The sequence below is a fragment of the Mustela erminea genome, chromosome 21, assembly GCF_009829155.1.
Source record: "Mustela erminea isolate mMusErm1 chromosome 21, mMusErm1.Pri, whole genome shotgun sequence".
Classification (NCBI taxonomy): Eukaryota; Metazoa; Chordata; class Mammalia; order Carnivora; family Mustelidae; genus Mustela; species Mustela erminea.
Window position 1 is genome coordinate 33,829,438 of NC_045634.1, and position 70,259 is coordinate 33,899,696.

A 70,259-nucleotide genomic window follows, 5' to 3' on the forward strand; every position below is an offset into this window, starting at 1 on the left:
AAGGGGTGCAGGACAGGTAACCTGATTGAGCCTGAGTTTGGATGGTTGAATGGTTTGGGCATGTTCTAGGCATTAGCGCTGATCCCTGGCTGTCTCAGTCCTGGCCTCCACTCCTTGAGAGCAGAGTGAGTACGTGATAAAGAGATGATTAGGTATGTGGGCTCCGGAGGGGTTGGCTTGTATGTGGACGGTATACTCACAGGGCCTTGTTTGCTCCCTCTAAGAATTAGCTAGCCCTGGGAGGCAGTGTCTCCAGAAACAAGGCTTCACATGTTGGACCATTGAGAATACAGAAAGTGGGGGTGCCTGGGTGGCTCAGTGGCTAAGCATCTGCCTTCGGTTCAGGTCATGATCCTGGAGTTCTGGGATCGAGTCCTGCATTGGGCTCCCCGCTCAACGTGGAGTCTGCTTCTCCCTCTCCTTTTGTACACTCTTTCTCTCAAATGAATAAAATCTTTAACAACAAAAACAAGAGTATACAGAAAGTAATCAAATGTAGTCGATGGTAACACGTCCTCAGTTCAAATGCTTCCGGTGGGCACTGCTGAGGAAGCTTTATTACCTTTCCATCCTGTGTCATTCTGTTAAATCTGGGGCACAGAAAAGGTGACACCAGGCCTCACTGACGGATTCATATTTCTTCTCCAATAATCCCCAGTGTTTGCTGAGCCCCTGTCATGCACAAGCCCAACTCGGGCTTCTGAGGAAGAGAGGCCAACCCCTGCCTCCTGAGAGCTTTCTAGAGCTTTCTTGGAGTGGCCAACAGGAACCTCTGCAGCTCCCAAATTGCCTGGCGAGGGCTTACAGGGAGGATGGGCTAGTTGACCTACAAGGGACACTGAGGGGAATTCTGAAGGACATGCAGTGAGGTTGGGGGTGCGCTTTGCACACAGAGTGAGGGGCTGTGGGTGGGGATGGAAGGCGGGTTCTGTGAGTTCAGCTCTCATGGTTCCCAAAGTCAGGAATACGCTCCCTGCCCGGAGGGAGTAAAAGGGGATGTCTCGTCAGGGACTGGGGTGCTGAGCCGAAACCCTTACTTTCTCGTTTTCTCTACTGCAATCAAAACCACTCTTTTCTTCTCGTAGACAAAAGAAGAGAAATGTACCAAGGCCTGTCCTGTACCAGGACTGCCTTCGCCAGCAACGCTACACCGATGAGCAGGAAGGCCAAGCTCCCTACCCTGCAGGAGCTCACATTTCAGTAGAAAAGAGAAATAGTCAGTGAAGCAAGAAACATCTGCCCCGGGGGACACACATTCAGGAGAGAAGTGACCAGTTCGAAGTTTGACAAGGAAAAGTCTAATAGAAACAAATATAAAACTGAATGTAAGGTACAGATGCAAGTTGCTAAAAACAACAAAGCAGGTCAAGGGAACAGAGAGGAGGATGAGTTATCCTTGGAGTTCAGAGTGTGAGGAGCCCAGACAGGCAGGGCTGTAGGCCCTGGGGCGATGTACCAGATCCCGGGGGTCAGGAAAGCTGTGCACTCGTCTCAGTGCCGAGGGGCCAATGCCCAGAGAGCTGCAGGCTGGCCAGTACCATGGGTGCCAAGTGTGTGCAGAGGGGGAGAGCCTCAGCCTCCCCCAGGAAGAAAGGGCAGGCGAGGAGACAGATCCTAAATGAAGGGCAGGGCCTGAGCATGTCCCATCTTGAAGGCCATAAACTGTTTTTCTAGGCACCAGGAAAAGTCATAGTTGAGTCATAAATAGGGAAATTGCATGATCTGATTTACATCCTGGCAAAATCACTTTGGTTGCTGGTTGGAAACGGGGTTGAGGAGAGAAAGGAGGAAAGGAGGGTGACCAGTTAGGAGACTGCTAAAGACCAGGAGAACAATGACACCCACACTGCACCCTTCCCCAGAGAAAGGAAGCCAGAGTCTACTGTGCAGGGGAATCACAGCCACGATGCCACACACCAGCAAGCAGCAGGGCCTGGTTCAGAGATTCCTTTCTAGAATATTCTGTTTACACCATCACTTCCAAAACTTCCTCTCTCTGGCCTTTACCATAGGGTGAGTAGGTGAAAGTCAGCAGTCCATACCTGGTTGTGGCCCATGTTCAGCAGCCCATGTGGGATAGTCCATGTTCAGTGTCGCATGTTCAGGGCCCCACGTTTGGTGGTCTGTGTTCAGCAGTCTATGGCTGGCAGTCCACGTCTGGTGATCCACACTCAGTAACGGATGTTCACTGGTCTGCTTCAGTGGTCCACGTTCAGTGGCTCACATGTCACTCTTAGAAGTGAGCTGAGAGTGAGAGGCATTGCCAGGATGTACTCTGATAGAAGGACAGATGCAAGGTTAGAGTTGGACAGGGCTAACTAGAGTTCATCTTATCAAAAATTTTAAGGTCATCCCGAAGTCAGAGTGTGTAGAGCTCTGGTCAAGCAGTATGACAAGCAAGAATGAAACATCAAGTTCACGGGTTCTGTTTTTAATCAATTAGTTTTATTAAGGGGTTGGTTGAAAAAGCAGTTTTTTTAAAAAGATTTTATTTATTTATTTGAGAGAGAGGGAGAGTGAGAGAGAGAGAGAGAGAGAGAAAGCATGGGGGGAGGGTCAGAGGGAGAAGCAGACTCCCTGCTGAGCAGGGAGCCTGATGTGGGACTCGATCCTGGGATTCCAGGATCATGACCAGAGACAAAGGCAGTCACTTAACCAACTGAACCACCCAGGCACCCCGAGAAAGTTTTTAAAACTATGTTCCCAGAAGTCTTTCTGGTGGAGAGAGATAAAGTCAAAATTTTTGTTTTGTTTTGTTTTGTTTTTAAGATCTTATTTATTTGACAGAGAGAAAGAGAGAGAGACACAAGCAAGGGGAGGGGAAGAGGGAGAGGCAGGCTCCCTGCTGAGCGGAGAACCCAATGCCAGGCTCAATCCCAGGACTCTGGAATCATGACCTGAGGTGAAGGCAGATGTTTAACTGACTGTGCCACCCAGGTATCCCTAAAGTTAAAGTTTTTAACAGAGGTTATATTTAAACATAGGTTTCTACACAATTCTTCCTCTATTTTTAAAAAGTTAACCCACAGTTCAAAAATAACAGTAAAATGTGTACGTATCACAATATTGTAATACCGCCAATAGATTATGGGCATCATAATGATATTTTTCTTCAAGTTGGTTGCTCCTCTGACTCCCATTAAGTTTTTAGTAAAATATTTTTTGCTCATTCAGCTGTCAAAGTTTTTAAGCACCTTGAAATATCTTGATCATTTGCAACGACATGGATGGACCTAGATGGTGTTACGCTAAATGAAATAAGTCAGTCGGAGAAAGACAACTACCATAAATTTCCCTCATATGTGGAATTTAAGAAGCAAAACAGATGAACATGGGGAAGGGAAGGAAAAATACAATGAGGTGAAAATTGAGAAGGCGGCAAACCATAAGCGATACTGAACTCTAGGAAACAAATAGGGTTGCTGGAGGGGAGGTGGCTGGGGGATGGATTAAGTGGGTGACGGATGTTAAGGAGGGCGCATTACCTAATGAGCACTGGGTGTTATATGCAACTGACGAATCACCCAACTCTGTCCCTGAAATTAACTAACTAAACAGATAAATGAAATTTTCTTGACCTAACCAGATATTCCTCCAGAAGCAGAAGCAGGAACTCAAGAGTATAGCTTGTTTTCCTGTTAGCTGCATGTCTGTCCATCCCCCCGATGATTTTACTGATCTATGAGTCTGCACAGTGCCTTCGGAGGACTGGTACCTAGGAGTTTTTAGTAAACAATCATGGATCAATTGATCTGACCAAAGTGGTAAGATGTGTTTGCAGCAGAATTACAGCGCCAGGACCGGAGACTCTCAGTTCCATACCTCATGACCTTGACATAGCCTTTCAGGCACTGAGGAAGTTCAGAGCCGGCTGGCAAGCCCTTTCCGCGCTGAAGGTGGAAGAAGCAAGCGCTGTTTCTGAAAAGATACTGCTACTCCTTGGATCACTGGTACTCTGCAAATAACTCTCAGGTATACCAGGGGAATGTAGAAAATATTTCAAATTTACCAGAATTATTTAAATGATAGCAGTCTTGACAATTTTATTTCTACCTCTCATGAAATGATACGTTTGGAATTGATTTTTACTTGGTGCTGTTCGGACCATGTGTTCTGAAATTAAATGCGAAAATATATTCACAGCAACCAGAACACGAGAGGTCGCTGATACCCTTCTTCTCTTCCCCATGGCTCCCCTTCACAGTAACTTCACTCTCTCCACTACTCCCTTAGGAGAGCCTATCATCGAGCCCAGCACCTTTGAGATTTGGCCATTGGCAAATTCTGGAAAGATGTGCAGGATGTACGCCAGGTGTAGGTAATGGAGGTCTGCGAAGAAGGGAGTGTTGGGAGGCCCCTGGACCCACAGGGGGATGGATGACTGTGGTGAGCATGGGCCATGGAAGGAGTGGGGTCCAGCTCGACAGCTGACTCAGTCCAGCTGTGGATCAGGAACCCTGTTTGTTTGACAACAAAGCCACATACTTAACCTTCAGCCGTGAACATTCAGTCCTACTTTACGGGGCGCCGATCATGTAAAAAACGCCCGAAGGGTACAAACTCTCAGTTACAAAGGGAGTAAGTTCTGGAGATGTAATGCTGCCTGATGACTGAGCTGAGATTTGCTGAGAGGGTAGGTCTTAAATGTTGTCACCACACCTACAAAAGGTAACTCCATGAGGTGAAGGAGATGTGTTAATGAACTTGATCGTGGTGATCACCATGTCTCTGCATCTTAAATCACTACCTTGTATACCTTAAAGATAAAAAAGAGGAAAGGAAATAAGATGTGGTCCCTGCCTTCCAGGTGCCCCCACAAGCATCCCCTAGTGTCTGTCTGGAAAGCTTTCTATCAAGGGGTCTCACCTACTTTTTCCACCAGAAGAGAGGCTCCATACTCCCTGCAAGAGGGAGGCATGAAATGCACACACCCCGTTACCATCGCCCTGGGTTCAGGCCAGGGAGCCGATTGCCCCAAATTGGCATTTAGTAAAGCATTTTCCCATCTCTTTTGCCATCTGCTTTCAGGCAGAGCAGGTGCTGTTTTACAGTAAAGGACAATCAGAGGGTGCAGGTAAGTCTCATACACTCCAGTCACACATTCAGTAATGAGTGACTCTGGCACTGGCTCTCATTGTCCCCAGCACCGAAGCCCAGGGTTCTGGCTATGCAGCACCTCAAGCCTGTCCAAAGGGACGGAGATGGCCAGCAAGGCCACAACCAACAGTCTGCCCGGACACTCGCTGTCCCTCACACGGGTCGAGCAGAAGCCTGGGGGACAAGCTCCCAGACGGCACGGGTTCCAGCTCCCCCATATGCCCTCCATGCAGCCCCGAGAGCTCTACCCTCCGGCCAACACTGGAAACACGGAATGGACAGACTTCAAACTCCTTTTCTTCCATTTCTAGGAATGTCGGTCGGTGCGGAGCGGAAGCCAGGAATGCTCAGAGGGCTGACAGCCGGGGAGTTAGCCCTGTGCACACCGCTGCACCTTGGACGCCCAACCCATGCGTCCCGGAGCACAGACACAGGCTGGGGGCAGCAGGGGATGAAATGAGGGGGGTCCTAGGTCAGAAGAACACGGGGCTCCATCCAGTCATCCTCCGTCTCTCTCATGACCTCCACTTCCCCCGTGAATCTGCCCAAGCCCGAGTCTCATCTCAGGATGGATCCACCCACCAGCCTGTAGCAACTGGCCCAGACCCCGTCCCCTCCTGCCTTCTAGTTCCAAAGCCAGGCTTTGTGCTCGGCCCCCCGTGGGTGGAGGACAGGGGTCCGGGGTGGGCTGAGTGGAGGGTGGTGCAAAGCTGGGGGAGAGGGAATGCCTGCCAGCTGACCTGCTGCACGCTCCTGTAGACGTGTGAGGGTGCAGGTGTGCATACCCGTGTGTGTGCACACGCATGCACAGGTGTGTGCCTGGGTCTGATGCTGTTGACTCGTCATGGAGCAAGCCTTCTGCCAGGCCCTCGAAGAGCTCTCTCCAGGTTTCTGCTAAAATGCTTCCTCCTTGGGGACACTGTCCCTGGCCCGTCCTCTTCACTAACTCCTCCTTCATCTTCTCATGCTGCTTAATTTTTATCACACACTGATATCCTTGCTTGCACATCACACACATATGCACGTAGGCATGTGTGCACACAGACACACCGTGTGTGTGTGTGTGTAGTTTGTGTTTGTTGAACGAGGTTAATCTCATCCACTAAAATAAAACTTCTAAGAGACAAGGGACCCAGGTTGTCCTTGAATCCACCTGCGCTGAATCAGAAAGACAGCAGGGGATTCGCTCGCGATTATACACAGGGAGGAGAGGGCAGACGGGCCTCCTCAGGCTGCAGCCCGGGACCCCTCAGCGCAGCAGCCTGAGCTGTGGAGGGCACGAAGGCCACATTCACCCTCAGGGGAGCCGAAGAAACCTGCGGTCTCCCTCCGTGTCACAAATGTCCCCCAAAGCTCAGAGGAGTTCCCCACAGTGGCAAAGCCAGACTCAGGCCGTTGGGGAAGGCCCCTGCCCCGAAAGCCCAGCCCCTGCAGCTCATCCCCGATGCCCCAGCCATTGGGGTATCCATGGGCCCCACCCCAGCGGGTGGCGCCCATGGATACCTTTGAATGAATGAGCTCATGAGGAACCAGTGACACGCGGACTGGTTAAAATGCGCCGCCACCGCCGGGGGGCGCCTGGGTGGCTCAGTGGGTTAAGCCTCTGCCTTCAGCTCCGGTCACGATCTCAGGGTCCTGGGATCAAGCCCGGCAGGAGCCTGCTTCCCTTCCTCTCTTCCTGCTGCTCTGCCTACTTATGATCTCTCTCTATATATATTAAATAAATAGATTTAAAAAAAATTAAAATGCACCACCGGGGGTGGGGGGGCACCCGGTTGCTCCACCCATTAAGTGCGAGCCTCAGGTCATGATCTCAGGGTCCCTGCTCAGCAGGAAGCCTGCTTGTCCTTCTGCCCTGCCCCCCATTTGTGTGTGCGTGCGCGCTCTCTCTCCTCAAGTAAATAAAATCTTTTTAAAAATAAAATGCACCGGGGAATTAAAAGAACATGATTTCCAACAACTAAACATTGTGTTTGGCCGCTTAGCAGGAAAGCACGGCGTGTTTGGTTAAGGGGAAAAGCTCACCGTTCACAGAGTCCGCACCCTTTTCCAGCAGCACCCGGCATTTCACGGTAGGTAACTCCTCCTCGGGGTTATTTGTGAGGCCGCGTTGTGTGGCTCCTAAGTCGGGAACGAGAGCAAGGACGTGCCCTTCACCTCCGGGAGCCCTTGCCTCACTGTGTGGTGAGCAGACCTTGTTTCCCGGCCCTGGCCACCTGCAGGCTGACGGGCACGTCTAGGACACGGGCACATCCAGGACACAGGCACGTCTGAGACACGGCCCGGCACAGCCAGCCCCAGGCAGGGGCTCGGCGACTGCTCAGTGAGTAAAAGGACAGAAATCTGTGTGTGGCCCCCTCCTTTGCTAGTCCTCCTTGATAAGATCAAGCCCACAACATGCCCAGCTGTTTCCACTGATGGCGCAATGCATCCGCGCACCTGGAACCAGGGCAGGCCGTGGCGCAGACGGCAGGCAAAGTGGTCACGGCACACAGCGGGGTCAGGGTGATGACTTCACTCCTCTGGGCAGAGGTTCTCAGCCAGAGTGATCCGGCCCCTGGAAGACATCTGACAATTCTGGGGACATTCTTGACTGCCACAACAGAGAGTGCCCCAGGCACCTAGCAGGGATGTTGCCCAGCATCCTATAAAGCACAGGACAGCCCCTCCCCCTGCAACAGAGGATTATCCCGTCAAAAATGTCCATCACGCTGAGGGTACAAGATGCTAACTTAAAGCGAAGGGTTAAAGCCCGAGACCTGAGACCAAGAACCCCCCTTTGGGCACGTTCCTTTCCAGAGCTCCCCTTAGCTGGAGGCACCCCCGTAGGCGCGGTCTGGCCATGGAGCCCAGGCCAGGCCCTGTTGGAGGGGAGGAGGCCGGGGGTAGGAGATCCCTGCGGGAAGTGGGGTTCAGCCGGTCTGTCCGGCTTCTTCTGGAACCATAAACTCTGAGGACAACAAGGAAACTTGTCACCAGAGAAAAGTCCCAGCAGACTCTGTCCACCTTCACCTGGAAGAAAAAAGCCTACACTCCTCACGCAGCCGCCCGGCCCTCCTGCCTGCCCACGGCCCTTCGCAGCACAGGTACAAAAACGGACTTGAAAGCCCTCTGAACGTGGCCATGGGCTATAGAAGGCACAGCGACCGCCAGACTTTCTGATGGCTCCCAAATCCTCCCAGAGCCAGCCTCCCTCCAGGGACCCCCGCCCCTGCTCTGCCCTTGGGTGCAGGGGCTGAGGTAGTTCAGGGCAGAGACTGGGGAGCTCACGGTGCCCTTTCCTCGGAGGTCAGAAGGGAAACTCGAGGGCTCATGCAAAATGTAGATCCGAATCGTTGAATGACCAGAAACTCTCCATGATCCGTGTCCAGTGACAAAGGCAACTCACAGAATAAGGTGTAGCACGAGCACGTTGGCGGGAGGAAAAGAGGGATAAGAAATGTGTGTGTACACACCGCACAGGTAAATACAGAGAAAAAAGTCCAGAGCCTAAAAAGCAAGTCACCCCATGTGAGCAGCATTTACCTCTGGGAAAGAGAAGGGGTCTTGGAGGGGCAGGTCGTGAAATAAAGCTTAACTGTATGCATTACCTGTACTTCCATTCTGTCTGATTATTCTATAAGCAGAGCATCATTCTAAAGTTTTTAAGGTTTAAAAAAACAGCTTTACAGGTGGGGCTCAGCTCTGTTTAACTACAAACTCCCATATGCAAATACCACAATCCCATGCAAATGAAACGACCCACACATGGTATTTGTATTTGATATAGAAGCATATTTGTTGTCCCCGGAGAATAAATACTTGTTATCTGAAGCCAAGAATGGGGTCAGACAACTTCCTGAAAACCACCCAGCTCCGGGGCTCCGACCTTCTGAGTCCCCAGTGCCATTAGCGCCAGAATGGGGGCTCTCGATGGCCTGGAAGAGAACGAATTCAACCAACCGCAACTCAGGACAGCCCCGTGGGGACCACATCCTGCACTGGTAACAGGAGTCCAAACTCCGTTCGGATGAGGTCCCCACCTTCCCGGAAGGTGAGGAGGTCAGATACCTACACAAGGAATAGAACCAGTAAGACCCACCAGCATTGACTGAGGGTAGGCCCTGTTCTAATTCTATCACGACATTTATTTCTTACAACGCTCTGAGGCCGTAGGTACCGTCACGACCACCATTTTACAAATGGGGAAACCGAGGCATTGAGCATCCCTCGCCCGAGGCCACCCAGTTCCTTTGGGAAGCTGGTAGGAGTTTGACCTCCTGAGTCTGCAGGCTCACCACGCTGGGCTGTGCTGGTCGGTCCGGGAAGTGAGGCAGGAGCGAAGGTAACCGTGAGGCGTAAAGTCTCCAGGAAGGAGGTGACCGTTCCAGAGCGCAGACTCAAAACAGAGAGGAGGTAAAAGACCTTAGCAATCAAATAGCCCAAACTCACCGCTCTGTAAGCAAGACACCAAGGCCCAGGAAGGGACCCGCTGTCATTCTGGTGGGGCCCAGGTTGGGGAATCCAGCTTGGTTTTCTGGAAATTGGCAGTTTCCACCCTCTTCTTCTGCTAAGACGGCAGCTGCTCCGTTACCATTCTGAAACACGTCACTCTCCGCATGAGTCAAACGTATGACTTGCTTTGGTTCTGACACTTGGCAAGGAGGTTGGATTTTGGAGTCCACAGAGGAAGGTGGAGAGGACGTGCAGAGACAGAGAGTGTAAGACGGCCGGCCTCCCGGGGGCCTGGGTGCCCAGCTCAAGGGCTTGCCCTCCCGCTTGCCCGCCTCCACCGGGTGAGTCCTGAGAATGGGACCCGACGCTGCCTCCACGCCACCCGCGTGGTGGGAACTCCAGAAGCCACGTATCCTGCACAAAGATCATTCCTTCTTGGGGCGCCTGGGTGACTCAGTGGGTTAGGCCTCTGCCTTCAGCTCAGGTCATGATCTCAGGGTCCTGGGGTCGAGCCCCACATCAGGCTCTGCTCAGCAGGGAACCTGCTTCTCCCTCTCTCTGCCTGCCTCTCTACCTACTTATGATCTCTCTCTCTCTCTGTCAAATAAATAAAATCTTAAGAAATACATAGATCATTCCTTCTCCTCCTCGGATTCCTCCTTCTCTCCCCACTATTTCTGGGTGCCTCTTTACCACTTGCCATGTCCTGGTCTGCATATGTCTTGGTCATTTCTTCTTATCCTTTGGAATCACTGGACCGGAAACCAGAAGACTCAGCAGTCCTCCAACCAAAACTATGATGTCCCAGGTACATCAGCTTAACATGGTTGAACCTGTTTCCTCATCTGGAAAATGGGAACCTGGGGATAATGGACCTAGCTTTCTCCTCTCACGGGGCTGAGGTGACAAGTGTGGGTCTGGGCTGCACATTAGAAGCTCTCCAAACCGTGCGGACTTAGCGGGCCAGGACAACCGCTGCCTGATAGGGGCCTCCAGAAGAAACAGGTGGCCACGTAACGGGGTGCTTTTCCCAAGCTCGAGTCAGGGAAACACCTTATTCTCTGGGTAGGGTGTAGGTAACCCTACACCCAGCCTGAGACTCACACAGACTCCGAAGATCAGGGACCCGGTGGAGGCCTGTGCGGGCAAACCAAACCCAGGTGAGGATGGAGGGTTTTCCAGCCAACAAGCCCCCCGAGCTTCTGCCATGAGCCAACTCTGGTCATGCTTAGTTTGCATGAAACTCAAAGGCCAACTGTTCCAACAGGAAGGGGGTAAACAGACAACTTGAATTCAAGGCCGAGAAAGAGTAGCATCCCGAGAGGCGTAGGAGATACAACAAAGATCCGCAAGGAGGGAGACTTTACAGCTGTTGGGAGGTCAAGAAAGTTTCAGGAGCCTTGAAGGATGCCCAGGATGTCAGCCTGCATCGTGAGGAAAGGGTGTCCCCGGCCCAGGAAATAATGCAAAGGTGTGACCTGCAGGAGAAGCAGTGTGTGGAGGGAGTCGTGAGGCACAGCAGAGACACAGGGGGTGAGGGGTGGGGAGCGCGGCGAGAAATGGAAGATAACCCAGGTAAGGTGCTGAGATCCAAAGAATGGATGTCTCCCAATATCCACTAAGGATTTGGGGTTTTCTCGAAATTTCGGATTTCAGATATAAGAGAGTATCTGTGGCTCTTTTCAGGCTTTGACCCGCTCAAAGGACTCCCTTTGCAGGGGGAGCAGGCAGTGACGATTTAAATTCATGATTCCTCACTGCTGCCTGGTACAAACGCACTCCCTCCCACTCGAGGAGGTCATCATCCTCCGAAACCTACGCATTAGCATCTGCTCCATGGGATTAACAGTACCCGGACCATATCGTTGTTTGGAGAATAAATGGGACAATAGTTGTGTGGTCCTTGGCTTGCAGATGCGTCTTTTTGTCCTAAGGATCATCACAACCTTTTCTGGTAGGGACTTCCTTGCAAAAACAAACACACCTCCAATGAGGAAATGCATTCCAGAATTATCTCGCTGAGGAAAACTCCCTCTGACAGATTAGGAACTCCAGAGGTGGGAAGCACTGGCTTGCCAAGATCGCACGCCAGTCTCCCACAGACCTGAGACCAGAGCCCCGGCTCCTCCCTCTTGCCACTGGCTCCAGAAACCAAACCCCAGAAGGTGACAGAAGGTACCTGAGCTATTTCTTTGTAGCAGATGCTGACCCTGCATGTTCATTCCTGTCCCCCATCCCCTCAAGTCAAGAGCACAGGTGTTGAGGATATGCATCAGCTCCCCAAGATTCCCATTGTTGTTGGCTTACCGGGAGAGCAGGGAGTCAGGATCAAGGTCAAGGAAGTCCCCTTGCTGGCAGGACTTTGCCTCAGATCCAGAGGCACTGTAGCATTTCACCCTACCATGCCTGACGCACAGCTAACTGACCAAGGACACCAAGCTGGTAACCCCCCATTATCTCCATTTTTCCATTCCCCCCTTGCCTGGTGTGCGTCCCACACTCCATATCCGTTGCCATCACGTAACTAGTTACTCCCTGTTTGCGGGACACTATTTCAGTCTTTACCTTACTAAATACCTTCTTCCTGAAAGCCCTTCTTCTTCCCTTGGCTTTCATGACACCATACTCCTCGGGTCCGTCCCCTCTGAATGTTCTCCCTCGTTATTTCAGGTTGGCTGATCCAACTCTATGAGATCAAAGACCTGGAAGTCGCTCAGGGATCTTTTCTTGGACCCCCCTGCTTTCTCGCTGCACCCTTGCTCTGGGGCATGACTTACACCCCTTTGGCCTCGATGATCACCGCAGGGCTGATGGCTGTCCCTTCGGAGCCTCCAGCTTACACCCGAGCTCCAGACTGAGAGATCCCTGCTTGGATGGCCCCATACTTCTCAAACCACCAGGGCTCAACTCTTCAGCTGCATCTTGTAATTGCAAATGGCGGCCCATCCACCTGGGGTAACCCTTGCCTGACTCTCTCTCCCCGGTTCCCCGTGTCCAGACAAACGTTTTGACTCCTCCTCGCAACTAGCTCTTGAACCTTCCATTTCTTACCATTCTCACCACCGTCTATTCCTCTCGGGCTGGATTCATGCAACCTTCCCCAAACCGGGAGACCTACTCCCTGCTTCCAGATCGGCTTCCGGAGAGCAACCGGGTGGACCTTTGCAAAACATATATGGAACCACGTTACTTTCTGTATGAAACCTTTCAGCAGGTGTCCAGCCACAGATGACTAGAGAAATAAAAAGTGGAGTATACCTACAATGGAATATAATTTGGCCTTACAAAGGAAAGACATTCTGACACATGCTGCGGTGTGTGTGAACCTTGACAATGTTATACGAAGTGAAGTAAGCCGGTCACATCAGGACAAACACTGCCTGATGCCTTCCTGTCAGACTCACAGGAAAGGAGGTAGAATGGAGCTTGCCAGGGCCTGGGGGAAGGAGGATGGGTGTTACGTTTCATTTCAGTTTGGGTAGATGAAATGTTCTGGAAATGGATAGCAGTTGGATGACGGTTGTACAACAACGTGCCTGTATTTAATGCCACACTGTACACTTGAAAATGGTTAAAAGGGTTAAATTTATGTTGTGTATATTTTACCACAATATATATTTATAAAAATTTTAGGGGGAAGCCTGGGTGGCTCAGGTGGTTAAGCATCCACCTTCGGCTCAGGTCCTGATCCCAGGGCCCCTGTGGGGATTTCTGCTCAGCCGGGGAGTCTGCTTCTCCCTCTCACTCTGACCCTCCCCCTGAATGTGCTCCCTCTCTCATGAACAAATAGATAAAATTTAAAAAAAAAATTTTTTTTTCGACAGTTTCCTATTGTCCCTGGAGGAAGAGCCACAATTCCTACCAGTGCTCCAAGGTGCCGAGACACAGCCTCCTGCCCTGCCTGCTCACCCCCTCCCCCACCGCCTCTTTGTCTGTCAGCTCCAGCGGTGGTTCTCTCCTGTGGGCTCCTCCGGGGCAGGACCTAGAAGGGATCTGTCTCTTCAGCCTCGAACACCCTTAACCCACCTCTCCCCGCACCCTCCCTTTTGCCTGGACTTTTGCTCATCTTTTAAGTCTCAGCCTCAGATCCCCAGCTAGGAAGGGACTAACTTCACACCGGATGAGGTCAGGGGACCTTGTCTTTATGAGTGCTACTGCCCATGTTCCTCTTTTAGAGGACTGAACGCTTGTGGAATCATTTAATATTTGTCTGCTGCGCTCCGATCCAGAGCTCCTATCTGTCTGGTCCATCTTTGTGTGCGGCGAGCACAGCACGAACCACAAAGCTTTCCGTGCATGTTCGTGGGATAAATGAAGTAGTGCTGTGTGGATGAGATCCAGAGTCAAACCCTTCCCTCTGCAGGCGATGCCTCTGGTAAAGCCCTCAGACTGCACGGAGTTGGGAAACCGAGCAATGGGGGAAGGAGGAGGGGGTCCACTGCCAACCTCCGGTCAGAGCTAAGCCCTCTGTTCCTGCAGCTCCAGGAGGGCTTCTGGGCCCATGATCATCCAGCCACAGCCATAACCGTGTCCGCATGAGCCTGTGAGGACAGGAACCAGGTTCTCACTCATCTTTGCATCCCCAGACTTAGCCTGGCAGCCCTCCTGGGGAAGATGCTATTAATATTGGTTGAATAAATAAATAAATCAAAGAATAAATCAAAGTCTAACCCACTTGAGCCTGCTTTTTCTGTGAAAAGGGACTTATTCATCCCTTCAGGTCTAGTTCATAAGGTCGCCATAAAAATGAAAATGAGATTAGGTATTTCCTTAGTTTTAAAATACCACTAGATGTAAGACTCATCTTTTTTTTTTTTTAAGATTTTTAAATCTTTACATTTTATTTATTTATTTACGGGAGAGAGAGAGCACACAAGTAAGGAGAGGGGCAGAAGAAGGAGAAGCAGGCCCCCTACCAGGCAGGAAGCTGACTCAGGACTCGATCCCAAGACCCTGAGATCAGGAGCTGAGCCAAAGGCAGATGCTTAACTGACTGAGCCACCCAGGTGCCCCAGATTAACATTTCTTTACCTACTTTTCAGTGGAAAGGAGAGACCACATTAATTACTATCATTACTATTAAGTATACTTTATAATTCTATAGAATTTTTATATTAAAATTATTGATATAAATTAATAATTTATATTATATAATTTATATTATAATATTATATAATATATTATTATAGTATTATAGTGTTATAATTATTATAATACTATAATATTAATATTAATTATAAGATTCAGCCCAATTTCAAAATGCTAAAATGAAAGAGTTTGCACGTACAAACTGAAGAAATGCAGTTAGGCGTGTGAGAGCATATGGCAAATGGCATTGTGTGATTTGTGTTTATCGGGGGATCATATTAAAAAGATAGATTCTAGATGGTTACTGTTGGCAACGGCAGTTTAGGGCCTGTTTTGTAAAGATGGTCCAGGTGATTCCAATAGGCTGCCCAGTTTGGAAACTGGTCTCTAAAAAACCCATAAAATGCACCCTGTTCTTCTCTAGGGAGGAAATGAAGAACAGTAGCGAGCCTGTCATCTGTCAGGGTCCCACACAGCCAGCTGCACGCAGGCTCCGACTCAGGCCGGGCCTCCCAGGGCTTTCCCCAGAGGCTTGCACCTGACCATGTTGCCTCCTTCTGGCTCCGGCTCAGGCTTTCCCAGATCCCGATGACCCCAACAGTTCCCGACTCCTGACATCATCATCTATTTTCGAGAAGGAAAGTCATTGTGCAAATTACCCACGGGAAGAGCTGGTTACAGCAGGAAGTGGTCTAGGGGATTTCTGTTGGGGAATGATAATTCCACACACAAAACTGGTTTTACTTCCGTTAGGGTCGAACAACCCTTTTGCTCACATACCAAAATGCACTCCCCTTGGTTTTCTGATATGCTTTCAATGGCCTCTGGTTCCAGCGATGTAAACGCTGAGAATCACCCCGGCTGTCATTGCCAGCGGGTCGGTGCGGTTGGCCTTAGTGTGAAGCAAAGCACAAGTCCCTGAGAGCCCCGGGTGTGCTCGGATTCCGAGCTCCCGGAAAGGAAGGCCACGTGCAAGGATGAAGAGCCTGGCCGGAACTTCTGGGCAGCATTGCCCCCCTAGCCAGGCCGGGGGGTGCCAGAGCCTGGTGTCAGGACTGACACAGACACGCCAGAGGCACTTCGAATGGTTCCCACTTCCCTGAAGTGTCAGGGCTCTGAAGACAGACCTTCACTCCACGTTTATTATCCGTGACCGTGAGACATCGATTGTGCCGAACTGGATTCCTTTGGTCCCTTTGTCGCTAAGTCCCAGAAACCCCTTGCAGACAAAAGCTGCTTCAGCAGGCCTGACACAGAGAGTGGAAGTTTCTGGGCTGTTCTGGCAAAAAGCAGGGCAAGGTCTGGAGCGTGGGTCTCGCTGGGACTCGGTAGGACCCCCGGTCTCCATGGAGCATAGGAACTCCGCAGAGAAAACACTCAAGTGCTCGGACGTCACGGGGCTACGATTCTAACTGGCAGTACTTGGCGGTTCTGGGCATAACTGGAAAGCTGGCGTCCACGCCGGGCTCTGCCCTCGGTCCCACACCTGAGCTGGGACGTGAGCATAAATGTTACCTTTGTCCAGTGTGTTTGCATTCCAGGGAGGGACCCTGTCCAACCTTCAGTTCTGGTGCAGAAACCGGAATATCAGCCTCTCCAGGAGGATGCCTGGCAGCCGGGGTGCAGGCTGAGCCCCCCCTTGGAGGTTTGCCCCCCCTAAGGACAGGGAGACAGAGCGTGAGTGGAGAGGAGAGAGGCAGGTCCTGACTCCGAGGCTGTCCTAAACTGTAGAGTTACCACTGATCCTGTACTTCTTCCAAGTGCCCCGAAACTCTACTCGGCCTTAAAAAGAAGGGAAATTGGACACTGGCTGGCACATGAATGAAACTCGGGGACTCACAAATACGTATGATGACACTTCTGTGTAGTTCCAAGTGGTCCCATTCACAGAGACAGAAAGCAGAGCGGACGTTTGCAGGGGTCGGGGCAGGGAGAAGGGGCGGTTGGTGTCTAACGGGCACAGAGCTTTCCTTCAGAGAGACGGCTGGTTCTGGCGATGGATGGCAGTGATGGTGGCCTAACGGTGTGCACACACTTAATACCCCTGAACCATACATTCAAAAATGGCTAACTTGGTCATTATTGTGTTTTGTGGGTCTTGCGGCAATTTTCAAAAATAATTATTTTTTCAAAAGTATTCTGCCATAGGGACACCTGGGTGGCTTGGTTGGTAAAGCGTCTGACTCTTGATTTCGACTCAGGTCATGCTCTCAAGGTTAGGAGATAGAGCCCCTCATCAGGCTCCACGCTGAGCCGGGAATCTGCTTGAGATTCTCTGTCCCTCTCCCTCTTCCCCTCCACACATGGGCCCTCTCTCTCTCTGTTTCTCTAATACATAAATAAATCCTGAAAAATAAAAAAGCATTCCACCATAGATGGAACACAGATAAGTTGTAAATGCGTTACAAAAATGATCCAATGAGGGGCGCCAGGGTGGCTCAGGGGGTTAGAGCCTCTGCCTTCGGCTCAGGTCATGATCCTGGGGTCCTGGGACCCAGCCCCACATCAGGCTCTCTGCTTGGCAAGGAGCCTGCTTCCCCCTCTCTCTCTGCCTGCCTCTGCCTACTTGTGATCTCTGTCTGTCAAATAAATAAATAAAATCTTAAAAAAAAAAATCGTTTAAAAAAAAAAAATGATCCGGGCGCCTGGGTGGCTCAGTGGGTTAAGCCGCTGCCTTTGGCTCAGGTCATGATCTCAGGGTCGTGGGATCAAGTCCCGCATCGGGCTCTCTGCTCAGCAGGGAGCCTGCTTCACTCTCTCTCTCTCTGCCTGCCTTTCCGTCTACTTGTGATTTCTGTCTGTCAAGTAAATAAATAAAATCTTTGGGAAAAAAAAAGATCCAATGATGTTAGAAAATGGAAAATGGAAATTGGAAAGGGAGCAAGTTTCACTGCAGTGTCACAGCGTGCTGCCTTTAAAACCACACGTATGCATGACCCCAGACGTGTAGATACCCCTACACGGTGCAGAGGAGAACATCACAGACTGAGAGAAACCGCATCACCAGCAACCCCCACATCCGAGGGAGGCAACTTCACGATCTCGTTGACACTCGTCCGTACGGTCTTAGCTTTTCCCAGAATGTGCATAGTTTGTGGAAAGAGGCCGATGGCCGGGGGGCGGCTGAGCCCAGCACCTTCCACACGGTCTGCTCCACCCGGGTTCAGTCCCGGAGCCGTCCCACATGGGCTGTTCTCTGCAAGTCTAGGTCTATCGTCATGTAGGGAACCCGCGACCCCAGTGTGCTCCTAACCCGAAGGAGAGAGGCAGGAGCCGTAAGAAATGGCACCGATGGAACCCTCCCCCGCCCGACTGTCTCATCCTCCGCACAGGAAATCCCCACGAGCCTCTGGGGGAGGGAGGGGTGACTGCTGCTTCTTCCAGCAGAGGAGCAGCTAAACGCCATGTCCAAGGTGACCCTGCCTCTGGGTGGAGGCTCAGAGTTAGCATCCAGTCTAACTCAGGGGTCTAACTCAGTCCAGTCCCCTCCGTGGCCTCGCGCGGCTCTGCAGACTAGACCCATGCGCCGGTGTGGATGTCCCCACCTGGACCTGGCCTGGGGAGGTGCTCGGTCAGGCTTTGCCCTGCGTTTTCCTCCATCCCCGTACCGAGGAGCAGCTCCCACACACCCCGTGGAGACCAGGCCTCCGAGCAGCGCGGCGTGGGGCCAGAATCTATTCAACCCCACGCTGAAAGGCTGCATCTCATCTGGTCCTGGAAGGTGGGGGCCCCAAGGCAGGTGCTACCCAGCGCCACCTTCCTTCCCCCCACTTGCCCGCCCTCACCTCTGCACACAAGTCTCATGCGCCCAGAGTGTGACCAGCAGCTGACACAAACAGCTCCTGCCTCAGGGCAGTGGCAAGAAATGTGGCCTCTGAGACGTGTCCTAGAGACCAGATGGCCAAGGACGTGACCCCAGCAGACCACAGTCAAGGTCTGGTGCACATGAAAGCACAAGGAAACGGCTGGAAACCGTACCTGCTGCTCCTAGGACGCCGTAGCTGCAAAACAGAACGCAGCCTCCCTTAAGTGAATGATCACACAGAATAAATATAAATAAATAAAATAATAATAATAAATAAATAAAATAATATGCCTGCCCCTTCGAGCCCCCTTCCCTGTCACCACGCAGGTGCCAGAAATGAAGGAGCAGCTCCGCCGGAGGTGGAGGAGAAATGATTCAGCAGGAGGCGGCCAGAAACCAGGGGCGACCTGGAGCCCCCGGACTGGAGGCCAGGATGTCCGTGTCCACTCAGGCGGGGCCGATGTCGTTGCTCTCACGACCTCACCAGCTGGCAAACCCAGCAGACACTGGAATGCTCTGTTCCCCTACAAAGTTCTCCGCATTGGGTCGCCCCCCAATGCTCCCTCCCCGGCTCCCACCCCCATTCTCCTGGTTTTCTTTCGTGCTCCCTTAAATGTCCGTCTTCTCTGGGATTTGTTAAAAACCTTCCTTCCCTACAGATTTCATTCCCTACCACGGCCCCCTTTACCATTTCTCTGCAAATCCCCTGCCTTCCGAGAGCCGACACCCTCCTCTCTGCCACCAGGCAGCACAGCCCAGCAACCTTCCCAAACGCCTCCTGCTCGGAGCTGCTCCTAGCGAGGGAGGGTGTGGGGTAGGAACACCCCCGCGTCCACATCCCCTGGCCTGGGGAACTCCGGCCCTTGCCTTCCCAAGTGCCCCCCGCAATTCAGCTCTGCGTGTCCCCTGTGGCCTTAATATCACGTGTCTTATCAGCCGTCCTGCCCCAACCCCCATGACTTCTCTCCTCACTACCTAGTAATCCGTACACCTCCTGGTCGCTCGGTTCACTTACCCTCTAGGGAAACCTAGAGCTCCTTCTGCTCAAACATTCATGTAGCCATCATCCCCCATCAGACGTAGGCCCCTCCCCTCAGCAGGTGCTGAGGTTGTAAGGGTCTTACTTTCCCAGACTCCCCTGCGGCTGGCCCTGTGACTGAGGCTCTGCTAACCAGGCCCAGGGCCGGTGGGACAGTGGGACAGTGGTGGGGCTCAGGGTCGGAGGGGCAGGGAAAGGGGACTCCTGATGCCAACCCCCCCACCCACCTATCTCTCAATCTCTCAGTCTATGTGTGCCTCTGTCCCTCTGTCCTTCTCTCTGGCAGGCCCGCCGTGGAAGTATCCAGAAGGTGCTGCTTTGGTACAGATGGGGATCTGCCGGTGGTGGAGAAGGCCAGCGCCTGGCGTCTCCCGCACAGCGGCCACAGCCCACGGGCTGCCTCAGACCAGATCTGCGGCACAGGTCGGACACTCTTCCTGGAAGCTGAGCTCCAAGCAGGTTCTCCAGGCCCCTCATCGATCCTGAGAGCTACCCACTGCCCTCTCGGGAAACTCCTCTCTTGCTTAGTCAGCCAGAGCTGCTTCTGTCGCTCACAAATAAGAACACTGACCAAGACATTAGGAGAGCTGTTTGTAGAATTATAAAAATTAATAATAAAGAGAACATTTAAAACATCTTTAGAATTGATGAGAACTTGAGAGATCCTCAGGTAGCAGCTAACACAACGCCCCAGTCTGACCATGGAGGGCTGGAGACTCCAATCCTTGCAGCCTGAATCCCTGAATCCCTGAGTCAGGAAGACTCAGCCCCGTCTGGAAACCAGGCCTGCGGACTCCCGGAGGCCACGCCAGGGGCTCGCTTCCTGGGAAGCCGCAGTGGACAACTTCCTTGGAACAGACCTCTAGTTGGAAAAGAGAAAGGCCGGAGAGGAAAAGATGCTCCACACCACAGGTCATCAGGGAAACGCAAATTAGAACAGGAGCTGGTCCTCCCCGCCGTGAGAGTGGCCCGGGGTCTGGAAGCACCAACCACAGCAAATGCTGACCAGGACGTGGAGCAACGGGGGCTCAGCACTGGGGAAACGCCAAGTGGCGCAGGTTCCTTGGAAGACGCCTCGGCAGGTTCTAATAAAACAAAATCACCTCCTACCGTACGATCTAGCAATAGCACTTCTTGACATTCACACACACACAAGCGGAAAACTGACATCCACACAAAAACCTGACGCAGGTGTTTATGCAACTGCACTCGTCATTACCAAAGCCTGGCAGCAAGCAGGACGTCCTCAGTCAGTGGACGGAGACGTAGCCTGTGGTTCACTCAGACACTGGAATGCTGTGAGGCACTAAGCAGAGATGAGCTATCAAGGCGTGAGAAGACATGGAGGGACCTTCCACGCACATCCCCAAGTGAGAGAAGCCCGTCTGGAAAGGCTGCATTGGGTCTCATTCCATCCATAGGACGTTCCAGAAGAGGCAAAGCGATGGAGACAGGAGAGAGAGTGGTTGAGGGGGTCAGGGGGAGGGAGGAACGAATAGGTGGAGCCCCGAGGATTTTTAGGGCACAGATACTTCTCTGCGTGACACTGTGATGGTGAATGTGTGTCATCATACCTTTGTCCACACCCCTAGAATGCACAACACCAAGCGTGAACCTTAATGCAGACTGTGGACTCCAGCTGCTACGGATGTGTCGATGTCAGTTCGTCCGTGGTAACAAGTATGCACCCTGTGGAAGAGGTCAGGGCGTAGGGGCGGGGGGGTCAGGGAGTAGACAGGGAATCTCTGAACCTGCTCCTAAAGCTTGCAGTGTACCAGCAACTGCTCTAAAAAAATAAAGTCTGGATGAAAAAAACATTAAGTGATAGAAGAGGCTGGTAGATTTAAGAAGATTTGCGAGACACACACATTAGAATGAAGGCGGGAGGAAGGGACGGAGGAAAGGCTGGCATTGGTTAGCCAAGGAGAGCATGCACCCCAGGAGCAGAGAATTTTGAGAAAGAAAATTCCACCCTGAAGGTTAAGTGAAAAGCAAGCGGCTTGACTTTTGTTAGGGACGAGGGTGTCCCCTGGGGCCATGGCACGGAGAACGCAGCTCCGAGACAGAGACTTGCACGGCTGGGCTGGGGGCTGGGCAGCCCCTTGCGCAGTGTCCCCCTGAGGCCGCCTCCTCCAGCTTTCTAAGCTGCCCCACCACGGGCCTGCTAGCCTGGGCTGCCTCCTTCAGGAAGCCCACTTGCATTGCCCAGCCTCAAAAACCAAACCGAACCGGTCCGAGGAGCCAACTGGGGGTGTTCCGGGCTGAGAGCTGAATCCAGCCACAGCTGGACAGAGAAAAGTGTGTGCACGTGACTCCCGGACTACTCAGGGCAAACGGCGTGAGGGGTGGTTTATTAGAATTTCACTCCGGATTGCAACACCGCCCTTCAGATCACCTCTGCTATTGTGCAAGTGCTGCCCTATAAATACGGAGACACTCCCGGCTTTGGAAGCCTCCGTCAGCTCGGCCTCTGTCAGCTCGGCCTCCAAGGAGCCTCTCTGCCTTCCCCGGGCATCCCGGCCCGGCCTGCCAGCCGCCATGAGGGCTCTCTCCTTCCTGCTGCTGATTCTGTGCCTCGTCTCCTCCCACCTGGCCCCAGGTAAGCTGTGAGACCCTGCTCTAGCCCCTCGGCCCGGGGCCAGGAATTGGGGGGCTGAGTTTAAGGACACCTGCGTCTTGGGGCCTGGGGGTGGGGCAGCAGAAAAGCATCCCCAGGGCTGAGTGGCTGGCTTGGGGACACTACAACGGGCAGGCCTGCTGAGCCTGGGCCTGGGGCTATACCCCGACCCCCTGGGACAAGCGTGCTGGGAGCACCCCAGGCCGACTCTCCCCGGCCCACTGGGCAGCCCAGCCACAGGAGAGGCAGGCCCAGGCCTCCCTCCCTGACTGTCCTGGGGGCTCCACGCCCTCGGTGCTGGGCAGGGATGCAGGGCTGGTCTCAGGAAGCTCCAGCATCCCCCGTCTCCATCTTTGTCTCGGACTTCTAGAAATCATCCTCTGTGGAAGGGGGACCACGGACTCCCCCGCAGCGCGCCTCCTCGCATCGAAAGGCCGGCTTCCTATCCAGGGGCGAGAGGTGTAGGCTGCCGGCCGGGGCTCACCCTGGTCCCTGGGTGGGGCCTCGCAGGTGGCCTGCTGTAAGCAGGTGCCTCCTGCCCCTCCCACAAAGCCAGCTCACCCTGCACCTTTGACTCACTTCACGCGCGGGCAGTCTGGAGTGCACGGGTGGTCTTCGATGCTCCCTGGGAAATCCTCGCGTGTTCTGTGGAGTGGGAAATCTACCCAGGGCATAGGAGGGAGCTCTCCGTCGGGCCGGAAGACACCAGCTCCCCGGCTCAGAACAGACGTGTAAGGGCAGGTGGGATGCTGCGTGTGGAAGCAACTGGGGGACATGTTCTGTCCTGGCCTGGGGGACATGTTCTGTCGTGGCCTCCGGCAAATCCCACATCCGGGGCCTCAGCTGTCTCATCTGCAGAATGAGGGGCCCGTGGTGGGTTGGGGGGGCACTTAGAGCATGAATTCTGCTCCCAAGTTCCCTAAAAGATCCGACGCTGCTTTTCTGCATCATACAGATCTGCTAGATCTTCTCCAAGTACAACTCAGTCCCCCCATCTGGAAGCTGGGTGCGAAAGCATTCTAAGGCAGAGTTTTAAGTTTCTAGCAGGGACCCATTCGAGGGGTGGAAAAATCGGTTTAGAGAGTCACCACCACGTTTTTCTCAAAGAACCAAAAGTAGGAGTGCAAGCGGCACAGTAAGCGTCCGTGTTCTTACCACGCTCTGACTCCAGCCACACGGGCAGGTGTGCATTTGGGGCCAGAGGCTCTGTGAAATTTCTGGCTGCAGTTCAGCTCAAACTCAGAAAAGCCTGAGAGTCACTACTGAACTTGAAGAGTTCGGCTGATCCCCTCAACACGGGACTGTGAGCATCTCATTCAAAGCAGAGAATGTGGAAGTGTTTCTGAGGATACACAGGAGTGACCAAACTTACTGGTCTTTCCATACAGAAATATTAGCTACAACGTGGTTGAATGCTGAGTATAGCCAGGATTCGCTCAGAAACTCCCAGGAGAAGCTGCCCTACTCTGTCCTCTGACAACACTCAAGTCCTGTCTGCGTAACGCTGATTCCCAGTCCGGAGGTGGAACCAAGTTTATTGCAAGAAGGGAGCTGAGGGCTGCTTCTAGAAGGCGCTGCTAGGGTCCCAGCCTCACACTGTGACTCACCCTGAGCCCTCACAGGGGATCAGTTCACTCCCTTTTCTGGGAAAGCCATTAGGGCTCAGCTGCTTACCCCGGGGGGAACCAGGCCCACACGCCCCAAGGTGAATGACGGTTGTGTGGTCCCTGCAGGAAACCATGACTGGGCACTCTCTTTTAGCAGTTTTTATCTCTATAAAGAAAAGGGGGGCATTGCCCCTTTTATCTTATACAAATCTTATTTCCGTGAACACGGAATGATGTCCAAACGGCAAGGCAGCTCGAGTCCCCTGCATCAGCTGGATGAGAGCCCAGCCGAGGGGTTTTGAAGTCAGGGTCGTTTGGGGCTGCTCACTCACTGACTCCACAGACATTTAGTTAATAGCTACTGTGTGCAGGCCATGCCCTGGAAAAGGGGACGAGCCAGGAAACCACAGCCCTGGAAAGTATGACCTGACGTTCTAGAAGCAGAGCATGGCAAGAAACCCAATTTTATAATTAATTATCTAATTACCATTGTGTTGTGAAATGCATTAAGTACAGGGTGCTAAGGGATCGTGTGACAAGGGGACTGACCGGGTCTGCAGGGGCCAGGAAGGCTCTCTTAAGGGACGGAGAAGTGAAGGAAAGTTGGAAGTCATTTTGGTGTCCACGGTATTTAAAAAATTTTTTTTTTTACTTCCTTCTTGACATTAGAAACTCAGGATGTGTCACATAAAATTCAGATTTGTATCTTAAGAACACAAAAAATGAATCCGTACTCTAGGCCCAGAGGCAGTGAGCTGTCATGGGTGCCCCCCCGCACAGGCGCTGCAGACCCCACCGCTCCCTATTGCTCCGCTCAGCCTACTTCACGGACTTTTCCTATCTGCCTGCTGCTGTGGGGAGGTATAGCTATGCAGCGTGGAGGCTGATCAGGAGAGAGCAAAGTGGCCCTGGGAACGTGGGGAGAACGTTCCCTGGTGGTTAGCACTTCCCTGTAGCAAAACCAACCAAACCCACCGGGAGAGGCGCCGGCCACTCCTCTGTACTGTTCTTCCTTTCCTTCTGGGACCCCGTGGGCACTCCTGGGTGCCTGGGCCTGAGTTTCCCCACCTTTAAAATGAAGGTTTGGCCAAAATGACGCCTGCTCACACATCCTGTGACCCTCAGAGTCTGCCCTGCCTTGTCCACACCTGAGTGTCTCACTCTGGGATCCCCACCCCGACCTGCTGGCCTGAATTCCTTCCTCCAGTCTGACCTCTGGCAACAGCCACCAGGAATGTGTCTGCTATGGCCTCTGGGTCCCATGGAGAAAAACATATTTCCCCTTGCCTCAGACACAAGGGCCCCTCGGCCGCCAAACCAGGCCTCACAGAAGCACGTGGTCAGCCTCACACGGGAAACTGAGCTGTGCCCACAAAATACCGCACGTGGAGCGTGTCAGCCGAGAGAAGCATGTCTATGAAAACCACCTCAAGACATGTGTGATTTTGTCCCCAGATAGCTTCAGAAGACTCAGGGAGGGGCGCCCAGGTCGGCTAAGGGCCTGACTCTTGATTTCAGCTCAGGTCATGGCCCAGAGTCGCAAGATCGAGCCCCGCATCAGGCTCGCACTCAGCAGGCAGTCTGCTTCTCTCTCTCCCCCTCCCTCTAAATTAAATAAATAAAATCTTAAAAAAGAACAAAGAAGCAGAAGATACCTGGAGATGAAGTCAGAGATGAGGTCAGGTCCTCTCTAGCCTGCACGGATGGCTCAAGCGCCAGCAGCCTCCAAAGTGGACAAGCAACCTCTGTCTCAATGCCCCACAGCCTCTGGGGCAGCCCTTCCCCGGCATGACGCCAACCACCACTCTGTCCCGAGTGGGAAGGAGCCTCAGTTGACTTGCTGAGGCCCAGAGGGCTCTGATGAGCTGTGTCCGCCCGTAAGACCAGGCTCCCCAGCTTCCCAGCACCGGGTCCCTGGACGCCTCTCGGAGGGCGTGGGACTCGGTGGCCAGCTCTGTGGAAACCCAGACCGCGTTCTCCTCCTGCTCCGTGTGTCTGTGTTTGCGCTTGAGAAATTTATAATTTTAGTCAACAGCTCTCCAGTTTTATCTTCCAACTCCCTCACTAGGAGCTTTGATTGTGTGACACAAAGGGAACCTCGGTGCCCACACTTTGAGCAGAATGGCCAAGAGTGAGGTCCGCTAGCAACCTGCTCACCGCACTTCCAGTCCCGCGTTCTGCCCCCCGCCCTGTCCCCACATCTCTGAAAGGCTCGTTAAGAAATTCTCTCTCCGTGGCTCCTCTATGCGAAGTCTAAGATCTCCCTCTGTGTTGACATTTACGCCGTGCCCCCTCCTCTTCCCTGGCCACCAGCATCTGCCCGTGCAGGTCATATTGCAAGGCAGTAACACGGAACGGTGTGGTCCCTGCTTTCTGCAGATTTATTTTCTGATGACCCTAAAAGATCAGCGCCTCCTGTGCTCGCTGCCCAGAACCAGTCCTTCCCCCACCTCCTGTTCGCTTCCGTGACTGAACCCCTGGCACCCATTTCCTACTGAGTTTCCCACTACTGAAGCCAACCGTCTTTCATTCAACCGACACCTGTTACGGTTCTTCCCACACCCCACACCCCCACCGACAGCTGGTTTGCAGCTGCACTGAGGTGGGGTTTTGGACAATCCAGCTGTGTATGGCGCAATAAATGTACATTGGAAAGAGTCCCTATTTTCTCCGCAAACGGGCACAGACCTGCTTTCCCACCAGGGAAAAGCAGTTCCTACCTTGAAACGGGTCTCCTCTGCCACGTTCCTCTGGTGTGTGTGCTCCAGCGGCCCCACGGGAAGTGCAGGATCGCTGGTCTCAGGCCAGCTTCGTGAGCACTGGCGGGAATAAGCACCAAGTCCAAGGACGTGTAGTCGCCCTTGGGAAAGTGGGGGAGAAGAGAGGTGTGGGTTACCCACGGAGCTGTCAGGCAGCGAGCGCACAGAAGCAGACCCAAGAGGGGACAGGACCCATCCGGTGCCGGGTGGTCACAGCTCTGGGAATAGGCAGATGACCTTTTCAGAAGTAACTCTTATTTTCTCTTTCTTTAACTGCAAAGTATTACACGCATCCTGAAAAGTGCATAAACCAGGAATGTGCAGCTTAATGAATTATAAAACAAGTAGCCTGTGACCAGGGTTTAGGTCAAGAAGCAGGACTTGGCCGCCACCTAAGAAATAATCTCTCCCGGCTTCTCAGTCACCCACTCCTGGGCTTGACTCTTGTGGTAATAACTTCTCATATTTCTTAGACTTTTACTATGTTAATACGCATGCTGAATAATACAGCTTGGTTTGTGTGTGCCTTTCAGTCGGCTAGTTACCAGGAAGAAGGGGATGTTGTGGGCCCTAGCATATGCTCGTGTTTGATAATGATAGGCAGGCAGATAGATAATAGCGCAAGAAATTTGTAATCTTGATAGAAGATGCCACACCATTCCCCAGTGGATAAGAGTTTCACGGCTCCGTACCCACGCCAATACTTGTCATTGTCAATCATTTTAAATTTTAGCTGTCTGGTGAGTGTAGTGGTATCTCGCTAGAATTTTTCCAGCATTTTCCTGAGAAACACTAAGTTGAGCACTTTTGTATACAGCTACTAGCCATTTGGATAGCTTTTATGATATGTGAAACTATGTGTCTCTATTTTCTATCAGATTATCTGTTTTTTTCTCAATGATTTGTAGTAGATCTTTGTGTATTCTTCAAGTAAGCCCTTTGTCAACTATAATATTGCAAATCTCTTCTCCTCCCTTGTGCTATGATTTTTCTCTCCTGATGGAAACTCCTTACACATAGGTTTGCATGATGATTATAATGTGGCTAAATGTGTCCTATCTTTCCCTTTATAAGCAATCCCTTTTGTATTTTAAGAAACCTTTTTTACGCCCAAAACATGAAGAAAGTCTACAACTTTGTCTTCTGAGGACCCATTATTTTTCCTTTTTCATTTAGACTTATAATCCATTTTGCAATTGTTTATAATGTGTGAGTTAAGGGTAAAGTTGTTTTTTGTTTTTTGTTTTTTTTTCAACATGAATCTCCAATCGTCCCAGAACCAGCTCTAAGGGGAGCAGTTCTCTTCCCCCCCAACACTGCTCTCCTAAGGAGCTTGATTCTTCACACAGGCATAGGTCCCTTTCTGCACTCTTTATCCTACCTGTTCCATTTGTACGCCTGTCCTTTTGTCTTTACCAAACAGTCTAATTACAGTGGATCTATAATTAGCCTCGAAATCCAGTAAAGCAAGTCCTCCGACCTTCTCCAAGAGTGTCTTGGCTATTCTTGGTCCTTTGAATTCCCACATAAATTTTAGAATAAGCTTGTCAAGAATCTCTTGATATTTTCATGTTATGGAGTTAAATCTACAGGTTAATTTGGGGGGAAATTAACATTTGAAAAATAATTAATCTTCCAGTGCTTACACATAGCATTTCCATTTATTTTGTTCTTCTAGAACTCATCAAAGAATATTGTATTTCTTATATACAGGAGTGTCGTATTTTCTTAGATTTATAACTAAGCATTTGATATTTCAATATGGTGATATATTTTAATTTCATTTTATCTGTTGGTTGCTAATGCACAGAAGTAAAATTGAGTTTTATATTGATCTTATATACAGCAAAATAGTTAAATTTTTTTATTAATTCCTTCTGGACTGTCTGCATATAATCATAATGCCTACAAAGAGTGACAATATTATTTCCTCCTTTTCAACCTATATGTGTGTATATATATATATATATATGCATATATATATATATATTTTTTTTTTTTCTGTTTCCTTCTCTTCCTCCCCTGGCTGGTACCCTCAAGTAGAACATTCAGTGCAATTGTTGCCAGTCATTATGCTGGTCTTATTGGCCATCTCAGATGAAAAGTTTTCAGTGTTTGAGTGTTAAGTGTACTGCTGGTAAGAGGTATCTGTAGATTTTTCTTTATGCGATCAAGGACGTTCTCTCCAATTTCTTGTTTGTTAAAAGCTTTTTATCATTAATCAGAGTTGAAGTTTTCCAATGTTTTTCTGCACCTGTTGGGATGATCATATGATTTATCTCCTTGAACTGTTAATAGGCATTGACTGACTTCAAATGTTGAATGAAACCTTAACTTTGTGAAATACACTGAACTTGGTTTTATTCTGTTTGCTGATATTTTGTATAGGATCTTAGCCTCTTTGAAGATCAGGGCGGTTGAGCTACAGGTTTCCTTTACTTTCCTTGCACTGCTGATCTTTTTAGATGGTGCAATTAAGACCAAGTCGGCACCTCACCATAAACTAGGGAACGTTCTCTCTCTTGTTATTCTGAAAACCAGTGTGCTCTGTAGACACTATTTCTTATATGTGGCTTGATAGGATTTGCTAATGAAGCCATCTTGGCCCAGAGTCTCACTTATGGCCCAGTTCTTAGATCATTATGAGACTATTTATATTTTCTGTTTCTTATTTGTATATTTTAGTGAATTGTATTTCTCTAAGAGTTTTTTTTAATCTCAACTAAATTTTTACATTTGTTCAAGTGACTGTTCTATTTTTTCTATATGAATATAAGAATAGAAAAATATTTCCAGTTTTTCTATTTCCACGAACTATTCAAGTTTTTAAATTCCTAATAATTGTTTTAAACTGGTAGAAGGCGTTGTCCGTGCTGTCCTTCCTGTCTGCTCCCAGCCTCGAGAAGGGCATTCCTTAGTTCTGACTAAAATTTGAAAACTAATGGTCCAGCAATTCTCGATTCTTTACTGAACATTAGACACTTCTATGGGGTGTTATTTAAATGCCAGTAGCTCACCGCCACCGCAGAGCAATTCAGTCTATATTTTTAAGAGTATCCTGGGTGATTGAATGTGTATGCAGCATCGAGAACCACTGATCTACATCACAGTTTCTCAGCCTTGATGCTATTGACATTTGGGGCCAGATAACTCTCTGTTCTGTGCATCACTGGTCTTCCGCAGCACCTCTGGCCTCCACCCACTAGATGCCGGTAATGTCCACCCCACATACCCCAGAGCTGTGACAACCCACAGTGTCCCCAGACATTACCAAATATCCAGTCATCAGACACCCACAGTCTTAGGTCAGGTGAGGCAGCTGTGACAGGGATATGGACTAAATAAGAGACAAATCCAGTGGTATGAGAACCATCTCTCCAATAGGCAGAGACACATGGCATCAGAATGGACTGTTCCCCAGACTGGTGATGGCCTGCTGTGTTCGTTAGCTGGAGCGGCCATAGCAAAAGGGCACGGGGTGGTCTCCCCTGACAACAGAAATTAATCCTTTCCCAGTTCTGAAGGCTGGAAGTTCAAGGTCAATATGTCAGCAGGTTAGGGTTCTCCCAAGGCCTCTCTCCTTGGCTCACAGATAGCTGCCTACTCTCCTGTCCTCATATGGCCTTTCCTCTGTGTGTACACATCCCTTTATACGTCCCAATGTCCTCTTCTTATAAGGATCTATGTCCTAGTGGATTAGAGACGACATTTATAACCTCATCTAACCTTAATCACGTCTTGAAAGGCCCTACCTCAAAACACAGTCACACTGTGAGGCGCTGGCTGGTGAAGACATCAGCTTACATTCTGGGGAAGGGGACACCATTCGTGCCCTAAGACCTATCAATAGAGGCAAGCAAAACAGTAGCTTGATCCCCACTGACTGGGAATATTGTAGAGCAGCTACTGCATAGAGTAGAAGACTAGTCCAGAAACCTTCTGATTATGAGATTCTGGGATATCAGGAAGAAGGCAGAATAAATTCCAAGTGGACAAACCGTGAAAGCATTATAGGGTAGCCATACTTTCAACCCGACCCCAAAGGAAAACAGATTTCAGGGAAGATGGCGGCAAGAGAGACGGGGGAGCAGGGATCCTGGTCCGAGGGGCTGGCATTCCGAGGCAGCACGGGATGTTGTGCGGGGAGTTGAGGAGAGCTCCAGGGTCAGGAATGTACTCCAGCCTTGTTCCGGCAACAGTACTATGTGAGAAAATACTTACCTGGGGACTAACTTGAAATCCTTGCACACCTTCAAGCTCTCTGGGCAGAGGAAACCACATTCAGAAGCCAGCCCGCTGCCCATCGTCGGCTTCCGCTGGGCCACGGCTGGCACAGACCTCAGACTCTGCCCGGGTCTTGAAAGAGAAAATGCTTCGCCGTGCGTTCAAAGAGTCACTTTACCCAATGTTCTACAATCACCATGTCCACAAGCCACGAGTCTAAAGCGTTTCCTTTCCCGTCTTACAGGTGCTGGCTTTCTCAGCGGTCTCGGCCAGAGGTCTGACCACTACATGTGTGCCAGGAAAGGAGGCACCTGTAACTTCTCCCCCTGCCCGCTCTTCACCAGGTTGGAAGGCACCTGTTACGGTGGGAAGGCCAAGTGCTGCATGCGTTGACTCTGAGCTGGGTGTGACGGAGAGAGGAGGAGGAAGTCCAACGAAGCATTTGTAACCACTGTTTTAATAAAAGAAGACTTTTTTTTAAGCATACCTCTTTCAGACCAGAATGAATCTTGTCTCCTTTTGGAAGAGGTTGAGAAGGGATGGGGGTCGGGAGCAGAGATGGGCCAGGCCACAGGGCCCACCCTGCACAGGGCTGGGGGTGCTGACCAGAGCTGAGCCATGTCTGGTCATTGCCAGGCCAAGGTGTGGGCAACGTGGAGGGCGCCCGTGAGGCCAAGGACACACGAGGAGAGGATGAGGCAGGCAAAGCCTTCCCTCGTCCACGCGGCAGCTCGCCCCACACTGGGCGGTCTTAGCAGCCAGTTCCACGAAAACAGCCCATCTGCAGGGCCCATGGGCAGGGCCTCTCCCTTCCCCTGAAAGGAAGTGATCACCTCTCCCCAGGAGTGGTCTATTTTGAAAAGAAACCTCAGGCATGCTGTCAGCTTCCCTGTTCAAGATATGGGGAGTCCTCCCTGGGAGCATTCCTCTGGATGTTTAATCAAAGACAGATTCCCAGATAAGCCCTCATACTTCGGACAGCCAAGGTTTGGGTTTCCCAAGATCCAGTTCCTCCGGCAGGAAAAAAAAAAAAAAAGCCCCCATTTTGTGTTTACCTCACATTCTTTGGTTTCCAAGATTGTGGTGATCTTCCCTGCCCTGCCAGGAGCTCTTCACCGGACCAAAAGTGACCGCTTTTGGTGGATTCCCAGCCACAGAGAGGCCAGGGATGGTCACAGGAAAGGGGGGAGGGGTAGGTCTCTGCCAGCACCAGCACTGGAAACAGCAGCCCCAGAACCAGAAAGATGAGCATGATCTTTGCAGCCCCTCCGCCTCCACATTTGGCCCTGGAGCCCCCAGGCCACGGGGGTGGCACTCTTGACCGCCCCTTTTAAGGGAAAGCAGCTGGGCATGTTCTCATCTGCTCTTGCCAACACCTCCCACCCCCTCCAGTGTCATGCCTCTGAGCTCCTCTGAGCTTTTCCATCCATTTCCAAACTCCTCTGAGCCTTTCCACCCCCCGCCCTGCCTGCCTAGGGCATCTGCAGTCTTGCCCCTTTCGGACCTGCCGGTACCACCCAAACCCCATCCTCCCACGATGAGGCCCTTGCCGCTGTTCCTTCCTGCACCTGAACAGCTCAAGCCAAGCTAGCCCACTTCTCCGTTTCCCCGGGATGCACGTGCGTCACCCTCTCCCACCATTTCAGCCCGCACTTGGCTTGCATGAGAATGTGGATGATACTGCCCGAGCCACCACGGAGGGATAATGGCCCAAGAGTCAGAGGCGTGCTCGCTGCTGTCTGCAATCCACCTGACTTCAGAACAGTTGTGAGAGCCAACATCTGGCTCCTCGGACAGCATCTGCTTAGCTGAAAAGCAAGTGCTGATTTGAGTGAGCACCACACACTGTCCCGGGTCCAGCTTAATTGCCGTGGCTGACCCTAAGGAAGGAGGGAGCTGGTCACAAAGCTGAGCGCCCTGACTGAGGCATGTCTCCCGAAGCAGATCGGTTTTGCACGGTTCCCCTTCTGAGGAGTAGCTCCTGCCTTCTAATGCCTGGTGCCCGTGAGGGTGGTGTGGCTGACGGGGACTGGCCCGTCCTCGGTGCGCCTGCCCAGAAGCCTCTTGTGACAATACCGTGGGCGCTGGGCTCGGGCATGACTTGCACGTCAGCAAGAAATAACTGGCGAGGACGTTCACCATCTCTGCAGCGTGTGGGTGAAGCCGGACACGGCAATCCACATCCCCGGGAGAGGGTACTACGTACCGCCCCGCACGGGAGCTGCCTCATCCACCTGCCGGTGCCTACCCCAGTCACAGACGTACCTCAGAGGAAGGGGGGAGGTCATATACTGCACAAAATACACCTGAGGGGCGCCCGGGTGTCTCCTGATTTCAGCTCAGGTCGTGATCTCAGGGTCCTGGGATCGAGTCCCACATCAGACTCTGCACGCGGCACGGAGTCTGCTTGTCCTTCTTCCTCTGCTCTTCTCCTGCTCTCTTTCCTTCTCTCTCCCTCTCAAATAAATAAATAAAATCTTAAAAAAAAAAATACACTCTAGCATTGCTTCTGCTTTTAATAGTAAAATCACACAGCCTCCTATGGAGACAGTGCACCGTCCTGACTCGGGCTCATGGGTCCCCGGGGCACGTCCCCCAGTCTGGTCGACAGATCGGTAATGGAATGACAGGGAGCCGAAGAAGCATTCTTGTTCTGATGGGTGCTAAGACGTGGTAGCCATTCATGATTTTGTCAAAGGTTTCCCTGACGGGTCCTGTAATACTCTACTCCAGGCTTTCCTCCAAAAAGAAAAAAAAAAAAAAAAGAGGAATGACCAGGAGGGAACTGAAGCTCCTCATGAGTGCGGTGGTCTTCAGAGTTACGGCTTCTGTATCAGTCAGTGGTCTCCCAACGCGATGTGCGTGTGTATACATCAGGCAAGACTTGAGGAATTGGCTCACACAATTACAGAGACTTGGAGGGTCCAAAAGCTAGTGGAGGTGAGCCAACAGGCTGGAGATAGAGGAAAGAGTTGCCGTTCGCTGTCTGCTAGGAGAAGTTATTGTTGGAGAGGTGATTGTGTCCTAAGAAGACCTTCAATTGGGCAGGCACCTGGGTGGCTCAGCGGGTTGGGCCATCGTCTTCAGCTCGGGTCATGATCTCGGGGTCCTGGGATCGAGTCCCGCATTGGGCTCTCTGCTCGGCGGGGAGCCTGCTTCCCTCTCTCTCTCTGTCTGCCTCTCTGCCTACTTGTGATCTCTGTTAAATAAATAAATAAAATCTTTAAAATTAAAAAAAAAAAGGCCTTCAACTGATTGGATGAGGCCCACCCACATTATGGAAGGCAATCTACTATACTCAAAAGTCCACTGATTTAAATGTCATATTGTATATATGTTATTTTCTGCTTATTATGTTTTGATATCTTAAAAAAAAAAGAAAAACAAAACAAGCAAACAAACAGAAAACCTTCCTTGCCGATTCTTAGAGTAAAGTCCCTGCAAGGAGCATGCTTTCCATGTGTAAGATAACTCATGCAGAGCCACACTCTTCCGTCTCGCCCATGCACCCCAGGAGACCACATTTGTCTGCCTTAGTCACCCCAGGGCAAGGTACCAGCCAACGAGAGCCTACCCATCTAGCCTCAAGCCTTCCAAAATTATTCGAACAAGCCAGTCCCCAAACTGGGAATCCTGCCCTGCTTTGCCTTTCCTCAGAAACTCCAATAAAAGCAGTGCTCTCCCCGCCCTCCGGCATCGTGCCTCCTGGCCACTGTGTTGTCTCCATGTGCCCCTGCGTGGTGTGCTGGGCCTCCTGTCTCGAGGTACATGTACATGGTACATTCTGTTGCCTTGAGCCTCTCCCCCATCTCCAGGTGGCTGCACCTGACTGACCATCTCAGGGAAGAAGACAGAACACTTGGCGTCAAGAACAGCATGTCTAGTCACCGCCCAGAGGGGACTTAGGAGATGCCCCTCGCTGGCCTGTGGGCTGATCCGCTGTCCCAGTTGGGCTCTGCCTTCTGGGAAGTTTCGGTGGCTGTTGGCGTTCTGTGCGCTGCTCTGCTTTGAGTTGCCTCTTTCGGGTGCTGCGAAGGCTTCGGACCAGAAATCGGCGATGTCCTCCTCCTAGAACTCGGGTTCCCCTGGCAGCCAGCCCCGGGCTCAGCAGAGCGGGAGAGGCCCTCCAGCCTTCCCCACAGGGCTGGCATCACCATGTTCACAGAGCCGCCACTGGACGGAGGGTGGAGACCTGTTCTCCCCGCAGCCGGCTCCCCAGGGGTCAGGTGCCCCTCGGGCAGATGAGGGCTGGGTGACCGTGGAAGTGCACAGGGGGGTGAGCAGCACAGGGATGTAGGTGTCCTCATCCGCGCCCATCTTCCTCGGGTCCTCCCAAACCAGCAAGGGGTCCTCCTTCAAGAGAAGCCCAGCACGGTGCCCCAGAAAGGTCGATGCCGCGGGGGACCCCTTCCCTTCTCCAAGGCTCCTTGCTGTTGCTCTCGGTTCCCTGACCCCACGGGGTGTCATGGGTCCTGGAGACTGTGGCTCAGCATTTAACAAAAAAGGGACAGGGGGAGGAATGATTCATTCTGTGCCCCCCAAAATGCCCGAGGAGTTTTCCTAGCTGAATAAATGTACCCCCAGGGTTGACAGGAGCATTTGGGGAGATGACTTATGTCTCGTGCTGACTCAGCGGCCCTCCACCACGTCGTCTGCCTGGCTCACTAACAAGCTGGTTTTTCTGCCTCTGTGGGTTGAAGACTCCATCCGTGACAGGCAGGGTCTGACTCAGCGCTGAAATCAGAATATGTGTGCAGGAAGAGAGATGTCACCTGTCGTCGGAGGCTCAGAAGAGCACAGAGCTAGAACCATCACAGCTGAACGCAAACAAGACCTTGCAAGCCGTTTGCGGTGGGGAATAGAAGGAGAGCCGGTCTCAGCCCCTCTCCTCCACCTCCTGGACCCTGATTTTCCTCCCTTAAAATCATGCCAAGGATGCTAAGTGAGCCGGGAAATATCACTGGTTTGAATCGACTCATCAGGCCACAAACCAAAACCACTAATGGTGTCTCGGTCCAAGCACGTAACTTTTTGGAAACTTTGAGTTATTGAAGAACCTCCTTTGGTTATGAAGATGTAGTTTGTCTTTTCTTAAACTTCAGTCTCACGTCCTATGGGACGTTCCTGTCCCCGTGCTTGGGCTGCCCTGAGCTGGGGGTTGTGTGAGGGCTGGGCAGGGGATCCCACCGCAGCCTCTTTCTTCCTCTTACTCAGTCATTTGGATGGGGGTGCACAATGCTCTCTCTCTTCCAGAAGAACACACTTTGCTAGATTAGCAAGATTTCTGCTCCATTGGGCTGCTGATCGATGCCTCCATAACCATTTCGTGGGCTGCATTTGCTGGTTCTCCGGAGGGCCCTGTGGAGCTTTCCTCTGCCACCCCTGGCCTGGGACATTGGGTTCAGGCTCAGACTCTCCCCACCAGCTCCCACTGGAGGCAACAGCACTCAGGCGCTATCTTCTGTTATCTTATCACCTAGTAGGTGGCCAGTGGCGACAGACAATGAGGTGACCTAAGTCCAGCCATTCCCAGGGTCCCTGCCAGAACCAACCAGATCCTTGAATGAAATCAGTAGGTATCTGGAGTACCCGGCCAGCACAGCTGCAAGCTCTCCTGTCTTTCTCCTGTGCCTGCTCTGTGCCCCAGGGGAATGTGTGCCTTCTCTAGTCACAACTCCATGATGGCCGAGCCTGCAAAGGTCACCCGCTGCCACAGAAGCAGGGAGCAGGACATCCGGGAAGCGTGCACTCCCCACCAGGAGAGGAGAGGGTGACATAGTGCAGGTCTGCTGAGGGTTGACCCCCCCGGGGACGCCACGAAGATAGCAAGATGCTGAATTTCCCAAAAACACAGTATTCAGTGGCAACAAGGGAAAAGGAGAATCTGACGGGAAAGAGTGATTGTGTATGAAACAGTGTGGACTGATAAGATATTCAAACCTAGATGGGCTTCATGAAGGTGTTGTAACACGTGGGCTGTGTCCATAGTTCGGCTGTTGTAGATAAAGCTGCTGTAAACATTGGGGCGCATGTATTCCTTTGAGTTAGTGTTTTCATGTTTTTTGGGTAAATGCCCACTGGTGCAATTGCTAGATCGTGGAGAAGGTCTATTTTTAGTTTTTTACGGGACCTCCATAACTTTTTCCAAAGGGGATGCCCCAGTTTGCATTCCCACCAATCGTGCACGAGAGCTCCCCTTTCTCGACATTCTCGCCAACACCTGTTGTTTCTTATGTTGTCGATTTTAGCCGTTCTGACAGGTGTGAGGTGATAGTTCATTCCAGTTTTATGATTTGCATTTTCCTGATGGTAAGTGATGTTGAGCATCTTTTCATGTATCTCTTGGTTCTCCAGATGACTTCTTTGGAGCAAAGGCTGTTCCTGTCTTCTGACCATTTTTTACATGGATTCTTCACCTTTTTGACCGACGAATGGATAAAGAAGATATGGTATATATATACACAATGGAATATTATTCAGACATAAAAAAAGGATGAAGCTTTGCCGTTTCTGATAACATGGACGGAGCTGGAGATTATAATACAAAGCAAAATAAGTCTGCCAGAGAAAGACAAATACCATATGATCTCACGCAGGTGGGGAATTTGGGGAACAAAACAAATGAGCAAAGGAGAAAAAAAGAGAGAGAGAAACACAAATCGAGAAACAAACTGATGGTCCCCAGAGGGGAGGTGGGTGGGGAGCTTGGGGACACAGGTGATGGGGATGATGGCCTGCACCTGTGATGAGCGCTGGCAACGTATAGAAGTGTTGAATCACTACATTATACACCTGACACTAATATTACACTGTATGTTAACTAACTGGGATTTAAATGAAAACTTATTAAAGAAGAAAAAAATGTTCTAGCACATGAGGAAAAGATAATCAAGTCATTTTGAGGGAAAAAAAGAAAAAACAAAAGGACAGAGGAAGGAAGAGAGGACAGACATGAATTTTAGACCAAAATCTTATCATTTCCACAATGATGATGATGATGATTTTTTTAAATAAACAACATCACTGGGCATTTGCCACAACAAAGAAAACAACTGTGAAGACCTTAAAGTCCCTTAATCTACAGGGTCATAAACATCCTTAAAATCCTGACACAGCTCTGAGCCATGAATCCTTCCAGAGCTCCTGAGGGCCCAGGCTTTGCCTCCAGGTCTGGGAGGGGTCACAGCTCATGCGAGCAGGAAGGCCATGTCTACCCCCAGCAGTGTTAACTTTTTCTGCTTTCATTCCACATGACAACTTGTAATGTTAAAACACCCTAATTCAAACCTATTGCACAAATTGTTCCTGTGTTGCTTTGATATGAATCTCTTAAAATCTTTTCCTTTTCTCTCTACTCCCCAACGAATAGCCCTCCTGCCAGCTAAGTGCAGGGGTGGCGGTGACGGGTGGGGGGGATGTCCCTGCCCTGCCTCCTCACCCTCAGTCTTTGGTAGCTCCCCCACCGCACCCCCATCAGGACCTTCCCGTGTGACTTTCCATAGTAAACTGCATTTACAATTCGTTTTTTACATCACGTTTTGAAAGGAGGAAGCCCTGGGTTTAAAAACTCCGCCTATTAACTCATTGCGCAATTCTGAGCCAGCACCTGCACCTCCCTCCTTCACCCATAAAACGGCAGGTTCAAGTCCTTCTACCCAGGATCCTAGAGCCGGGATGAGAACCTTACCCTCGTGGGCACCATCTAGTGGCAAACAAGCGTAACACGCGCTCCCCCCGCAACAGCATGGTCCTGGCGGGCGGATTTTCTCAGGACCTCACAGCCAAAGCTCTGAATAACCACTTCGCCATTATCTACTTTTCCAAAACCAATTGGCTGAGAAAACTTTTCTTAATTAGGTGCTGTTGCACGGCTCTAAATTGTCTCAAACAATTCAACGGAGCCCTTTCTCCAGGAGATGTCAAAGAGAGCAAGAGTGGAACTAGGGGGATGGGGTGAGAGGTCAGGCACAGGATGAGGGATGGGGTGAAAGGTCAGGCACTAGGATGGGGGATGGGGTGACAGGTCAGGCCCTAGGATGGGGGATGGGGTGACAGGTCAGGCACTAGGATGGGGGATGAGGTGACAGATCAGGCACCAGGATGGGGGATGGGGTGACAGGTCAGGCACTAGGATGGGGGATGGGGTGACAGGTCAGGCACTAGGATGGGGGATGAGGTGACAGATCAGGCACCAGGATGGGGGATGGGGTGACAGGTCAGGCACTAGGATGGGGGATGGGGTGACAGATCAGGCACTAGGATGGGGGATGGAGTGACAGATCAGGCACTAGGATGGGGGATGGGGTGAGAGGTCAGGCACTAGGATGGGGGTGGGGTGACAAGTCAGGCACCAGGACTGGGGCACGGGGTATGAGGACAGACACTAGTGCAAGAACAGAAGTGGAAGCCGGTGCAGAGCTGACGCAGGCATGACCTGCAACACCAGGGGGCAGGACCTTCCGTAAGGGCAGCGTCACATGCTGACAGGTGACCCGGGGCAGGTGAGGGCACCTGAATGAGAGATGAAGCAGAGACTGGGGGAAACTGTAGTAAAACACTAATATGGTGAAGCCGAGTTACAACTGAAAGTTTCACAGGTGAAACAGCAACTGGGAAAAGCCCGGTTCAGGGTGACAGAGAAAGAGGAACCCAGGCAGGATGTCTCCGGAAGAGATGGGACATCCCGAGGGATGGGGACCAGTCAGCTCTCGGAGATTCCCGGCCGTCCACAAGGCCTAGTCAGTCTGTACTGACCACCGTTTGCTGCTACAACCTCTCCAAACACGGGTTTCTCCCCCAGAGCACTGTGTGCGGCTGGCCGCGGGCTGGTCCCACACGGGCTGGTCCCTCGCGCCGCTCCTCTGGGACACACGCGGCCCGGGCCGTGGCTGCTCTGGGGGCCGAGTGCTGTGGGGCTGAGCTGGGACTGGACGCAGCCGTGTCCTTCCTGTCGGCGCCGTGGCGACTGGTCGGGCCCTCGGGTCAGCAGGCGGGGGGTTAATCTTCATCCCTTGAAAGGAACCGAGAAGCACGGCTGAGAGAAGGCGTCCCAGAGCAGCGTGCTGGCCGCGATTTTCACCTTCCATATTTGGAGGCTGCGATGCTGGGGACTCACGCACCCTGAGGGACTCCCCTCCAGGGCTAGTCAGCTCCTAGGCACAGCAAAAGTGCTCCTGGAGCTTTTCACATGTAAACGAACCAGTCCAGAGCGCACAGCCCCCCACCTCCTCTGTGGGGCTCTCCCACTCCAGCCTCTCTCCCCCTGCCCGGAGTCCCCCAGGGCAGGTCCCAGGCAACTGCTGACATCACTCTGACCAGCTAATCCTAAACCCATTCCCCTGCCTCCTGGACTCCTTGCCATGGAAACCACCACGAAGGCCCTTGCCCACAGTCTCCCTCTCCCTCTGCCTCCTGACTGGCCCGGGCTGCCTCCCCAGAGGGCCCCTCCTCTTGGGATCGGTGAGAAACAAACTGTCTTTTCAGTGGCAGTTGGTTCTTGGTCTGTTGGCTTCATTGCATCTCTAATGTTCTACCAAGTCTCTGTATTTGGGAGCAAGCAGTGACCTACCTCACCACCGTGTCCTTTGAATCAGGGCGACCTCGGGGCGCAGGCTGTGGGTGCAGACAACGTTCAACGCCCCTGGGTGATACAAGGGGAAGCAAGCGCCTCCAAAAGGGATTTTTGGCAAACACCAGGCCTGGAGAAGCCAAGCAAAACCGCGGCTCTTTTTCCCCCGTTGTTAATAACGCGAGCCTGTTCCCAACACGTTCAACAGAAACCGCAGCCACGAACCCCACCAGCTTCTTTATGAGCTCGTACGAAGTAGGAGACAGCATTGCCTTGTTCAGGCCCCTGAAACAGAAACCAGTATGGAACTGCTCATTTAGGGACTCTTCGGGGGCAGGGAGTGAGCCCTGCACACTTCCCTCCCTGCTCCCAAAGTCCTGTAAAGCTTGCTACATTGCGTCGAAGAATATACCTGCTTCCCCTGGTGACGGCAGCCTGGGCCATGAGGAGGGAGGGTGGGGGACGGCCGTGGCCTCCAACATACCCTTGGCCGGGCAGCTCCATGAGGTGGGTGTTTCCAAATTCATCTGCAGCAAAGCAGGCCTGTGAGTTTGGGCCTGGCCTCCCTGACCTCTCGCTCCTCTGTGGCAGATAATATGCTCCTTTGGCAACACACGCCCTTCATGCTGGCAGCGCCTCCCCCTCCCCGCTATGATCTCCTGCTCCAGCTCACTTCAGGTGAGGGTCAGTAGAAAGGATGGGCCATCTGAGCAAGTCTTTAAAAGGGAGACACACAGCTGGAGAGCACCAAGGTCTGAAATCAGGGCACAGGGCACAGGGCACAATCACCCCGGGCTGCGATTCCCCTTCCTTTTGTTTGAACGGATGCCCCCTGGGGCAACCAGGATAACAGGTGCACCAAGATCCATTCGAGTCATTCTTCTCTGTTCCTAGCGGCATCCGAGGTTACAAATTGCCCCACATACGAGAAGACAGGATCGCAGAAGAGAAAGCCCATCCCCAGCCCGTCTCCTCCTTCCTTTAGGACAAAGGTGGCTTTCCTCCAGGCTCACCTGCGTCCACCCATCACATGCAGCCCTCTTGTGGGATGCGGGTTGCTAGGTGCAGAAGAGACCGTAGGCAGAACGGGGTGATGTGGAAAAAGATGTAAACTATGCAAATTTCTCAGGATTTACTCCCTCCCTTAGGTCTGAAGTGTTTCGTGGTCTCTTCCAGTATGATCATACAGTGAGAGTTTCAAGGAATCTGCAGTCCAGACTCTCCTGTCCATGCATCCTAGGAAGAGATCCCTTAGGAGCAAAGGAGACGGGATTACTTTCCTGTAAGTATTTATCAAGTTCAGCCACATCCAACCTAGGAGCAGTCTTGGTGCCCCTCCAGTCTGACCACAGAGTCTATAGAACCCACACAAGTATCTTGACAAAGAGAATTTAATGCGGGGAACTGGTTACATGAGGTGGGAGAAACCTCAAAGCAAAAAAGGAACAGCAGCTCCCACCCGACGCCTCGGAGAACAGAACGAGGACTCTGGGCTTCTCAGAGCCTATGGGGACCCCCCCCCAAGCTGAGACTGTCTGCTCTGGGGGCTCCTCTGGCGCCATGTGCTGATTCTGGAGGGGCGGGAGGCTGCAGGCGGGGACCGCCCAGCTCCTGGGTGGAGCAGGAGTGGGTGGCGAGCAGAACAGTGGCTCTTTCCTTCTTGCCCAAGGTCTTTCCATGGGTCCTGCCAGCAGAAGCTAAGGAAGGTGACTGGTTGGCAAGGAGAAGCGTGCTTTGCAGAGTCTCGATCCTGGCCTCCAACTCGGGTTTGGAAGAATCTGGAGCTCAGAGACAAGAGCTCCTTTTCCCAGTGGTTTCGTCAATGGAATCAAGGCTTCCCCTTGAAACCAGGCAGCCCCATCACGCCCCAGCAGAAGTGCGTCTGTCTCCATGGCCACATCACCCACCATGCCAGCGGGGGCTCCTCGTTCTGTGGCCCTGAGGTTTGGGTTGAGCTCTCCGGGGACAGGCCATACCCCTCGGATGGCCCTGGGTCTGCACTGAGCGGTCTCAGATGGCCTTGCTCATGTCCGGGGGGCGGGCTTGTTCTCCAAGATATCTCCGAAGTTAGGCTTCTGCTCTCCCACAGAGACAGGGGCATAGGGGGTGTTATCTCCCTCCATGGTTATCCTTAGGAAAGTCCTGGATTGTAAAACTGGCAAAGCCTTTTATTTTTAAGATTTTATTTATCTGAGAGAGACAGCGAGTGCTAGTGCAAGCAAAGGGAGCAGCAGGCAGAGGCAGAAGCAAGTTCTGCTGAGCAGGGAGTCTGATGCGGGGCTCGATCCCGGACCCTGAGATCATGACCTGAGCTGAAGGCAGACCCTTAGCCGACTGAGCCACCGAGGCGCCCCAAAACTGGCAAAGGCTTTTAAAGAAAGATTTACATACATCTGGGGCACCGGCTGGCTCAGTCAGTTAAGTGTCAGACTCAGTTTCAGCTCAGGTCACTATCTCCAGATCCTGGGATGGAGCACTGTTGGGGGAGGCACCCCCGCTCAGCAGGGAGTCTTCTTATCTCCCGGCTCTCTGTCCCTCCCACACTTGTGCTCTCTCTCTCTCCAAGATAAATAAATCTTAAAAAAAAAAAAAAAGTTTATATACATCTCAAAGAGACAGAGAAAAAAATTACAGTGACAAAGATTCTCAAGGAATAGAGGGCAAGTCTGTCTTGGTCACAGATTGGCCCAGGCTTCCTCACAGGGCGGGCTCAGGGTGCACAGAGACAGAACAAGACAGAGACACAGACACAGGGACAGACAAAGAGAGAAGGAGCTTCAGAACTTCTGGGGCCTACACTTGGAACCCCTACAACCTAACCTCTCCCACATTCTTTCCATCAAAGCAAATCACAGGCCAGCCAGAGGAGGTGACCGTCCACCTGCCTGCACCCCACCACGCAGTATTTCTCCAGGCCCCTTGTGAGGTTGGGGAACAGCGGAGGAAACTTCTGCCCACATCAAGAGGCCTGATCTGATTTGTACTTGCTCACCTAGGGACCAGAAGACTCAGGGCTACCCTGCTTCTGCGCCGGCTAGTACCGTGGGGTAAACCAGCAGGGGACTCCGCGCCCCCACTGCTCCTGAAGTGGGTTCCTGGGCCACAGCCTCCACGACACCCAGCAGTGGGCAGGGGAAGGGGCGGCGGCACAGACGACACATGTGGGAGCCCTGCGGCTGTCCGCTGCTGGTGGCGGTGGAGCAGAGCACGCATGAGTGCCCCGCAGCCCCAGGCTGAGCCTCAGCTCAGCTCACGCCTCCGACCCCCGCCCCCTGCCCCATCGCCCTGGCCACCCCTGCCAAGGCGGGCCACCTGCCCCAGCCTGCGCTCAGCTCTGCGCACACTGCAGTGTGCACATCGTAGCATCCGGCCTGCCCTGCCGGTGCCTGGGCCAGCAACCAGACAAGCAGGCCTCAGCACAGGACCCCATGTCAGTACCCACCCCACGTGCTCCAGGAAACTTTGTCCCCACTTTCCCTCTCACCGGGGAACCAACTTGGGTCCGGGCATTGCTTGGATTCCTCCAAAGACTTTTTGACTGGAGACCCTGGTTTAGCTTGGCCCGTGGAAGCGGGGGGAGCAGGAAGCCCAGGGTGGTTAGAACTCCGAACAGAGCAGGCCATTCCCTGGTCCCTTGATCCAGACCTGCAGGGTTCCTATGTGGACCCCAGGCAAGGCTGTATTTCCCACTACCACTGGCAGCTTTATGTGCCCATAAATCCATTTTAAACTTCAATAGTGGGAAACCCAAGCAATGATCCTATAAAACGATTCCAGCACCTACCTGTGTTGGATGGACGCAAGCACCCCTCCCCCCATGGCCACTGATTGCCAGTGCAGATCCTCACGGAGATTTGTCTCTTTCCTCTGTGTTACCCTACCCTAGCATCCGCAAAAATTAAAAAACAAATCCCAACAGAGGATTAGCACTGTTTCAATGCACGTACCAGTGCCAAGTATTTTTCACACATGCTGTCCTATGCAATCCAACAGCCCCTCTCTGTGACCACAGTGTCTGATGTCTGGGGTCCCCGGAAAGCCCTGGCACCTTCATCCCTCCACAGGCCTGTCTAGAATGCCAGCTGGCTATGCCTGTGTCTGGGCCGGGTCCAACAGGGAGCCTGCCCGTGCTGGGGATGCGGTGTTGGCAGGTCACTAACTCTCCCCCGCCGCCCTCCGTGCACCTGCTTGTCTGTCCTCTCCCATCCTGCAGGCCTCGGCTCCTCGGTGTACTGCTTCACCAGAGGACAGCGCCTCTGGGGGTGGCTGGCCCTTTCTGTGCTCCTGCCTAGCTTCCTGGTCCAGGGCCTGAGCTATCTGTGGTTCCAGGCAGACGGGCACCAAGGTCATTGCTTGTTGCTCATGCTACCCCCCCCACCCAGCTGGGCGGGTGGAACAAGCAGCTTCCTTTCACCTCTGGAGGGTGAGTTCATCCGTGCAGGAGGATCCCATGTATTCTGCCCTTGGGGCATAGAAGATCAAGGTTGGAAAAAAGCTCACAGCCACCACTTTGAACCCCTGCTCTGACAGGCGCCCCTTCTTCCAGCCTGTACTTCCCTGAGCACATCTATCATCAGGAAGCTTCTTCTAGAGGCAGCTGTGACCCTTCCAAAACTTTCGTTTTGTTTTGTTTTTATCTTCAGCCGAATTCTGTCTTGTTCTTGTTTTAATTTGTTGGTCATGGCTTTGGAGCCATAGAAAGTGCCTCACTGAAGACCGTTGCATTTAAACCCTTACGACCTCAGTGGCAGAAGGTGATGTAGATTTAGCCACAGATGAGGCCACGGAGCTGGCCTGGTGACATTTGCATCAAGGCTTTATTTCAGCTATCTGAGAGCCAAGCCCAGTTTCTTTCCATAAACAAAGCAGCCTGGGCGGGCCTGGTGCCCAGAAGCTTCACCTGGGGTTCGCCTCTGCAGGTCAGCTGCAGTTCTCCTCTGCAGGGAGCAGCTGGAAGCAGGGAGAGTCAGGAGACACCTATCTGTGAGTTTATGTAAGTGGCCGAGTTCAGCTCTTAGCCACCTCTTCATGCCATCGTTGCCAGGAATTTTAAAAAAGGGGTGGTGGGTTTGGGAAGTTTGGGAATCGTATCAGCGAACCCTGCAGCTCAGGCGTTTGCTAAGCCCTAGATGCGAGGATCAGAAGGGTGTTCAGAAGGTGCAAGTTTGAGATCTCGGGCGTGCTGCTGGCTGCGCTTGGTGGTTTATGCCTTCAGCCCGTCCCCAAGGCCTTGTCTGGAGCAGCTGACGTAAGTTTTCTGGTTTCTTAGCTGAATCTGAAGAAGGAATGATTCCTCATGCAGAATCAGTTTCAGAAAGGAAGGAGTGCTTTCCACCCAGTGTAGAACTCAAACAGGAGGTAGGATGCTTCTAATAAAGACATCAAGTAACCTCCCCCAAATTCACGGGGCCCCACAGAGCTAGAGCCCCCTCCATCTCTGAAGTCACCCAGAGCACATTTGCAGCCGCAACAATTGTGCTTACAGCTGGGCCTTTGTGTTCAGGGAGTGTGGTTCCTCTGAGAAGATGGAACTTGTACTTGTGGGAAGAGAGCAAAGATGGTTTTTTGCTCAGACTCAACCAAGGATTCACGGCCTTCCTGGGCACCATCTACTATCGTAGGGATCAGCCCCTTCCCTCAGCCCAACCCAGGAGGACACTTATTAAGGGCTGGGAGGCCTGTATATGACCTTCAGGACTGATAACCAAACATCTGGTAACCCAAAAGGTGAGTTCAGTGAATGCCAGTCACTTGAGAGAAGCTTCCGGAATAACTGCCTGATAAGTCTGCCTTCTGGGGTCGTGTGCAGGGATGGGGCTGTGTCAGGCTCAAGTCATGTCTGTATTCACGCTGCTCGTGTCCGCCTGTGACTCCATGTTCTCCGCTTCTCCGTGCTCCCTCGAAGTTTCATAAACGGAGCTCTGAGTTTCTGGTATGTAACAACCCTGAGGTGAATGAGGGAAGAGAGTCATGAAAACTAGGCCTCAGGAAGAACAACTCGTCAGCTGTATGTCTTTTTATTTTAAAAGTAAGGGGAATTTATGAAAAACACGTAATTTAAAAGGAAAAAAAGATACGAGAAAGGCCAGGAAGAGGAACGGTAGGCCAGAAAACAGGATAAAGTGAAAACGCACAGTTGTTCACTGGGAGCCACAAATTTGGCTCTAAGGGTTTTTTAAAATTCAATTAATTCTCATATAGTGTATTATTAGGTTCAGAGGTAGAATTAGTGATTCGTCCGTTGTATTTCACACCCAGGGGCTCATCCCACCATGTGCCCTCCTAATGCCCATCACCCAGTTACCCCACCCCCAAAGCACAGCAAAAGAAACAGTTACCAACATCAAAAGACAACCTACAGAATGGGAGATGTTTGCAAATGTCTAATCAGATAAAGGACCAGTATCCAAGGTCTATAAAGAACTTATCCAACTCAACACCCAAAGAACAAATAATAGTCAAAAAATGGGCAGAGGACATGAACGGACATTTCTCCAAAGACGACATCCAAATGGCCAACAGACACATGAAAAAAATGCTCCACATCACTCATCAACAGGAAAGTACATATCAAAACCACAATGAGAAATGGCCTCACACCAGTCAGAATGGCTAAAATCAACAACACGAGAAACAACAGATGCTGGCAAGGATGTGGCGGAAGGGGAACCCTCCTGTGCTGTGTTTGGGAATGCGAGCTGGTGCAGCCACTCTGGAAAACAGCATGGAGTTTCCTCCAAAAGTTGAAAATTGAGCTACTCTACGACCCAGCAATTGCACTACTGGATATTTACCCCAAAGATACAAATGTAGTGATCTGAAGGGGCATGTGTACCCAAATGTTTATAGCAGCAATGTCTACAATAGCCAAACTATGGAAAGAGCCTAGATGTCCATCAACAGATGAATGGATAAAGAAGATGTGGTATATATATGCAATGGAATACTATGCAGCCATCAAAAGAAATGAAATCTTGGGGCGCCTGGGTGACTCAGTGGGTTAAAGCCTCTGCCTTCAGCTCAGGTCATGATCTCAGGGTTCTGGGATCAAGTCCCGCATCAGGCTCTCTGCTCAGCAGGGAGCCTGCTTCCCCCTCTCTCTCTGCCTGCCTCTCTGCCTACTTGTGATCTCTGTCTGTCAAATAAATAAATAAATAAATCTTAGAAAAAAAATGAAATCTTGCCATTTGCAACGACATGGATGGAACTAGACAGTATTATGCTGAGCAAAATAAGTCAGTCAGAGAAAGACAATTACCATATGACCTCTCTGATATGAGGAATTTGAGAAACAAGGCAGAGGGCCATAGGGAAAGGGAGGGGAAAATAAAATATGGCTCTAAGTTTTATAAAGAGCCCAGCAGGCATAAGAAACTAGGTGGTCTGCAGTGTTTCTGAAATTTTTGAAGTAAAGCAAACACACAAACAGAAATCCACTTCCTTAGAAGAAAGCTTTGAAAGTTGAAATAGAAAGGAGCCGATCTGATCCTCCATCCAGAACGGGCCAGTAGGGTTCCCACAGAGAAAACTGGGTGATGAGCTGCCCTTATACCAGTCCACCCCAAACTCTGGAAGTCGGTCTCTCATGGCATCTACAACGAAGTTTCAGAGAAGTGCAGTTTTGCGAAAGCACCTGTAGGAGGAGCCAAAACAATTGCATTTTGCACAGTCCTGCCTAATGCTTAGGAACGGAGCGTTTTAAGTGACTTTGTAACCCAATGCAGAAGCATCTGCTAATAACGGAGAAACTGACAATACATGAGCCTCTTGAGGCAAAGCAGCTTACGAGAATACAAGCACTTATAACATAAATGTATGTTTTATTCCAAATGCCTCTAGTTGTTGATGTGAAGTCTGACTCTATTCAGGTAACCCTGACATAGTGATCACTCGTTTAAACAGTCAGCCACTTTTCTCCATTCGGTTGTTGTATTTCCACTATAATGCTACATGTTGCCCACATCCTTTAAAAAAAAAAAAGTCAGAGCCTCTAAATTCATTCGGAGCCTCAGCATGGAGTGTTGGAGAAATGGCTGCCTCATCCCAACTTAGGACCCGTCCTGGTTTGGAAATTTTTTTCTTTGGTGGAAACTTAAAGTTCTTAAAAAGAGAGTCGAGGTGAACTTTCAGGCTATGTAAGGAAGGCAGGCTCCACATAGACGAGTAAAAATTTAATATTTCAAAGTATGTAAAACACTTTTGCCGTGCTCAACGTCACTCAGCATCAAGGAAATGCAAATCAAAAACACAGTGAGGTAGCACCTCGCACCTGTCAGAACCCCTAAAATCAACAACACAAGAATCCTGCTGGCAAGGATGTGGAGAAAGGGGAGCCCTTCTGCTCTGTTGGTGGGAATGCAAGCTGGGGCAGCCACTCTGGAAGCAGCATGGAGGTTCCTCCAACACTTAGGACTACCGCGTGATCCAGCAATTTTCCCGTCTGCGTATGTACCTGAGGAATCGAGAGCAAGGTCTGGAAAAGCCATTTGTACCCCGGCGCCCGCGGCGGCTGCATGTGCAGCAGAGCAAATCGACAGGTGATGAACGGAGGAACTGTGGTCTCTACCCACAACGGGGTGTTATTTAGTCTTTAAGGAGAAGGAAATTCTACAGCACGGGTGAATCTTGAGGACTTGAGGCTAAGTAAAATCAGCCAGTCCCACAAGGGCAAATATTGTATAATTCACTTACACCGGGTTCTTAGAGCAGTCAGCCTCCCAGAGACAGAAAGTGGAACCATGATGGGGAGCGTGGTGGGGAAAGGGGGCGCTAATGTTTAAGGGGAGCGGAGTGTCAGTTTTACAATACAAGAAGAGTTCTGGAGCTGGATGGTGGGGTCGAGGCACACCATTGTGAATTACTACAAATTATTAATAAGCTATTGAATTGTAGGGTTAGTTTAAATTATGTTCATTGAATAAATCATCAATACCACTGAACTGTACACTTAAAATGGTTAAGATGGCCAGTTTTAGGTTATCTGTATTTTACTGCAATTAAGAAAAAAAAAAGATTAAAAAAAGGAACAGCCATAGCCAAAAACCTTGAGCTATTCACAATCTCAGGTTCAACATCGCCAAAAAGCGTGAAGATGGAGGACGGCCGGCGGCGTCTTCAAGCTGCAAGCCCGTGATGGCTGTTCTCGATGAAGCGGGCGCGTACGGCTTTTTACTCAAGCTGTTAGTGGGGACAGATCAGAGCTGGCCGAGAAACTTCATTCCGAAGTTAGGTTAATAACGGTGTTTCCAAGGCTCCGCTCAGAGTATTTGTTCCTGAACCAGCTAGAAAGCTTACACCCGCGTCCACGCAGCAGGATATGCTGGGTGTGCCTTTGCTCACGTGTGCAGATGCGTGTGGCAGGAAGGCCTGGACACACGTGATGGAGATGTGGGCTCTGAGGCCTGACCGGGGACGCAGCTGCAAGCAGGCAGCTCAGGAGAACAGAGAGAGGGTGTCGGCTGCGCTGGGGGACAGCCTGGGGCGCTGGGGGACCAGCCACCAGGCATCACCACCGGGAACTTCTTAAAAAGGCAAGGCCTCGAGATGCACCCGGACCCATGCGGCATCACAGCAGCCGTCCCGTAATTCTCCAAACGCATCTATTTAACCAGAAATTCTGGGCCTAGGGCCTAGCAAGTGTACTTAAACAGACATTCAGGACGTGAGTTCCAAAGCTCACGTTTGGGAACGCTGGCACTGGCGCGGGAGCCCTAAGGTCCGGGCTGGGGAGGTGGCAGGCCCAACCCGGCGGGGCAGGGGCACCCGGCAAACAGCCGCCCCCCTGCAGAGGCCGAAGGCCCCACAGAGGTGTTCTGCTCGGAGAGCAGTGTGCTCAGGCCGAGAATTTTCTAGATGGGAGCAGTGTGGCCAGAGACAGATGAGGCTGGGTGACCCAGGGACTTGTGTGCAACAGGCAGAGGAGTTTGGCTTTTACCCTCCAGGCATTGGAGACCGAGTGGGAAGGTTTCTTTGTTTTGTTTTTGTTTTCTGTTCAGTTAGCCACCAACATAGAGTACATGGTTAGTTTGTGTGTCGTGTTCAGTGATTCATTAGCTGCATGTAACACCCGTGCCCTCCCGAAAACCTGTCCCCCGGCTACCCCATCTGCCCACCCCCTCCCTCTGAAACCCTCGGTTTGTTTCCTGGAGGCCAGAGTCTCTCATGGTTTGTCTCGCTCTCTGATTCCCCCCTTGAGGTCCCCCTCCCTTCCCTGTGGTCTTCCGTGCTATTTCTTACGAGGATTAAGCAAAGAAATACACAGTCAAATGAGGCCCTTAGGGAGATGGCGGTGGGGACCGTAGAGGCGATGGGACATAGTGGGGAGAGACGGGGGGGGGGGGGGGGGGCGGGGGCCAAGGCCAGCAGCCAGAAGTCCAGGTGGGAGCCAATGGGGACCCAGAAGGAGGCATTAACCCAGGGACGGAATCTGACAGGAGTTCCTGACCAGTCCTCTCCCGCCTCCGTCTTGCCTCAGCTGTGACCCCGGTGCCCCCAACAGTTTCCAGTGATGTCACTGGCTGAGTTCCTCCCTCTGGCATGAGACCCAGACACCCCGTTCACAAAACCAGGTGGATTGCTCTCCCCCTGGCTCTTTATTTCTTAGAAATGAGACCCAAGGCCCCAGCTAGACCAGAAGGGGCTCAGCTCTCCAACCCCTACCTCACTGTCCCCAGCATGGACCCACCACTTCCGTGGCCTCTTCCTGCCCCACTGCCCTCCACGTGCTCCCTTCGGCCTTGCTCCCGTCTGCCCGTCCGAGGCGCGGGTGCCCCTTCTTGCGGGGAGCCCTCCCTGACCACGCTGTCGTCGGGCCCAGGCTCCTTCCACCACGATCCACAGCTCAATTTGACACGATTTTCTTTCTGCTTCAACTTTTCATGGGCATATGGCACAGAAGCCCTAGACTTCTGGAGAACATCTTTCCTTTCCTTCTTGCCTTCTGTCTCCAGCAGGTGCTAAAAACCCAGTGAAATTGCTCATTGGACTAGTGAAGGCTTCAGGGAGGGTAGGAAGAGGGACCCTCACGGCAGGAGAGGAACGCTACACCCCCCGCTGCTCACAGTCCTGAACTTCTCTGTTGTGGTTGTCGGGTTTTTTCTGAACATTATCTTTGTGTCAGAGAGCACAGCTTCAAAGACTCAGTAAGAAACCGGTTCATGCCAGGATTCCAAGTCATGAAAAAGGAACATGTTTCCTTCAGCATCTTTCCTGGGCCCCTGGGAACCATGAATAAACCCGTTTCAGAGAGGACCCCCTCCTGCTCTGGCCACAGACCTGCTGGCCAGGGATCAGAGCCAGGCGTGTCATCAGTATCGGCACAGGCATAGCCAGAGTCCTGGGGAGGCCCTGAGGGAGGGAGCTTCTCAGGTGACTTTAAAGGTACATCTTGCTCTGAATCAGGAGCCGATCAATTAAGGTGAACCCCCTCTTTTTCTTAACTTGGACAAGACAGACGTTCACAGTACCAGGTGGCCTTGGTACAGTACCTTGTCCTCCCTGGTGGCCCGGTTCCCACGTGTGTTTGTTTCTGAACTCTGGCTTGTTTCTGCCAGGCCCGAGCACCGCGTGTGTCCCTCATGTAGGCTGCAAGCCCAGCTCCCCTTCCCAGTCCCCAGGTCCCGCCGCCCCCAGATTTCCTGCGTCTGCTCCTTCCTTGCCATCCCCTTGTCCCTTTCTCACGCGGGCCTGCACCCCTCACTGCTTGCAGTGGTACGTGCGCTTTCTTCCGCTCTTCCTTCCCCCAGCACATGGGCACACGTGCACACGCAACACATGCACACGTACATATGTGGGCGTGCACACAAACACACTCACACACGCACACACACAGCTAACAAACCCAACAGGCTGGTGGCTTCCAACAGACATTTATTTTCTCAGGATCTGGAGGCTGGAAGTCCAAGTCCAAGGTGCCGGCAGGTTTGGCTCTCGGTGAGGGCCAGCGTCCTGGCCTGCCGACCATCAGCTTGCCGTGTGCCCACGTGGCCTTTCCCTGCACGTGAGCAGAGGACCGAAGAGTGAAAGGGAGTTCTGGCCACTCTTCCTCTTCTCATGAGGACACTGATTGACCAGGGGCCACCTATGACTTCTTCTGATCCTAATTACCTCCCAGAGGCCCCACCTCCTAAAACCATCACACTGGGGACTAGAGCTTTGACACAGGAATGTTGGAAGGACGCACTCCGTCTGTCACATGTACACACATGCGCAGCCGTCCTGTACCCCAAACACACCATGCGGAGCTCGGCCGAACACATTCTCCCAGGGCGAACTCCAGGCCTTCTGATCTGAAACTCAGGCCTGAACCACCTCACAGGCCCACCTCCGCCTCACCTCCCCGTTACCCTCCAGCCCCCACTCGTGTCCTCAGGGAGCCCCCCCTTCCTTTCCTTGTTCAGCCCCAGTTTCAGAGACGCACACAGTTCCACGTTCTGTGGCCATAAGGACGAGAGCTGCCTCTTCTCCCCTTGCTCTAAAGCAAGGACAGCTCGATGCTTGGCAGAACACATTTGTTGAGCCAATGAGTTCCCGTCCCAAGAAGTTCTGGGGTGTCCGAGGCAGGTCAGCGTTGGTCCCAGACCTCGCAGGGCCCAGAGCTCTTCCCGTCTCGAACGTGGGGGGTTGTAGGGCCTGAAGCAGCCACTAAAAACACAGGGAACGGGAGGTTCACAACCATCTCCTTCGACACCTCCTGAACTCGCATTGCCAAGAGCAAGGGAGAGAAAAGGCAGCTGGCACTTTGGGGCACGGGTTTTGGGATTAGGAGCTTGCTTTGAGACTGTGGCTCCCTCTTCCCTGTTACCAACCCCCTCGGCTAAGGACTGACACACTCCACACCTGTTTTCTTGCCGCACATTGAGAACGTGGCCTCCCGGTGCTGCTGAGGTGATTATAAGATTCACTCACTTCGCGGGGTCGCCTGGGAGGGTTAAATAAGTAACATGGCACGTGAGAACTGACACCCCAGGGCCATTAATGGTCATGACAGGGAGAAGGACTTTCAGGGGAGCAGACCCTGCAGGACGGAGCCGTGAGCAGAGGGAAGGGGCAGGAGGGGCAGCTTCTGTCCGGCAGTCGGGGGGTAGCCCCCTCCTGCCTTTAGAAGAGTCCCGATCGGCTGATCAACCCTGCAGGCCTTGGGGCCCACAGACAACACAGATACATGGTGTTGGACATGACATAGACCCTCTCCAAGCCTCAGTTTCCCCATCTGAGAACAGGAGTAACGGTGCCCATCTCGCCATGCAGGAGGACGAGGAACACGTGGGCCCGGCCCCCCGGAGGCGGTGCGGCAGCTTCGAGCCCGCTCTGCACGCGCGAACAAAGGTGAGGGATCGTTTGCAGAGCACAGTGTCCCCCTGCCAGTGTGCTGACAAGCTGGAGGGACAAACAGGAAGGGTCTCCATTTGCCGTCTGTCACTGTCCTCTCTCCCCAGAAGTCCAGGAGGGCCTGAGGTGAGGAAGGAAAACAAGAACTTTGTCCTTCCCAGCGGCTGGCTCGGTCATGAGACCCCCGAGGTCAGAGCAGGTAAGCGGGAAGGGGAGAAAGCAGACCCTGGCGGAGAGCAGGGGTGCCGAGCGGCCCTCCCCCAGGTGACTCACAGATGCCTTCAGGCTCAGCTCAGCTGGCTCTTGGAGCCCCGGACTCCACTCACAGAGGGGACCTGCATATCCAGAGTCACCAGCCGGTGGCGCTGTTCATCACCGCCAGCAATGTTGCCTGCAGGCCCTGATCCCTGGCTGGCTGGTCCAAGCCTCCTGCCAACACCCCGTAAATGTCAGGCCTGTCCCTCTGTCCTTTTCATGGACCTCCACCCTCCCCAACGGACACCTTCCCTAGAAGACACATGAGCCTTGACCCCGAACGAAAATGACTCCTTTGGGGTACATTACATTGTGCTGGCAAAGAGAAAGTTGTTATTGTTCCAAAAGCCAGAAGACCACAGAGTACCTGGAAATCCACTTTCTAAGAAGGATGGGCCTGGGGGCTTAGAGTAGCTCTGGTTTTTAATGGTTAATGGTTTTGCTTAAAAAGCAAAAAGTGTGGCCCCAAGGTCAAAGCAGGATCTTCCGGATTTCCTCTTTCATTGATTCACTTAACAGAAGTATGAAGCATTTGTGTTTTTGTAGGTTCTGTGCTAGGACTTGTTCCTACCCTCCTATGACCTCTTGTTCTTGTCTTCAGGTCCTGGGAGTACTAACAGAATTAGGAGTGAGAGCGGACATTTTGGTCAGGGTCATCATGCACCAGACACTGTTCTAAGCTCATGAACTGTCCTATTTCTCACAGCACTCCATGGAACGAAACCCATTTCACAGATGCAGAAACTGAGGCACAACAAGTCAGGCATCTGGTGAGACAGAGGCAGCGTTCAGACCCGGCTGGTCTGATGCTATGAGTCCAGCCATAACCAACAAGCCACACGGCCCGGTGGTGGGTCTGAGAGCCTTTGAGCTGGGAGGGCCTCAGGGCTTCGAGGCCCCCACTTCTCCACCTGCCTGGTTGTTGGAGGCACTCGGGGAGCTTTTGAAAGTTGATTCCCAGGTGCCTTGCCAGGGATTCGGGCCCACAGGTCTGAGGGGGGTCAGGTGGTGCTGACGGCCAGCCTGACTGAGAACGCCTTGCCTCACCTTCCCTTCCAGAGGAGGCAGCCGGCCTCTGGATGAATGTCAAATGCCCTGGGAGCCAGATTGGACCTCTCCCGCTTGTTACCGGCTCGCCCACTTAAGCGTGCACACACCGCGTCCTCCGTGTGCTGGAAACAGACTCAGACGCCGGAGTGTGGGCAGGTTGAACCTCAGTGGCCTCAAAGACCCCAACCCATGGATGCGAGCTCTGTATGGATAAAACCCCGCAGGAACACAAGAGGCAGAGAGAGGGGCGTCAGAGAAGGCTTTACACAAGGTGGCATTCCAGCGGGTCTCGGGGGGAGGAGCCCGGCAGGAAGAAAGGGGGGTGAGAAGGGGGGGGTGCAGAAGCAAAACGGAGCATCAGGCCGCCCGCAGGAAAGTAGCGTGGGCGGCCTGAGGTGAGCAGTGGAAGGTGATGAAAGAGAAATCAGTCAGTCCATCGCGGCAGTCAGAGCTGACCAAAATCTCATTTGTGCCAAGTGTTTACAGGCCGGGCTTGAGTCCGAGTCAGGAAGAGGGCTTCGAGATGCCTGTCTGCGTCAGGTTTGGTCAAGGAGAGAGGCTTTTTTGGCGGTGGTGGTGTGTCGGTCAAGGTTCTCCGGGGAAACAGAGCCGCTAAGACCTGCAGAGATGCGTGAGATGATATTTATTATGGGAACAGCTGCGCGCGGTGTCGGAGGCTGGGGTAGGCCAGGGTGTGCCTTCTGCAAGCTGGAGAATGAGGAAAATGTGGTGTAATTCAGTCGGCGTCCCAAAGACTGAGAACTAGGAGCTCGGATGTCCAAGGGCAGGAGAAGATGGACGTCTCAGCTCGAGAACAGAGAGAATTTGCCCTTTCTCCATGTTTTTGTTCTATTCGGACCCTCCACAGATTGGACGAGGCCCACCTGCCCTGGTGAGGGGGGGAAGGGTCGTGATCTTTACTCAGTCTATTGATTCAACTGCTAACCTCTTCTGGAAACCCTCACAGACACAGCTCAAAATGACGTTTTACCGGCACCCGGGCGTCCCTTAGCCCAGGCAGTTTGGCCCGTCCTGTTAGCCAGTCACCGTGGGAGCAGCAGGTTGGAAGATGACTCTGGAAAGGAAGACTGGGGACGCCTTGTAAACAGGTTTGCCCGCGTTGTCAAGAAGTGGGGTCTTGGTGCCCCTCGGGTGAGAGGGGGTTACTCCCCAGGTGTGTTAGGGAGGGATGACAGGGTCTGATCTGCAGGTCACCAGGTGGTGGGAAGGACAGACTGTGGACAGGGAATTAGGACAGAGGAAACCATAGGACCCAGACAGGAAGCACTAAGATCAGAACTGCCAGGAAAATGACAATAAGGACAGAAAAAAGGCAATGGATTTGAGACAAACTTAAGAACTTGACTCAGCAGAACCAGCGAGCTGATGAGATGCGGTTAATTTAAGGAGAGAGAAAACCTCTAAGTTCCTTGGACTGGGCCCGCTTTGTGACCCCCCCACGCCTCGTCCCCTGAAAATAGTCGGAGAGGATCTGACGGGTCACTCGTCAGGCACCCCCAGCCCCCGCACGCTGCAGGCTGCCAGCCCCTCGGGTGCGCCCTCCCGCGCCTACTGCAGGTTTCTTGCTGTTTATAACGAGCGCCTTGAAGCCAGGCACTTGATCTAGTACAACAGGAAACTGGAAATAACGTGGGAGGTCACTGGAATGCTCTGTTAAAGAAATTATTGCCGTAGTCAACACTTCTGATCAAAATAAATTAAACTGACAACAATGTGATTAAGATGTTTATGCACAAAGGAAGTGTTGTTGCTGCTCATGGAAATTCCTTGATATGGCTTTTTTGATGGATATATTTAACCTTTACTTGGGTCTTGTTTTTGAGGTGATTCCTTGCCTCCCCCCACCCCCAGTTTTGGAGCCCATCGGCTGGCGTGTGGATGGCTCTGTTCTGAGCATTTGATCCAGTCATTTGAAAGCAAAATCAGCATTTCTGCAGGACACACGCAAACACATGCAAACACACGCACACCCAGAGAGCTCAGTTAGAGCTGCCCGAGAGAAAGGAGTCCTAGTATCAGTAGGATTAAACTTTGTTACTACGTTTTTCAGGTTAGAACCACTTGCATCTGCTGGAGCCCCCTTAATTCCGGGCAAATATCAAGCTCTGGTACTCCAGCTACAGCCCCTTTCGGGATGCAGTTATATTCCTGTACTCAGGACTCTGGAGTCTGGAGTTGTCAGGCCCCGGGGGACGGGGCGGGAGGGAGGAGAGGTGGTTGCAGAACTTCGGAGAACATAATAACCTCATGTTCTTCCTTTTCTTTTGTCTCAGGCAGCATCTCACTGGTCATTTACTACAGCCTACAGCCCCCCAGCTCCACAGACAGGTGGCAGGGCTGGTGTGTCAGGGCCACCCCTGTCTGGGAGTCGTGTGCCATCCCAAGGGGAGGTAATGCAGGCACGGAAGCCCCTCCCCGGGCCTCGGCTCCAGCTGGGGAGAAGCTGGGGAGCCTAGGCACTCGCCAGGGAAAATGTCACGAGTTCACCCGCCAGGGAAAGGTCCCCAGCCCACTGTGGGGACCCCCCAACGCTGGGCTAGAAAGCCAGACTGCTCTGGAGGATCCTTTCCTCAGTCACCATCACTGGCTGTTGGTGTGACTTGCCCTAAAGACACAGGAAATGTGTCTAAGATCGACACAGCCTTTGGAGAAGACAGTCCTGGCCACTTTCATCTCCTGGCTTTGGGGGTGAACCAGCCCTAACCACAGTAAGGGACACCCCTGTTTTCCCAGCCAGAGCTCCCACTGTTACCCCAGGACCCCTGTCCTCAGAGAAAGGCTCTGAGTTTCAGAGTGTCCTGACCTCAGAAGCGGACCTGTTGGAAACCTCCAGTTTCGTCCCCTTTGCCAGTGACAGTCGGGACCCAGCTCCTGCCCAGAAGCAGTCCACAGGACAGAGGGAGCACAGCCTGGAGGAAGGAGCCGGCGCTCTTTCTCCAGGGCGGGGCAGGGGTGCGGTGGGCGGAGAGGAGGGGAAGGACCAGAGGGCTGCACACTGGGCTTCAGTGCCACGGTGGAGGGGGGTCGGGCAGGCAGGCAATTCCGCCGACATCCCACTCCCCTTGGCTGGCCACGCGGCCCTTCCCTGCTGCCATGGCTGACATCAGCTCAGTCCTAGGCCTGGGACCTTCCAGAAGCTTCCGCCCCATCGTAGGCTGCGTTGGCAGAGCCCTCAGCAGCTCAGAGCATGGGGAGCAGCAGGAGCCCACGTGGGACTGGAACCTTCCTGCCACTGCTGGGACACGAATCTCATGGCCAAAGGTGAGCCTGTGGCCTGCAGACAATCCTTGCCTCACGTCCGCTCCCAAGTGTGAGGCTGCCCACCAGGCCCGCTGACTTTCTCCATCTGACCACAGGCCGGTCACACAAGTGGGTCACTGGATTTGAGGACAGGAGAATCCCATTTCCGACACCTGTACCCCCAGAGCACCCCCCGCCCCGTCTGGGCCTCAGTTGGCTCACCCGAAGCCTGGGGGAACTGGAGTGGACTATTTCTAAGCATCCCTGCAAACAGCGCATGCGCGTAGGGCACACTTCCCATCACGGTGTGGGGGAGGGGAGGGGCTTCCAGGAAAATCGTCGGCTTCCTTTTATGAACGATATGATCCTTCTTTTATTTTATTTTACTTTATTTTTGTGACCCTGGCTTCTAGGAGATGCGAAGGTAAGGCCCAGAGTTCTGTTTTATCCTGTGTTCCTGGTACCGTTCGCTTCTGCTGACACTGAGGGGTTATTAATCTCCGGAAAATGTGTTTTTCCTGCATCGTTTTATGATACCTTGTGGGAAGATCCTAAACACACAGCCCTCCTTCCCCAGGCCCGGCGGCCGGCAGGGATGAGTCAGGTGGCTCCTCTCCACCCCGACCTCACACAGCATCGCTGCGCTCCCTCCTCCGCTCCGTCTGAGATGCTATCTGTGGTCTCAGCTTTCCCCTGAAGTGGGTTCTTTGTGGACAGGTGTTTCCATCACTTCCTTCAGAGCTGGTTGGAAAAGTGCGGTCAGAAGCCACGGAAGCAGAAGGCAGTGCCCACCCGTAGGGCTGGGCACTGTTTGTGGCTGGTCCTTTCTACCTGTGCCAGACACCTCTGGGTTCAGGGACAGTGCAAGTCCCAGAGAGGAAGTGCAGTGTGATTTTGCAGGGAGCTGTCAGCTGTCATTGTCCCTGTTGCTGGCCACAGACGGCAAGGGCAGAGAGCAGACCGAGGCTCCAAACTTCTGGCACCAAAAGTAGGAGCGCCCAGACTGCTGGCTGGTGGAAGGAGTGCCTGCGATGAACCAGAGCTGGACATCGGGAAAGCAGGAAAAACTGCAGGACCACTGCAGTAGCGGTTAAGAGACAGGTCTACACCTGGACGCCATTCTGGATACAGCATGGACGAGTGGGGACGGATGGGGGAGGGTCAGTGGACTGAGAGGAGGTGTGGGGGGCAAGGGAAAGACTCCAGCTAAACCAACCTAACAGCCTTCCTGCGGAAGGCGGGCCGGGGGTCCGACCCCACCTGGGGCCGGTGGGGCTGGGGATCTTGACCAGATACAGAAGGTGATGAGATCTTGAACGTGGAGGTTTCCACTAATACTGACTCAGCAGGATTCTTGCTAGAACTGGACAAAGCAGAGAGAACCTTGCAAGTACAGACCTAGTTGAAAAGTTTAGGGGAGCCTGAGCAGGGTTTGGTCAAGGGGACACTCTCAGTTTGGAAGGTGTGGGTTGTGGCATTGGTGACTCAGCCCCGGATAGTAGAAGGTGCTTCTCTGGGCCGGAACGTCTGGCCTTTCCCCTCCCCAGCCAAAGGCTCACCAGGGACCAAACACCCTTGAGCCCTTGAAGAAAGTTACTGGACAGGGGGTTCCAATTCCCTGCACGACCTGTCTTCATGTTTGTGCTCCGGATGTGGTGGGACACGAGTAAGACATTTTTGGAGGGAAAGGCCAAAGCCCTTCAGGTCAAGAACACCAGGGGCCACCTGGACTTGAACCAGCTGAGTTCATGACCCCTCGCAGCCAGGGGGCTGTACCCCATGGAGGTGGCTCAGTGAGAGGTGGGAGAAAGGGCTCAGGGTGGGCACCAGACCAGCTCCCAGACATCAGAAACTACTCCTTTCCTCCCTAGAATACTAGGAGGAGCCAAACAGCTGCTTGCTAAGCTCAGCATGCTCTACTGATCTATCCAGCGGCCACCACTACCCCCGTAAGTGGCCGTCCCCCAGAGCCTCAAAACACACGTGTCGCTCCCATGGTCTTGGCTCCAAGGGTATTTATCTTACGTCTGCTGTTGCACCTGCCCACATGGCTCTCTTCATTTCTTTAAGGCTACTTCACTCCCTTCTTATCCCATGAAGCCACAGGGGACACAAGAAAGGGACTACCAGTACCCTTAAACACTACCGACCAGACAAACACTACCTTCACTGCTGTTTCTAAAAAGCAGGGAACCCGGGTCTCTCCAGAACCCGAGGGAAATTAGGGCCAACTCCCATGTTTCTACAGCGAGCGTACGCTGCTAGCAGCCGGTTGTCTCCTTCAGCCCTTTGCCCCTTGGAGTAAGTAAACCGAGGGGCAGCTCATGGCCAGCAGTCAGTCAACACGTGGTAAGTGGAGTTGAACTTCTAGCTTTTTCCTGGATGACCAAGGATTGTATTTCCATAAGCAATGCTTCTGAATAGCCATTTTGGTTTTGTTTTTTATTATTTTACTTTTTAAAGTAATCACACAGCCAATGGGAGGCTCCAACCCACGACCCCGAGATCAAGGGTGGCGCGCTCCACCGACTGAGCCCGGCCGGCCCCACTGAACAAGCCGCTTTGGAGATGGGTGTTTGTGAGACCATTACAGACCCCCTGCCTTTTTGGCAGAGGACTTTGATCTTATAAGAACAAGACCGATGCTCTTCCGCTTCGATGGGGTAATCGGAAGTCTGACCAACGGGCTGTTGACAAGGTTATGGGATGCGGGGGATGGAGTTCCAGAAACGATGGCAGGGCACCCCCACTGCCAAGGAGGAGGCCGTCCAGCACTTGCCTCCCTACCCACCAGCCCCCAGGCTGGCCGTTGCAAAGAGGCTTCCGCTTTTCCCTGTCTTCTGCACCCCTCCCTTGAGCAAGAGGAGGGTAAAGCATTTGGTTTCTATTGACTGAGTTACTTAGATTCTGGGCTGACAGTGAAACGCGTTCTGTGACCTTCGCTGCCCCAAAGACATAATTCATTGCTGGTACTTCTATTAAGAAGCAGAAAAACAACTTTTAACCTGGGGGTGACAGATGCGACCCTTCTGTAACGCGCAGAAACAGCGAATCAGTGCGAGGGTCACCTGCACTAGTGCGTGGCAGTTTTACCTCGATGTTGAAAGAGCAGAAATGTGAGAACGGAAGTCGTGAGGTCTCCTGCGTGCCCATGACAGCAGCAGGGAGCCTGGCACAAAGAGGACGCCCGAACCCCTTGTCACAGCTGCTGTCGGACAGGTGCAGAGCAGCACGACAGAATCCCATCGGATGAAACAAGGTCAAGTTCCCTCTTTAAAAGCGGGGGTTCGGGGTGAGCTTGGAACTGAAACACACACACCTGCGGCCTCCCGCAGCACGCACTTCCTTGTCCCTCTGGGGTCTCCGGGGCCTTCCCGGGGCTCTGCTTTGGCTGCTGGTCAGTGTTGTGCCCTCCGCATCCCCGGGAGAGGAGCAGTGGACACACCGGCCAGGAATACCCCGAGGACCGGGCGGCAGAAGGCCATCCTGCCAGTCCTGCCCACACTCTGTGACCTCAGCCACTCATGTGGCCAAGCCCACCTTCTGTGGAGAGAGGGGAATAGTCCAGCCTCTCGGGCCGAGTTTCTCTAGCCGCCGGGACTGGACTTTGTTGCCGAGTTAGTGCACATCCAGTAAGACTCTGAATTCACGACTCCAGAAAGAGATGCTAGACATACCCCTAAGCCTCGGCGTTTATGACTCCAGAGATAGATTCAATATTCATGTCCTGATGGATCTTTTCAGACATCAAAAAGGAGTTCTGATATCCATTTCCTCTCATTGCTCTTGTCCTGGGGTTCCTGGACCAATGTTTTTGGCTCTGGCATTGGCCATACCGGCCTTCGTTTTGATTCTGTATTCCTTCCTTGCTCTTGACCCCAGGCAGCGTACCAGTTCCTAAGGACGGCTCTCAGCCCTGGGAAAGGCAACCAGAGGAATCTGAGAGAAGATCCAGAAAGGGAGACCCTTGGATAGGGCGTTATGTGGGGGCTCAGGTAAAGAACCACTGCTCCCAAGATGGACTTCTGACTTCCTTCTGCATCCTTTTCTTCTTCTAGCAGAAAGAAGAGGGATTTGCTAAGCAGCCAAGATTCTAAGGAAAGCCTCGCAGTGGTGGGATCTTTGGCAGCAGCGCTCTAAGGGGGACCTAAACCCCCATGCGATGTCTTGTTCTGCTTGTGCTTCCAAAAGACCAGAGGAGAGGTTAACCTCTGAAATTGTTAGCCAGATTCGTGGTTTGTTTGGTTTTTCACATCACATTCTGCTGCGCCAACCATGAGACTCGTACATTCTTTTTGAGCTGTTTCCTGAATATGTTCTCAAGCTAAATGCTGATTATGCTTAGGTATTTTAAGCATCAAGAAGGGATTTTACTTTAAACCTCAGTCTGGTTGTTCTCTTTAAAATAAGGTTATTACTTTTCTGCCCTTCTGAACTTAATTCAATTTTCCATACTATTTATGATGACCAACTATCCTGGTTTTCCTGGGGCTAGAGGGTTTTCTGGGATGCAAGGTTTTAGGGTTGACACCAAATAGTCCCAGGCCAGTTGGGATGGCTGGTCACCCTAATACCTGTCAGCCCTATTCACTTTCTGTCCTTTAATGTAACCACCAGCTCAGAGAGGAGAGGACATACTCCATGGTTAAAAATCTGGGAAACTGGACAAGTTTCCTGACATAAATTTCTAAACCAGCAGATCCCTATCCCCTACCCTTGTCAATCTTGCAAAAAATCAATTTGACTAATATCCCCCTTGCCAATCAGGCCTACCAAAGTCAATATAGTCACTGACCTCAAGCTCTGTGGATGCCAGGGGAGATCCTGCTCGAAAGTCAAAGCTATAATCCAGATTCTAAGTTAACATCTCTCAGGGAGGAAATCTCCCATGGAAAAATACCATGGAAAAATCCGTGACTTTGACCACACAGATACATTCATTATGGCAAGACTATAATCACAACATTGCCCGTCAGGGTTTCCATTATAAACGGGTCTGAATCTTGGTGGAGCACAATTCTTTCCAGCTGGAGTAAAGCATGGACAGGTTTTCAGCCCATTGGGGATTTTTCTGATTTGTTTGCAAATTGGCAAGCCTGGGGGTGGGGGAGGAGGGAACGTGGGGGAAGCTGAGGCTGGGAACGGGATAAACAATATGGATTTGATTCTTAGTTCTTTAAACTGAAACTAAGAAAACACAAACAGCAACCAACCAAGGTCAACGAAGGGCATCACTGAGATGTGATAGTTCTGCCTTTAAAGGCAACACTTTGTCTTTAACTTACTTTAAAAAATGGAATGTTTGATAAAAGAACAAAGATGTGCTTCTTCTTCTTCTTCTTCTTTTTTTTTTTAATTTTTCTTATACCTGAGGTTTAGTCAACCACAAATGTGAGCTTTGGGCTCTCCGTGCCCTCAGGGAAGCAGCATGACGGGGAGACCGTGTGGGAGATTAGAGCTGGGCTCTCTCTGGACTCTTTCTCTAGCTAATTCCCTCACCGTCCCTAAACCAGTCCCCCTTCCTAAGCCTCAGAGTCCTCTCCTGTCAGGAGGGGTACTATACGCTGGCCTGGCGAGGTCATAGGAGTCTTACTCATGCCCACCAAGGCACAGGGTGAACTGTCCGGCCCTGGTGTCAGGAGCCTTCTCCCCCTTTCCATCCCTCATGCTGACCCTCTAAAGAGTCGCAGTCTGACAGGCATCCTGTGCATCCAGGGGTCTGCTGTTTGCCGAGGCCACGGAACCCGAGGGGCCTCCTTCCCGTCCTGGATCTTGGCTTGTCCCAGAATAAATGCATATGGGATCCTGATGAAGAGTTAAACTTGTTTTCACTAAAAAGTTTCACAGAATTTGCTCCAAGGCCATGGCCACATTTGGGGGGCATCTTGCTTTGGGCTCGTGACCTTGTTTGGCCTGAGAGCCAGAACCATCATCCATGGTTAAAGGGTAGGGCCGAGACCCTTCTCAGGCCTCGTGGGCTCCAGGGTGATGAAATGGTGCCAGTGGAAGGACCGGCACACACGCTGGGAATCTGCGGAAGTTCTGGGAATCAGGAAGAGGACCGAGTCTAGCCGGGCCGCATGTATCCGTTTGCTTTAAACGTCAGCCTCGGTAAAGCGAACGAGAAGGTTTACCTGCCTCCTCCGGCCCCGCTTCCCGTGCTCAGACGTCCTAAGGGCTGGGAGGTCAGTACGGAGTTGTCCCCAGCGGTCGGGAAGCAACGTGATTCATCCGAGTGCGGGGTCAGGCGACGAGGGGCCCAGGTGAATTTGGTATGGCTGTAAGAACTGGAGTCATTTGAGCTGGTTATCAGGTTTGGAGTCATTTGTTTTTTGTTTTTTGTTTTTGTTTTTTTAATGTTTTATTTTTTTATAAACATATTTTTATCCCCAGGGGTACAGGTCTGTGAATCACCAGGTTTACACACTTCACAGCACTCACCAAAGCACATACCCTCCCCAGTGTCCATAACCCCACCCCCTTCTCCTAACCCCCCTCCCCCCCAGCAACCCTCAGTTTGTTTTGTGAGATTAAGAGTCTCTTAGGGTTTATCTCCCTCCCAATCCCATCTTGTTTCATTGATTCTTCTCCTATGGAGTCATTTGTCTGAAATACCTGTCTGCTCGAAGCTCAGCCTGGCTTAGTTCCCACTTGGGCTGGGAATAAGAGGCCCGGTGCCATCTTCTCTCCCTTACTCCACGGTCGTGGCTCGCCCTAAGGACGAGGTCTGGGTAGGAACCTGCGCCGCGCAGAGGTGAATGCCCTGCGTGCTCACGGACCCGGCGGACGTGGCTGATGGGGACCTTCCGCGGGGGCGAGCTGAGGGGGCAGATATTATGAGTTAAGCACACTTCCCACTCATGTTTTACTCGGAGACTTAATGCCCTTGTAATCTGGCCGAATTCCCAGCCCTGGCCAGAGCGCAGCATCCCCCCACCCCGCCACGGCCTGCGGCGGGCCCCAGGTCCCCACCCGCCCACCGCGCAGGCGCGCGCTCCCTCCCGCGCACGCAGGGCCGCGCGGGCTCGGCAGGTGGCGCTGTTGCCTGTGCCGCGGCGCCGGAGCCCGCGCCGTCCCGGGTCCTCCCGCCGGCATCCCTCGCAGCGTAACGTAAGCTGCTGTGAGGGCAGTCACCCCCGGACCCCACGGGGACGGCGCCACGCGTGTGCGCGCTCGGCACACACAGTGCCTGCTGTCTTTCCTCAGCAAGCTCATCACCTCTCCTAGTTGCAGTCGCGGGCTCAAGGGTTTCCTGAGACCATCAGGTGTTCAGATGCGGTTATCCTTCCCCCTGAAAGGAACATGAGGAATCTCCCCTTTCAGTAGCAAGTGCCCTTCAGTTCGAAGTCAGCATTTGTGAGCGACCCAGCGTCTAATCCATGAAGCTCATCTTGAGACCCGACGTGCATAATACCTAGCCTGCATTTCGGATGACAGGGGCCATCGGGCTGGTTTTTATTATGGGGACAACTACTATTGCTGTTAAGGAAGAAAACAAGCCCTTTTCTGTGTCCCTTTAGGGACAGTGGATTCTGGAATGTGCCAGCAATTCTGTTTTCTGGCTTCCACGTTCAGTCTAACTTCCATGGATCTAGAGAGCGCTTTTCATGTCGATAAGTTGAGAATCACCCCCTTTTAGACAATGGAATCTGAGTTAGTACTGAAGATTAGTGACCCAGGAAGCCATGAGTAGCCACGGAGGAACCGTAAGAGCATATCCCTAAGTGAAAGAAGCCAGTCTGAAAAGTCTACACGGTGTGTGATTCCAACCACATGACATTCTAGGAAAGGCAAAAGTATGGACACGGCCAGATCCGTGCTTGCCAGAGGGTGGGTGTGGAGGGAGTAACGGGCAGAGCAGAGAGGAATTTTTAGGGCAGTGAAACTCTCCTGTGTGATTCTGTATGCGGACACATGTCATTATACATTTGTCTAGAGCCACAGAATGAGCAGCACCAAGACTGACCCTGATGTCGACGATGGCCTCTGGCCGACAAGGATGGGGCGGGGGGTGTGGGTTCATCGTTTGTAACATTACATGTCTGGTGGGGCCGTGGTGGGAGGGAGGCAGAGTAGGTGTCAGGGTGGAGGGATGTGGGAAGTCTCTGTGGTGTTCCCTCAACTTTGCTGTGAATCTAACACCACTCTAAAAAGGAGTCTATTTCCAAAAAACAAAAACCAAAAACCAAAGAACGTATGTACGTTCTCTTCTCGGGGATAGACCAAAACGTAATCCTTATCAAAACATCGACTCAGGTCCCTGTAAGCGGCCGGCGCTGGAAACGGAGGCCCAGCTCTTGGGTGTGGGAGCCCAACAGAAGACAGACACGGGGGGGGCGGGCGATGATGGGTCATCTCCCCTGTGGCCTTGCTCTGAAGATCAGATGCGGCCCCTCATGGATCAGTTCCCTTCACTCATTACGGGGGCTCTGCCAATGTTGGCTTGGAACCTGTGAGTAGGATGTGGCCTTGAAAGACCCTCAGGATTCCCACCACCCTCCGCAGAGGCATCTCCATGGAAGTCTGGTCCGGTGGACAGAGCACCCGCATTCGGTCCGCCTCCCTGGGTTTGAATCCCCGCTCCCTTCCTTGTGAGGTGAATAGCTTCACCTTTCTGCGGGAAGTGTCCCTCTCTCCAAAGGAAAAGTGACAGGAGCAGCCTGCATATTAGGACTGTGTGTCGAATCAAGTAGGATAAGACCCAAAAGGCTTCTAGCCAAGTGTTTGGCACAGATTAAGAACACGGCGTTTAGTGAAGATTAGTTTTCCAGGTGGCGGGCCTGTGAAGAGAGGTCAGTAAGCCATGAACTCATTATCTTTGTGACTACATAGAATTACACGACTTTTCTCTGCGATGTCTGAAGTTCCCTCAAAACTCGCAATACCCATGTGGCAGCTTTTGTCAGCCCTGTCCTCCCCGGGAGGGCGAGCCCACGTTGGGGACAGAGATGACACCACGCCTTCACTCGGTCCTGGGGTCTCACTGTCAACCCCCTGGCAGGTGTGTTCAGACTTTCTGAAAGCCAATGTGAAACTCCTATGGGGGCTTTTTGAGCCCGAGATAAAGTCAAGGAGTAGCTCTCCTAGAACTTTCTCCTGGAAAGAAAAAAAGGTTACAGTTTTTTGTTTTGTTTTGTTTTCTGTATTTTTTCTGGTTTAGAGAGTTCCTGACGTGCTTCTTCTTGTTTTTCTTCATACTTAGGGACAGCAGAAATGATGCACAACCTCCCCATAATCGCGGGGTGCTGTGCGCTGGACCAAGTTATATTTACTGAGAAATTTTTAATAAATAAACCACAGCCATGAACCCATGCGCCCTTATAAACCAGCCGTTTCTCATGGGGAGAGTTCAGGAGATTTTATGGAGCAATACTGTGTTCTCATGAGAATTTTATTAGAAATCAGAGACTTGAAATCCATCAAGCAGGAAATTTATGAGGTTACATGGGAACTATCCATTCATTGTGACATTCTGGGTTAATTTACTTCTTCATATTATGTTGATTTACTTCGTAAATTTCAGCCCTGAACGTTGTCCTGAATTTCTCAGCAGACTCAAGCCAGCTAATTGATTTCTTGAACTTTTCACTTTCCATTTTTATCCTTAAAAGAAGATAGATAATTATTGATGGTCTATATAAGAAAGCAACCCCTCCACATCTGTGGGAAATGCATATTGCTGGTCAGAAACGTGTCCAAGCAGGTCTTTTCAAATGCCAGGGGATAAACAGAGCTTAGTGGAAAAACATTTTTATAACCACTTGCACTTCTTTACGTCTCTAACTTTTCCGCTCAATAGTTTCTTCAAATAACGTGTTTTTTTTTTTTTAATTGTGTTTTGCGAAGCACCCGGTTAAAATTTCACTTACCAAAAAAACAAAACAAAACAAAAAAAACAACTTGTTTATCATCATGTAACCCAACTTGGAAAAGAGCCCAAACCCAGAATAGATGTTTGTGCCGGGGAAGTGAGAGGAAGTGTTCTAAACAAGTGTTTCGTCTGGGCCTGTTCCAGCCCTGCATTAATTGTCGTGTTAATGGTGTGAGGAAGGAGGCCAGGCGGGGACTGGCCTTGAGCAGAGGCTAGAAAGTGAGTGGTGACACAGGAACTGGGCTTCCATTAACCAGATGACCCCTTTGCTGACATTTGAGCATATCTCCTGGGGGTAAAGTCCCCAAATTAGCTCATTTCTCTTAATCTCTAAATTTAATTTTTTTTAAGATTTTATTTACTTATCTGTCGGGGGGGGGAGCAGGGGGAGCAGTAGGAAGAGGGAGAGGGAGAGGCAGGCTCCCCGCTGAGCAGGGGGCTCCATGCAGGGCTCCATCCCAGGACCCGGGGGTCATGACCTGCGCTGAAGGCAGAGACTTAATCCACTGAGCCACCCAGGTGCCCCAAGACCTATTTTTTTTTTTTTAAAGATTTTATTTATTTATTTGACAGACAGAGATCACAAGTAGGCAGAGAGGCAGGCAGAGAGAGATGGGGAAGCAGGCTCCCCCCTGAACAGAGAGTCCAATGCGGGGCTCGATCCCAGGACCCTCGGATCATGCCCTGAGCTGAAGGCAGGGGCTGAACCCACTGAGCCACCCAGGCGCCCCAGGGAGTTAGAATTTACTGAGATGCCACAGTGGTATGGTTACTTTGTTTTAACCTTTTCTACCCAGCCATGACCCAAAGTTGCTAATTTTAGAAATAATATTTGTAAGAAAACAATCAAGAAGTCACCTGCTTGCTGGCCTCAAGTTTCTTGGTATCAGAGAATGATAGCAGCTGCCCCATCCTGGTTCTGCTCCTCTTTGAACCAGCAGAACTTAGTTGTTCTAAAAAGCCAATAACCGTTGTTGCCACTAGCTCGTCTTTCTGAGTGCTGCCCTGTGCCAGGCTCTGAGCTACATGTATCTATCAGCACGTTTACCCCTGGAAGCTCTCTAACGTGGATCCTTTTCCTCTCCCATTTCCCAGATGGAGAGCTTGAGGCTCAGGTTGGGGAAGCAGTCTCTCCGGGATCACACAAGCAGACGCAGGGCCCAGAATATTCGGGGGCAAGCTGCTACCTAGCTGTTGGGGGAGGGGGGGCAGACCATTCACACAAGCTCCGCCTTCAGGAAGCTCTCGTTCTGGTTTCAGGGGCAGAGGACCTGAGAGGGTAGCTAGTACTCGGGTCCGTGATGGCCCGGGGTGACCGTCGTTGTGTCTGTCTGTGTGGGGGGCAGGAAGAAGCCCAGATGGGAAATAAGCCCAAGGAAAGAGGCTCCATGTCGTACGTCATCGGGGAAGCGCAGAGGAAAACAGGGCGATGCCGCGGCGCACCATGAGAGTGGCCCAACTCTGGGAGCACCGACCACACCAAGTCCTGGAGAGGCTGTGGAGCAATGGGGACTGTCACCCACCAATGGGGGCATGCAGAGTGTGCCTTGGAGACAACTCGGAGACAAGTTGGCAATTTCTTACAGATTGAACCTGTTCTAACCGTACGATCCAGGAGCTGTGCTCCTTGGAACTTACCCAAAGGAGCTGAAAACTCATGTCCAGGCAAAAATCTGCACATGGATATTTATAGGGGTTTTATTCATAATTGCCCAAACTTGGATACAACCAAAAGGTCCTTCAGGAGGTGATGGATACGTCAACAGTGGTCCATCCAGACGAAGAGAATCACGGAAGAGAATCACGGCCGTAAAGAAATGAGCTATTGGGCCGCGGGAAGACGGGAGGAGCCTTAAATGCATGTCCCTCGCTAAGTGAAAGAAGCCAATCTGGGAAGGCCCTGTGGTGTGTGACTCCAACTCTCTGACGTTCCAGAAAATGCAGAACCATGGGGGCCGTACAGAGATCGGAGGCTGCCCAGGACTGGGGGGGAGGAAGGAAGGACTAGAGCTCAGAGGGGTTTTCAGGCGGCGAAAAGGCCCCTACGGCACCATCACGGTGGAAACACATCATTATACATCCGGGCAAACCCACAGAACATCCAACAACAAGAGTGACCTCTGGTGCAAACCACGGACTCTGGGTGATGACGACGTGTCCCCGGACGTTCATGATTCTAACAAAGGTACCGTGTGGCTCAGGATGCGGGTAGTGGGGAGACTGTGGTAGGGGGATCAGGGACCGCTGGGAAATCT

The 70,259-nt window shown here is 52.1% G+C and overlaps 2 protein-coding genes and 2 long non-coding RNA genes across 4 annotated transcripts in view; 3 read left to right on the forward strand and 1 right to left on the reverse strand.

Moving 5' to 3' along the window:
- Positions 1-21,827: 21,827 nt before the first annotated feature.
- On the forward strand, positions 21,828-31,156 carry DEFB1 (defensin beta 1). The gene is made up of 2 exons (XM_032328860.1): positions 21,828-22,062; positions 30,915-31,156. Exons 1-2 carry the CDS (start codon positions 22,002-22,004, stop codon positions 31,061-31,063), a joined length of 210 nt encoding a protein of 69 aa, XP_032184751.1. The 5' UTR covers positions 21,828-22,001; the 3' UTR covers positions 31,064-31,156.
- Positions 31,157-40,853: 9,697 nt separating this feature from the next.
- LOC116581669 lies at positions 40,854-42,246 on the forward strand. Its single transcript, XR_004282156.1, has 3 exons — positions 40,854-40,916; positions 41,387-41,520; positions 41,908-42,246. It is a non-coding gene; the product is annotated as an uncharacterized LOC116581669 (long non-coding RNA).
- Positions 42,247-44,326: 2,080 nt separating this feature from the next.
- XKR5 (XK related 5) lies at positions 44,327-58,011 on the forward strand. Its single transcript, XM_032328917.1, is given in 9 exon segments — positions 44,327-44,334; positions 44,390-44,583; positions 45,158-45,221; positions 49,304-49,417; positions 53,459-53,564; positions 57,034-57,504; positions 57,507-57,654; positions 57,657-57,845; positions 57,848-58,011. Coding segments are annotated over 9 exon segments (1,458 nt in total).
- A 9,525-nt stretch (positions 58,012-67,536) lies between these two features.
- Positions 67,537-70,259, reverse strand: part of LOC116581668 — a 7,245-nt gene continuing 4,522 nt past the window's right edge. Inside the window, exon 3 of the long non-coding RNA XR_004282155.1 lies at positions 67,537-67,736. This is a non-coding gene — a long non-coding RNA (uncharacterized LOC116581668). The remainder of the gene's footprint in view (positions 67,737-70,259) is intronic.

Bases quoted from the DNA above. Each gene is read 5' to 3' on its own strand.
- DEFB1 (XM_032328860.1), top strand. From the start codon at position 22,002: ATGAGGGCTCTCTCCTTCCTGCTGCTGATTCTGTGCCTCGTCTCCTCC. The intron at 22,063-30,914 runs GTAAGCTGTGAG...CCCGTCTTACAG, and splicing joins CTCCTCCCACCTGGCCCCAG to GTGCTGGCTTTCTCAGCGGT.